This window comes from Thunnus albacares, chromosome 21 (assembly GCF_914725855.1).
Source record: "Thunnus albacares chromosome 21, fThuAlb1.1, whole genome shotgun sequence".
Taxonomy (NCBI): Eukaryota; Metazoa; Chordata; class Actinopteri; order Scombriformes; family Scombridae; genus Thunnus; species Thunnus albacares.
In genome coordinates, this window is record NC_058126.1 from 23,744,685 (window position 1) to 23,816,773 (window position 72,089).

General features: G+C 40.1%; 5 protein-coding genes across 6 annotated transcripts; 4 read left to right on the plus strand and 1 right to left on the minus strand.

Annotated features, from left to right (window-relative positions):
- Positions 1-1,645: 1,645 nt before the first annotated feature.
- On the plus strand, positions 1,646-7,488 carry LOC122972682 (C-C chemokine receptor type 1-like). Its single transcript, XM_044339928.1, has 3 exons — positions 1,646-1,691; positions 2,254-2,453; positions 5,289-7,488. The coding sequence occupies exons 2-3, from the start codon at positions 2,281-2,283 to the stop codon at positions 6,142-6,144; spliced, it is 1,029 nt and encodes a 342-aa protein (XP_044195863.1). The 5' UTR covers positions 1,646-1,691; positions 2,254-2,280; the 3' UTR covers positions 6,145-7,488.
- A 3,959-nt stretch (positions 7,489-11,447) lies between these two features.
- On the plus strand, positions 11,448-15,419 carry LOC122972680 (C-C chemokine receptor type 3-like). Its single transcript, XM_044339927.1, has 2 exons — positions 11,448-11,623; positions 14,297-15,419. Exons 1-2 carry the CDS (start codon positions 11,448-11,450, stop codon positions 15,153-15,155), a joined length of 1,035 nt encoding a protein of 344 aa, XP_044195862.1. The 3' UTR covers positions 15,156-15,419.
- A 9,366-nt stretch (positions 15,420-24,785) lies between these two features.
- Positions 24,786-26,586, minus strand: LOC122972678. Its single transcript, XM_044339924.1, has one exon. The coding sequence runs from the start codon at positions 26,570-26,572 to the stop codon at positions 25,265-25,267; it is 1,308 nt and encodes a 435-aa protein (XP_044195859.1). The 5' UTR covers positions 26,573-26,586; the 3' UTR covers positions 24,786-25,264.
- Positions 26,587-28,509: 1,923 nt separating this feature from the next.
- On the plus strand, positions 28,510-45,060 carry LOC122972679 (C-C chemokine receptor type 1-like). Of its 2 annotated transcripts, none has more exons than XM_044339925.1 (3): positions 28,510-28,628; positions 41,239-41,438; positions 43,698-45,060. In XM_044339925.1, the coding sequence occupies exons 2-3, from the start codon at positions 41,266-41,268 to the stop codon at positions 44,560-44,562; spliced, it is 1,038 nt and encodes a 345-aa protein (XP_044195860.1). In that variant the 5' UTR covers positions 28,510-28,628; positions 41,239-41,265; the 3' UTR covers positions 44,563-45,060. The 2 variants fall into 2 exon arrangements, with proteins under 2 accessions (XP_044195860.1, XP_044195861.1); XM_044339926.1 differs by lacking the exon at positions 28,510-28,628 and adding an exon at positions 40,155-40,986.
- LOC122973018 (C-C chemokine receptor type 3-like) lies at positions 30,557-32,719 on the plus strand (the record flags this gene model as incomplete). Its single annotated transcript, XM_044340465.1, has 1 exon — positions 30,557-32,719. A coding segment is annotated over one exon (606 nt), but the record flags the coding sequence as incomplete, so codon positions are not given.
- Positions 45,061-72,089: the final 27,029 nt, after the last annotated feature.

Genomic DNA, 72,089 nt, shown 5'->3' on the forward strand with positions numbered 1-72,089 from the left:
AAACAAATAGATACAAGAACTCTTTTATTCCTCAAGCCATCAGCTTGTATAACATGCAGGTCTGATTAATAGGTCTGTTAGCTGGGCATTGCACTCTTGCACTTTTATATCAAATTTGATTTCACCGATTTTGGATTGACTGTTTTTGTTTGATTTATATGACTTTACCAACCACAGTTAGCATGATCTGAACAGAACACAGCAGGCCTGGAGTGAGTTTACTTCACAGAAAAAATAACAATTAGGCTAAGGACAGGCGATCCATGGTTGCCTGGCAACAATATAAAAAAAAGGTGCAGAAAGCTGCTCTTTTTTTAAAATTGTAGGCTTCAACAAAAAAGGCAGCGCAGTGTGCCTCGCGTTTTGCAACCTACAAAAAGTGCTCTGTCTGATCAAGATCGTATTGGGTATACTATTGTTTTTACTGTGGATTCTATGGTGCTTTTATGTCTGGAGCACTGGACCAAATGAATTTCCCTGGCTGGCATAATAAAGTCTGAAGTTCTGAATCTGAATCTAAAAACTGTCATAAAAAAGTCCCTTATGCAATTTTCTACAGAGGTACAACAATTGTGCAACTGGCCCGGTCACAAACTGCTATGCTATGTGAAAACTATCAGATGTGTTGTCACAGTAACAATCTTTCACAACATATCTGTGTTAATCATCACAGTAACACTTGAGCAGAAGTGACATTTTAATTTTACCATGAAATACAGCAGCAAGAATGGCAGTTTCACTTTAATGAATTCAGAGATTATTTCATAGAGGTAAAAATTATATTTCATACATTCAAAATGTTAAGACTTGACAATGGGATTCCAGCTCTTTCTGTATGAAGGCCAGATGGGCATTACTGAGCAGCATTGTCCATATCAGTGACATGATTTAGCACAATGACTGCAATGAACTCTAAACACGTTTGTTCCCCAGGACACAGATCAGGTAAGAAAAAAGATCCAGAAGATGCAAACTGAGAAAAATAAACCCCATCATGACTTCAAAGGAACCTTTTTTTTTTCTTTTTCATTTTTGCACTATTTTCAAAATGGTCCTCACACTTGACTCAAAACTCCGCTTGCTGTCCATTTCAGTCTTTGACTGTCAGGTTTGGTGCTGACTTCCTGAAGTCAACAACATTTCTTGATTTTATTAACATTCTACTCAAAAAGGACTCTTTAGAGTATGTGACATGGATGTGAAAAAACCAAGTGTTTTAGTTGCTTAACCACAGTCAGCCCAAACCATGATCTTTACCTAACTTTAACCATCTGACACTTTTGCCATGTTCAGACTAACACTGTGTTGTGCCTACACAGAAAGTGTTTCAGCCATGTTTTTCAGTTGTGTGTCTCACGCATGTCTGTCTGACAGAACAGATATGCTTCTATTTTAACAGCTGTCTACACGCGATGAGTAACAGCTTGCATTTCATTCGCACTACACCTGGAAGTTTATTTTCTTTCATTTTCGGGAACGACAATGATTTTGTGTTGTAGTTATTGTTTAGTGATTGACCTACACTCACTGTGCCTGAATGCACACACACACGCACACAGGCACACACTTTTCTGGTACTTCCTTCCCCTTGCTGGCTGACTTATATGGAGTAACTTCAGCTGAGCTGTGAGTCAGACAGTTCTGGTCCTCAGTGTCAGACAACAAGGAGAAGCTCCTCTGCTGGCCAGGCGGTAAGTCAGCTTAGCTCAGCCTGATCCTCATTCCCACAAACATCTGATTTGAGCTCCTTGGAGGATCTCATTTAAAGGGATTGTTTTCTAGTTCTCCTTATTTGCATGCTTTACAGAAGCATGCACACAGAATTTAATAGCTCTTAATAAAATGGTAAATGGACTGTACTTGTATAGTGCCTGTCTAGTCTTCCGACCACTCAAAGTGCTTTTTACACTACGAATCACATTCACCCATTCACACACATTCATACGCTGAATGGGTACAGGGGCTACCATGCAAGGTCCCAACCTGCCCATAAGAGGAAACTAACCATTCACACACATTCATACACTGATGGCACAGTCATCGGGAGCAATTTAGGGTTAAGTATCTTTCCCAAGGACACATCGGCATGTGGACTGGAGGAGCCGGGAATCGAACCGCCGATCTTTCGATTAGTGGAAAACCTGCTCTACCTCCTGAGCCACAGCCGCTACAATACATTTTCAAAAGTTTGATAATATTTAGAATTTTAATTTCATACTGACCGCATTGTTACATGTGTTGTGTTTCTGACAGATTTCCCTGCTAACATTTGAGGAGAAGATGGAATCAACAGCTGATTATAACTATGATTATGAAGATAACGGTGAGAAGCCGGTTGGACCATGTAATCGGGACAGTGAAAACTTACTGGGAGCTCAACTGTCCACCATTTACTACTTCATGTTTCTCTTCAGTCTCTTTGGCAACGGGCTGGTCCTGGTCATCATCCATCGGTGAGTAGACAAACAAAACTCTCAAATTCAAACAAATTATTGGTTTAGTAGTTTAAAGCAATTAGAGGTAGCAAATGTACAATTTGTAAACTTGTAAAATACACACAACCCTTACTATAATTACCTGTGAATTACAAGATAATTGAAAAAGTCCACAAAGAGTAAATTAAAGTTGTAATCCTTACAATTTAGCATCAATTGTGATTTAATACTACATATCCCAGAATTCTGCGGGCAGCAAACACTAGTGAAGCAACTACTTTGTTAAACATACAACAGAAGAGCAACTGCTACAGCTCTGATACACTGTTAGGAGAGTGAACAGTGAGGCTGATACTTATGAGATAAAATTAAAAACAGTAGTGCTGGATTATAGTCACTTGTGTATTTGTTGGCAGTTTGACTCAAGTGCGCAAATGTGGACCCCACCACTGACAATTAAAACTACTTTATAGACAGGTTACTAAATGTAAATGCATTGAATGGCTGTTGCTCAAAAATGCAGGTCAAAAGCAGCATCAAAAATGGGGTTTGAGTTCATTAAAATCATAAAGATTATAACTAAGAAATACAGAATGTAGAAAAAAAGTATTATTCTCATCAATTTAGTTAAAGTTTGATACATAATGTTTACATACATTTTAGATGTATGTTTTTACAACTTTGTATTTTTAATGCAAGTGAATCACCATTTCAGCCATTTCCTACAGTCACTGATATAAATAAGTTAGACATTATATCTGAACACCCCCAAGTACAATGCTATAAAATTTAACAGCGACACAAACTACAACCTCCAAAATGACCATGAAGTTCAATCAATACCTCTTAAAAAATCATAACCTTCATGAATGTAGGGCTGTTGTATTAAATCATACTACAATACATAATAACTGGCAACTGAGAGTAAAATGACATACATGTTGATAGATGATTTTATCAATGTTGTAAGATATTTCGGAGGCAGAATAGACAGAGTACATATCAGGTTGGGGCACTGGTTTTAGACCAAAAAGACAGACTGGGAGAGTATCAGATAATGAAGTAATGTAAGTAGCTTCTTATTCTTGTGCCCATTGAGAGAGGAATATTGTAGCTATTCAGTAGGTAAAGTTCCTCTCTCCAAGACCCCTAAGAATTCCTCTACTCTGTCACTGTCTACACCACTGCTCTCTCTCTACCTTTGTGAGCAAGCAACTGTGAACATATTTCTGATGTTCATGGAAACACAAATGAGATGAACTCTGTAAAGTCTCCTTGGGTCTTGGACTGTAGGAGTGTTTATAATACAGTATTACAGAGAGTTGAAGAGATGTTATGTCAACTGCATGCTGACAAAGGTGAGAGCTCAAGAAAAGTAAAGAACCCATTTCTATTTCTATGGGACCATTCAAAGCTCAGAGATTACAAATGAAATCTCTAAACTAGCCTCATTTTCTTTTATCACAAAGCTTCGTTGAAATTAGTGATGTTTCAGTTTAACATTCTTCTGGATTCAAAAGCCAATTAACAAAAATCAACAGTTTCAGTGCAGTTTTTTCAACCACAGGCAGAATTGGAATGAAATGAAATCAATATCATTATTGGTCCTTGCATTAACCTCTGTAAATGATATACAATCACTTATGATGCACAAAAGCTTAGAAAGAAAAAAAAGTAAGAAAATAGCTCAATAACAACAATGTGATGATAATCAATAAAAAGAGCCAGGTATGATAGTGGAGTGTTTGGGGTAGGCTTGCCATATATATGTGCAAGTAAGATATTTGAGAGGTTCTCTATTTAAAAATTGAGAGACATGACATTTGTTATGTTAATCTTATTATGGTAGTGATTAACAACATTGTCTCCTAAAAATTTGATTCATTTTATACTTTTGGTAGAAACATAACCTTTGTCTGGATAAACTCAATTTGGTTAAGATTAGGTGCTAACCAAGAGCCATGCTAGCACATGACATTGCTGATGTTAAGCAAGTGTAATGTTTACCATGGTCACCACCTTAATTTACATTGCTAACATGTGCTATTCAGCATTGAACACAAAGAAAGTACTGGTCAAATTGAAATACTAACTTGTTGGCACTAGATTCCCACACACAGACTACTGTATATCTGGGTGGCACTCTCAGGCAGATTCATTTCATGCATTTTCAACTTTGATGCCAAAGTCACTTTACTTATCATATTAAACATCCACATTACTGAGCTGGCTGTGCACATCCCATTTTGAAATGTAGACCAGAGCAGAAGTGTTGCACTCAATCCTACAAAGCTGCACAATGTGCACAAGTCATCAATACATTATCAATAACAGGCACTGATACACTGCAATGTTCAAACACCCTTCATGGTTCAAAACTAATCTCTTGTAATCTCTTAATCTCTATGCAAACCAGTCCTGGAAACAAAGTTAAAAATAGTCTTGACAATTTAATTAAATGCCTGATTATGAAATGTCATTTTCCTGGAGATGTTCTAGGTTATGCAGTGGCATCAAGGTCAAATTTAAGGCAATTACAGGCAGTACAAGAAGCTAGCTTGCTCACCACAAAAACAAAAAACTGAACTGAGAGAATTGTGTAACATTGAATGAGTGAACTTCCTCCTCTATTTCAGGATTTTGCAGTATGACCTGTCAATCAATAGATTTCAAAGCAGTTTATCTAGTTGTCACACTTCACTAAAATTGATGCTAAAGATGTTCAGATTTACTTTACTGCCACCAACCAATCCACAGTTTGGAAGTTACTGCGAAATATTACTGTTAAAATGCTTGTGTGACCCATAGTCTCTGTTTTTTCTACATTTAATGGTATAAATGGCTACTTGTTAGGTTTGAGAGGCTGACCACTGTGACCAACATCTTGCTGCTGAACCTAGTGGTGTCCTCCCTGATCTTCATGAGCAGTCTTCCCTTCTTGGGAGTCTACAAGCAGCTCTCCAACTGGATCTTTGGTGAAGTAATGTGCAAGATTGTAGGCAGTGTCTACTACCTGGGCTTCTACAGTTCTGTCCTGTTTCTAACTCTCCTGACCTTCGACCGACACCTTGCTGTTGTTTACTCCGTGGGTGGGTCACAGGTGAGGAATCAACGCTATGCGCTGCTCTCCTGTGCTGTGGTGTGGCTGGTCAGTGGTCTGGCGTGCATCCCACAGATGATTCTCCACACAACTTTTACTCATCATATGGCCGACAAAACACTCTGTCAGGAATATCCTCTTAACAAAACGTCTATTGATGACAAGCTAAGAGCATCTGGATTTTACCTTCAACTTTTCCTTTTCTTGCTCTTTCCTCTGATTGTTATTGTGTACTGCTACATTAGGATTGCTATCACTGTCATATCATCCCAGATAGTTACCAAGTTCAAGACAGTCAGGCTGATATTTATCATTGTCCTGTTGTTTTTTATATGCTGGACCCCATTCAATGTTGTACAACTATTACCTGATGAAGACCTGTCCTGTGAGGAATTACAGAAGAGGGGTTATGCACTTCAAGTCACTCGTGACATTGCCTACATTTACTTCTGCATCAGTCCCATCTTTTATACATTTGTTGGGAGAAAATTCCAGAGCTACTTCAGACAGCTGCTGGTGAAACGCTTCCCAGGGTTAAAGAAGCATATTTCTGTCAGTCAGGTCAGCAGAACCAGTATGTCCACAAAAAGTACACAAAATGAATTATAGGGATGGGGACCCCTTTGTATCTCAGGCCTGCCATTTTTTCAACAAACCATGGTTTTATAAGCAACTGAAGGAAGTATTTTAAGGTGGAAAGCGATGACATGAGTAGGGATATCATTTTGCCTATAGCAGAAGTAAAGCCAAAATATAAACCATAACAACATCCATATGTCAGTTAGTTATGTCGCTAATTTCACCTTTCTTAAGCAGGTGAGAACATGTTTTGAAAGTTTGTTGTCCAGCCCAAAACAAAGCTGCTACCTCTTCATCATGACCATGCCATCATGACATATGTAAATGTGGACAGAAGAGGTATGTTTAGCTCAGCTACAGGAAGAGATGGATCCCTACAGAAAAGCACACCATTCCTTCTTTGTATATACAGTATTTACAGATTTTTTGTCAACTATTTGAGCTTGATTCTCCAGTGATTTTTAAGGTTTCATTAAAGTTTAATTAAGGTTTCATCAAGGTTCATTTACAAACTAGTTTGGGAGACCTTCTGTCCTCTAGTGGTCAGAAGTTGATAAATAACACTTTACATTTAAAGTTAATGCCTAAGGGTTGCTGGGTCCTGGTTGTGGTTATGGTTAAATAATCAGCATCTGCCATAATCCCATTTTCTAAGTATTCACACTTGTGCCTGTATATATGTCAGATCACACTTAGTTATGCACCACAGTGCCACAATCATGATTTATTTCCTATACACTGTTCCCTCATGATGTTGCAAATGTTGCACCCAATATTACAGTTAACTGCATCACCTTTGTGTGACAGAATGTAAAAGTTGGGCTGTTGAACAAAGTTAAGGATCCATAGTTCCTTAATCCTTACATAGTTGAGCAAATGTTAAAACTCTTTGTAAAGGACTATTGGATGTTATGCAAAAAGTGTTTTGCTCTGTATTTTCACCATACAGCCTAAACTCTCATTTTTAATGGTTATCTGTATCTCTCAGAGCTTTTCATGACTTCACTTAATTTGGATCCTCACTAAAATGTCAGTATAGTTTGGAAAAAAAAAGGCTGATTAAGTATAAGAATTTACATTATGATAAGAGCACTTTGTTGAACACCAGACAGTGGAGCTTTAGCTGCATCCAAATAAAGTCCAAAACAATGAATCAAGCATGTATAATCATTGTCCAGTCATTTTCCATGCCTGTAAGTATATCTGCTCTGATTTTGGTTTGGTTGGTTCAATCTTGTGTTGTTTATGTGTTTTTTTGTGTTTCTAATGCATCATGTCCTTATTAATCATGTTGATGATATTTTAAAGTGATTATTCATTCTTTGTCAAGTTTCATATAAAGCACGTTTTATTTAGAAATAAAACAGTGAAAAAGCAGCACCAAAAAAGGGAGTTAAACACTTAATGGGTTGTTGGTTTTTGTTTGGTTTGTGTGTTCTCTAAATCTAAACTATTTGATTAAATCAACCCTTTTCTTCACGTCACACATATTTCCAGAATATATGTACATACCTTTTCAAAACATCCCTTTTACTGAAAACATTCTTTTCAGAAAGCAAATATCAAGGATTTGAGTAGAAGTTTAAATACAAATACATGTTTCTCATGTCCATGTTCAAAAGAGGACAAGACTGATTACATTGCTGATCTGGACAGTTTCCTCCACATAACCGAGAATTGAAGTTCAGAGCTAAAAATGTTGTCATGAAGAAAATTGGCTCAGGGGAGCAGACCTGGACATATTTTTATCTTCTGCATAAAGCCTAGTGTTGATGTCTCTGGTGAAAGGATTCAGCTAACGTTCATCTTGAGTGAGGTTGAAAAACAGCAGAGGAGGGTTGCTGGTCTAAATCCCCTGACAGAGATCTGAGTGTGGATGAGTAAGTGAGCATCGATCTCCTTTCTCTCTCATTTAAGATTGTTAATGTGCATTTAGAACGACCTTTACTGTGCAAATGCCCCACTAGCTCAGTTCATGCATGTGAACTCACTGAACCTGCCCCACCAACGTGATCTCACAGAAATACGTGAAATGACCACAACGTCTTAACACTGTCTGCCTTAACACATTACATGCCGATACCACTAAAACAATGCCAATGGAAAGTTAATTAGGATCTTTTGTCGTGTTGCCCTGGTTCAACAACATCACACAATGGGCGCTGGTTAATGTTGTTTTCTAGTTTAGAAAACTTTATTTTATTGTTATTTTTATTGTCATTTGACTGAATTTATTATAGTGCCTGAGTTACAATGTTTGTTCTCTAAAAATATATAGAATTCAGTTTGATATGATATGATCGCATAAATCCAACATCATCTGTGTTAAATAAATATTTGTGGTTGCCTCTACATCGCTGAAAATGTATTTTCTTTCGTATTATTATTATTATTATTATTATTATTATTATTAACAATAAGTGATGGATCAGAAAAAGATCAATATTTATAGATTCAGTCATTACCATGGCAACGTCACAGTACACACATTTCTTATCCATAATCACTGCGCTTTCATAGATGCCCAGAGCAACTGCTCCGGCCGTCCATTGACTCTAATGTTAACCTGACTACGGTGCTATAAGATGTTTTCAACACCAGACCCACTGGAAAACTGAGGGAGGGAGGTCCCGCCGTCTGAATGTATTTTCCCCACTGTCAATTCCCATGTTAAGTCAACACATCCTCATAATTAAACGATTGCATTGGTCGATTGTACCATCCAATCCAGAGCGACCCATAGGAGCGTTTTCTAATATGCTGCTTTCCAAAACCGTTACAAATCACTGTTAAAAAATAATGATGTTTTATGGTGTGACAACGCTGTGGTTAAGGTCTAGTTACGTTTGGGCACAAAAACCACTTGGTTAGGGTTAGAGAAAAGGGAAAAAAAAACACAGGCACTGACCAAGTAACAGCCATCAGCCTGTTCACCAAACTCATCCTCCAAAAACTAGAAAAAGTTTTACAGGATAGAACTTGTCCCCTTCACTCCAAATTCAGTCGCAGCAGCAACCTGACCCGAGGAAAGAGACTTCTACAAAGAAAACTCAAAACAAATAGATACAAGAACTCTTTTATTCCTCAAGCCATCAGCTTGTATAACATGCAGGTCTGATTAATAGGTCTGTTAGCTGGGCATTGCACTCTTGCACTTTTATATCAAATTTGATTTTACCGATTTTGGATTGACTGTTTTTGTTTGATTTATATGACTTTACCAACCACAGTTAGCATGATCTGAACAGAACACAGCAGGCCTGAAGTGAGTTTACTTCACAGAAAAAATAACAATTAGGCTAAGGACAGGCGATCCATGGTTGCCTGGCAACAATATAAAAAAAAGGTGCAGAAAGCTGCTCTTTTTTTAAAATTGTAGGCTTCAACAAAAAAGGCAGCGCAGTGTGCCTCGCGTTTTGCAACCTACAAAAAGTGCTCTGTCTGATCAAGATCGTATTGGGTATACTATTGTTTTTACTGTGGATTCTATGGTGCTTTTATGTCTGGAGCACTGGACCAAATGAATTTCCCTGGCTGGCATAATAAAGTCTGAAGTTCTGAATCTGAATCTAAAAACTGTCATAAAAAAGTCCCTTATGCAATTTTCTACAGAGGTACAACAGTTGTGCAACTGGCCTGGTCACAAACTGCTATGCTATGTGAAAGCTATCAGATGCGTTGTCACAGTAACAATCTTTCACAACATATCTGTGGTAATCATCACAGTAACACTTGAGCAGAAGTGACATTTTAATTTTACCATGAAATACAGCAGCAAGAATGGCAGTTTCACTTTAATGAATTCAGAGATTATTTCATAGAGGTAAAAATTATATTTCATACATTCAAAATGTTAAGACTTGACAATGGGATTCCAGCTCTTTCTGTATGAAGGCCAGATGGGCATTACTGAGCAGCATTGTCCATATCAGTGACATGATTTAGCACAATGACTGCAATGAACTCTAAACACGTTTGTTCCCCAGGACACAGATCAGGTAAGAAAAAAGATCCAGAAGATGCAAACTGAGAAAAATAAACCCCATCATGACTTCAAAGGAACCTTTTTTTTTTCTTTTTCATTTTTGCACTATTTTCAAAATGGTCCTCACACTTGACTCAAAACTCCGCTTGCTGTCCATTTCAGTCTTTGACTGTCAGGTTTGGTGCTGACTTCCTGAAGTCAACAACATTTCTTGATTTTATTAACATTCTACTCAAAAAGGACTCTTTAGAGTATGTGACATGGATGTGAAAAAACCAAGTGTTTTAGTTGCTTAACCACAGTCAGCCCAAACCATGATCTTTACCTAACTTTAACCATCTGACACTTTTGCCATGTTCAGACTAACACTGTGTTGTGCCTACACAGAAGGTATTTCAGCCATGTTTTTCAGTTGTGTGTCTCACACATGTCTGTCTGACAGAACAGATATGCTTCTATTTTAACAGCTGTCTACACGCGATGAGTAACAGCTTGCATTTCATTCGCACTACACCTGGAAGTTTATTTTCTTTCATTTTCGGGAACGACAATGATTTTGTGTTGTAGTTATTGTTTAGTGATTGACCTACACTCACTGTGCCTGAATGCACACACACACGCACACAGGCACACACTTTTCTGGCACTTCCTTCCCCTTGCTGGCTGACTTATATGGAGTAACTTCAGCTGAGCTGTGAGTCAGACAGTTCTGGTCCTCAGAGTCAGACAATAAGGAGAAGCTCCTCTACTGGCCAGGCGGTAAGTCAGCTCAGCTCAGCCTGATCCTCATTCCCACAAACATCTGATTTGAGCTCCTTGGAGGATCTCATTTAAAGGGATTGTTTTCTAGTTCTCCTTATTTGCATGCTTTACAGAGGCATGCACACAGAATTTAATAGCTCTTAATAAAATGGTAAATGGACTGTACTTGTATAGTGCCTGTCTAGTCTTCCGACCACTCAAAGTGCTTTTTACACTACGAATCACATTCACCCATTCACACACATTCATACGCTGAATGGGTACAGGGGCTACCATGCAAGGTCCCAACCTGCCCATAAGAGGAAACTAACCATTCACACACATTCATACACTGATGGCACAGTCATCGGGAGCAATTTAGGGTTAAGTATCTTTCCCAAGGACACATCGGCATGTGGACTGGAGGAGCCGGGAATCGAACCGCCGATCTTTCAATTAGTGGAAAACCTGCTCTACCTCCTGAGCCACAGCCGCTACAATACATTTTCAAAAGTTTGATAATATTTAGAATTTTAATTTCATACTGACCGCATCGTTGCATGTGTTGTGTTTCTGACAGATTTCCCTGCTAACATTTGAGGAGAAGATGGAATCAACAACTTATGATTATAACTATACTTATGACGATAACGATGTGAAGCCGTTTGGACCATGTAATCGGGACAGTGACAACTTACTGGGAGCTCAACTGTCCACCATTTACTACTTCATGTTTCTCTTCAGTCTCTTTGGCAATGGGCTGGTCCTGGTCATCATCCATCGGTGAGTAGACAAACAAAACTCTCAAATTCAAACAAATTATTGGTTTAGTAGTTTAAAGCAATTAGAGGTAGCAAATGTACAATTTGTAAACTTGTAAAATACACACAACCCTTATTATAATTACCTGTGAATTACAAGATAATTGAAAAAGTCCACAAAGAGTAAATTAAAGTTGTAATCCTTACAATTTAGCATCAATTGTGATTTAATACTACATATCCCAGAATTCTGCGGGCAGCAAACACTAGGGAAGCAACTACTTTGTTAAACATACAACAGAAGAGCAACTGCTACAGCTCTGATACATTGTTAGGAGAGTGAACAGTGAGGCTGATACTTATGAGATAAAATTAAAAATAGTAGTGCTGGATTATAGTCACTTGTGTATTTGTTGGCAGTTTGACTCAAGTGCGCAAATGTGGACCCTGCCACTGACAATTAAAACTACTTTATAGACAGGTTACTAAATGTAAATGCATTGAATGGCTGTTGCTCAAAAATGCAGGTCAAAAGCAGCATCAAAAATGGGGTTTGAGTTCATTAAAATCATAAAGATGATAATTTTAAGAAATACAGAATGTAGAAAAAAAGTATTATTCTCATCAATTTAGTTAAAGTTTGATACATAATGTTTACATGCATTTTAGATGTATGTTTTTACAACTTTGTATTTTTAATGCAAGTGAATCACCATTTCAGCCATTTCCTACAGTCACTGATATAAATAAGTTAGACATTATATCTGAACACCCCCAAGTACAATGCTATAAAATTTAACAGCGACACAAACTACAACCTCCAAAATGACCATGAAGTTCAATCAATACCTCTTAAAAAATCATAACCTTCATGAATGTAGGGCTGTTGTATTAAATCATACTACAATACATAATAACTGGCAACTGAGAGTAAAATGACATACATGTTGATAAATGATTTTATCAATGTTGTAAGATATTTCGGAGGCAGAATAGACAGAGTACATATCAGGTTGGGGCACTGGTTTTAGACCAAAAAGACAGACTGGGAGAGTATCAGACAATGAAGTAATGTAAGTAGCTTCTTATTCTTGTGCCCATTGAGAGAGGAATATTGTAGCTATTCAGTAGGTAAAGTTCCTCTCTCCAAGACCCCTAAGAATTCCTCTACACTGTCACTGTCTACACCACTGCTCTCTCTCTACCTTTATGAGCAAGCAACTGTGAACATATTTTTGATGTTCATGGAAACACAAATGAGATGAACTCTGTAAAGTCTCCTTGGGTCTTGGACTGTAGGAATGTTTATAATACAGTATATTACAGAGAGTTGAAGAGATGTTATGTCAACTGCATGCTGACAAAGGTGAGAGCTCAAGAAAAGTAAAGAACCCATTTCTATTTCTATGGGACCATTCAAAGCTCAGAGATTACAAATGAAATCTCTAAACTAGCCTCATTTTCTTTTGTCACAAAGCTTCGTTGAAATTAGTGATGTTTCAGTTTAACATTCTTCTGGATTCAAAAGCCAATTAACAAAAATCAACAGTTTCAGTGCAGTTTTTTCAACCACAGGCAGAATTGGAATAAAATGAAATCAATATCATTATTGGTCCTTGCATTAACCTCTGTAAATGATATACAATCACTTATGATGCACAAAAGCTCAGAAAGAAAAAAAGTAAGAAAATAGCTCAATAACAACAATGTGATGATAATCAATAAAAAGAGCCAGGTATGATAGTGGAGTGTTTGGGGTAAGCTTGCCATATATATGTGCAAGTAAGATATTTGAGAGGTTCTCTATTTAAAAATTGAGAGACATGACATTTGTTATGTTAATCTTATTATGGTAGTGATTAACAACATTGTCTCCTAAAAATTTGATTCATTTTATACTTTTGGTAGAAACATAACCTTTGTCTGGATAAACTCAATTTGGTTAAGATTAGGTGCTAACCAAGAGCCATGCTAGCACATGACATTGCTGATGTTAAGCAAGTGTAATGTTTATCATGGTCACCACCTTAATTTACATTGCTAACATGTGCTATTCAGCATTGAACACAAAGAAAGTACTGGTCAAATTGAAATACTAACTTGTTGGCACTAGATTCCCACACACAGACTACTGTATATCTGGGTGGCACTCTCAGGCAGATTCATTTCATGCATTTTCAACTTTGATGCCAACTTTGTCAAGGCACATTACTTATCATATTAAACATCCACATTACTGAGCTGGCTGTGCACATCCTATTTTGAAATGTAGACCAGAGCAGAAATGTTGCACTCAATCCTGCAAAGCTGCACAATGTGTCATTTTCCTGGAGATGTTATTCTCAAAGGTTCTAGGTTATGCAGTGGCATCAAGGTCAAATTTTAGGCAATTACAGGCAGTACAAGAAGCTAGCTCGCTCACCACAAAAACAAAAAACTGAACTGAGAGAATTGTGTAACGTTGAATGAGCTGAACTTCCTCTATTTCAGGAGTCTGTCAATCAATAGATTTCAAAGCAGTTTATCTAGTTGTCACACTTCACTAAAATTGATGCTAAAGATGTTCAGATTTACTTTACTGCCACCAACCAATCCACAGTTTGGAAGTTACTGCGAAATATTACTGTTAAAATGCTTGTGTGACCCATAGTCTCTGTTTTTTCTACATTTAATGGTTTAAATGGCTACTTGTTAGGTTTGAGAAGCTGACCACTGTGACCAACATCTTGCTGCTGAACCTAGTGGTGTCCTCCCTGATCTTCATGAGCAGTCTTCCCTTCTTGGGAGTCTACAAGCAGCTCTCCTACTGGATCTTTGGCAAAGTAATGTGCAAGATTGTAGGCAGTGTCTACTACCTGGGCTTCTACAGTTCTGTCCTGTTTCTAACTCTCCTGACCTTCGACCGACACCTTGCTGTTGTTTACTCCGTGGGTGGGTCACAGGTGAGGAATCAACGCTATGCGCTGCTCTCCTGTGCTGTGGTGTGGCTGGTCAGTGGTCTGGCGTGCATCCCACAGATGATTCTCCACACAACTTTTACTCATAAAATGACCAACAAAACATTCTGTCAGGAACATCCTAGTAACTTGACATTTGTTGATGCAGACAAGCTGAGAGATTCTACATTTTACCTTCAACTTTTCCTTTTCTTGCTCTTTCCTCTGATTGTTATTGTGTACTGCTACATTAGGATTGCTATCACTGTCATATCATCCCAGATTGTTACCAAGTTCAAGACAGTCAGGCTGATATTTATCATTGTCCTGTTGTTTTTTATATGCTGGACCCCATTCAATGTTGTACAACTATTACCTGATGAAGGCCTTTCCTGTGATGAATTACAGAAGAGGGGTTATGCACTTCAAGTCACTCGTGACATTGCCCACATTTACTTCTGCATCAGTCCCATCTTCTATACATTTGTTGGGCGAAAGTTCCAGAGCTACTTCAGACAGCTGCTGGTGAAACGCTTCCCAGGGTTAAAGAAGCATATTTCTGTCAGTCAGGTCAGCAGAACTAGTATGTCCACAAAAAGTACTCAAAATGAATTATAGGGATGGGGACCCCTTTGTATCTCAGGCCTGCCATTTTTTCAACAAACCATGGTTTTATAAGCAACTGAAGGAAGTATTTTAAGGTGGAAAGCGATGACATGAGTAGGGATATCATTTTGCCTATAGCAGAAGTAAAGCCAAAATATAAACCATAACAACATCCATATGTCAGTTAGTTATGTCGCTAATTTCACCTTTCTTAAGCAGGTGAGAACATGTTTTGAAAGTTTGTTGTCCAGCCCAAAACAAAGCTGCGACCTCTTCATCGTGACCATGCCATCATGACATATGTAAATGTGGACAGAAGAGGTATGTTTAGCTCAGCTACAGGAAGAGATGGATCCCTACAGAAAAGCACACCATTCCTTCTTTGTATATACAGTATTTACAGACTTTTTGAACTATTTCAACTATTTGAGCTTGATTCTCCAGTGATTTTTAAGGTTTCATTCAAGTTTTATTAAGGTTTCATCAAGGTTCATTTACAAACTAGTTTGGGAGACCTTCTGTCCTCTAGTGGTCAGAAGTTGATAAATAACACTTTACATTTAAAGTTAATGCCTAAGGGTTGCTGGGTCCTGGTTGTGGTTATGGTTAAATAATCAGCATCTGCCATAATCCCATTTTCTAAGTATTCACACCTGTGCCTGTATATATGTCAGATCACACTTAGTTATGCACCACAGTGCCACAATCATGATTTATTTCATATACACTGTTCCCTCATGATGTTGTGTGTTTTGCTCTGTATTTTCACCATACAGCCTAAACTCTCATTTTTAATGGTTATCTGTATCTCTCACAGCTTTTCATGACTTCACTTAATTTGGATCCTCACTAAAATGTCAGTATAGTTTGGAAAAAAAAAAAGGCTGATCAAGTGTAAGAATTTACATTATGATAAGAGCACTTTGTTGAACACCAGACAGTGGAGCTTTAGATGCATCCAAATAAAGTCCAAAACAATGAATCAAGCATGTATAATCATTGTCCAGTCATTTTCCATGCCTGTAAGTATATCTGCTCTGATTTTGGTTTGGTTGGTTCAATCTTGTGTTGTTTATGTGTTTTTTTGTGTTTCTAATGCATCATGTCCTTATTAATCATGTTGATGATATTTTAAAGTGATTATTCATTCTTTGTCAAGTTTCATATAAAGCATGTTTTACTTAGAAATAAAACAGTGAAAAAGCAGCACCAAAAAGGGAGTTAAACACTTAATGGGTTGTTGGTTTTTGTTTGGTTTGTGTGGTTGTCTAAATCTAAACTATTTGATTAAATCAACCCTTTTAAATCATCAGGCTACATGTTTCTTTTCTTCACATCACACATATTTCCAGAATATATGTACATACCTTTTCAAAACAGCCCTTTTACTGAAAACATTCTTTCCAGAAAGCAACTATCAAGGATTTGAGTAGAAGTTTAAATACATGTTTCTCATGTCCATGTTCAGAAGAGGACAAGACTGATTACATTGCTGATCTGGACAGTTTTCCCCCACATAACCAAGAATTGAAGTTCAGAGCTAAAAATGTTGTCATGAAGAAAATTGGCTCAGGGGAGCAGACCTGGACATATTTTTATCTTCTTCATAAAGCTTAGTGTCAAGATCTCTGGTGAAAGGATTCAGCTAACATTCATCTTGAATGAGGTTGAAAAACAGCAGAGGAGGGTTGCTGGTCTAAATCCCCTGACAGAGATCTGAGTGTGGATGAGTAAGTGAGCATCGATCTCCTTTCTCTCTCATTTAAGATTGTTAATGTGCATTTAGAACGACTTTTACTGTGCAAATGCCTCACTAGCTCAGTTCATACTTGTGAACTCACTGAACCTGCCCCACCAACGTGATCTCACAGAAATATGTGAAATGACCACAATGCCTTAACACATTACATGCTGATACCACTGAAACAATGCCAATGGAAAGTTAATTAGGATCTTTTGTTGCATTGCCCTGGTTCAACAACATCACACAATGATCACTGGTTAATGTTGTTTTGTAGTTTAGAAAACTTTATTTTATTGTTATTTTTATTGTCATTTGACTGAATTTATTTTGAGCCTTAGTTACAATTTTTGTTCTCTAAAAACATTGTATAGTGTGTGATATAATTATCATTTTGATATGAGGTAGATTTAAGGAATGTCAGAGCTTCAGCTGTGTCAAGTAGATTGCTCCCTTTACGTTATTAAGAAGGCAATTATATTCCTCTTTTATCTTTTTCCCCCTAATACTAATAATTTAAAAAATGATTGTAAACACCACTCCCCCCACATTGGAATGACACATTTGATGAATATGATATGATGACAATGCTCATCCGTGTTTAACGTGACTTTTTGCTCATTGTCATTGTAAACAGAAGGACTGCATCATTAAATACAAATGTGAAACACATGATACTGTAAAAGTGACATTTTGGGTCAGGAAATGTAATGCTAGTACCAAACTGGCAGGAGATATGCAGGATCATCTCTTGTTGGATCGCTCAGTCTTTAGTGGTCACTGGCTGGCATGCAGCTCAGAATGTGACAGAAACATGAGGATTTATTAAAGTTAAATATATGTCATGGAGCAGAAGCTTATGGATTTGAATTTTACAGTTGGAGCAGTTGATAACAGCACAGCACAGAATATGTCCATTAACACTAGACCAAATTAAATTTTTTTAATAGGTTTTTTATGTTATAGCCTTTATTTTATGGCATATGATGACTACATTTCCCACATATAACCACTTGTGGAGGGTCATCCAGCCCACGCAAGCAAGTCCTTGGTCAGCTCCCATCTATTCAATGGTGCCAGCTGTCAATAGTGGTCAGGTAGCAGTTTTACCACTGTCAGCTCCTGAGGTCTTAAAGGGAACACATGAGGAGGAAGGTTATTCATTAGCCAGCCAAGTGGTGAGAATGGACCTTAAAAAACACCAGTAGTCGAGAGACAGGGAGAAGAGAAGGCTGGGACATTCTGTTCTGAGTTGAAAGTGATAAGTTGACTGTGAGAAAACAGGAGGGAGAGGATTTGTGTTTGCCCCTCACTCCTCTGCTTTCTATTTGCCTGCAGGGAAGCAACACTGCCATGGAGCACCCCTAAGACTAAACCCTGGTCCGGGAAGAATTTCAGTTCTTTCAAGTCCCCTTCACCAACCCTCCCCATTACTCAATAAAGTTATGTTGTGTTTGAGTCTCATTCCTGTGTCGGAGTAGTGATTCACTTGGTTTAAAGCTGGTTACAGTTACCTTCTAAAGCACAAATAAACAACCATCAAACATTCAGCAGGTGATTTACTGTGGAAACAGACGCTCATTTGGTGCAATTTGAAGCTGTTTGATATAAACACCATTGCATTATCAGTTAATCTACCTGAAAGAGAAGAACCAGAGCACACAGGAGAAAAAAAACAGAGGCAGAGGCAATAAAACTAGCCAGCAGGAGCGTAGACAAATTTGATTGGCGGCAGAATCAACCAATGAAAAGCCGTAAACTGCTTCTATGATTCAATTACTGTTTAGTCTCACTGGTGAAGTTTATTAAGTCCATGTCATTTTAGTTGATATGATTTTCAATTTATACATATATATGCAGTTCTCGAGAAATAATAAGCAATCAGCCTGTTCTGAACAGGCACATTTTCAACACACACTGAAAAAATTGAATTGAAGTTTCCCACGATAATGGGGAAAATGATAAATATGAAGATCAATACTTATAGATTCAGTCATTACCATGGCAACATCACAGTACACACATTTCTTACCCATAATCACTGCACTTTCATAGATGTCCAGGGCAACTGCTCCGGCTGTCCATTGACTCCAATGTTGAGAGGCTGAGAGGCTAGCGGAGTGTTAGCCGCAGCATGACCGGAGGGAAACACAGCCAGCTAGCCTCCCAGTTAATGTTAGCCCCGGCTCTCCATGTGGATCCCACCAGAGCACCGAGCACCGGTTTGTTATTCAGGTTAAAGTGGGAGGAAGCAGCTGAGTGAAGTGGAGCCTGTGAAGGAAACACTGGGACCGTCAGACTGAAACAGTCCGTGGAGGAGCTGCTCTGTTCGGCTTCACAGATAGGAAACACTTTGGCTGACAGGATGTACCACTCTGCTTGAAAAAAACAACAAAACCTTCTTCTTTTTGGTTTATAACGGCGGTTGGAAACCAGCGTATTAGGTGCATTACTGCCACCTTCTGCTCCGGAGTGTGGACCAGAGATTAAATCCTACACATTAATCCTGTCTGTCTAATGAACTCAAAGAAAACTCTACTGCTCCACCCACTTGGCAGGTTCATCAAAGTTTTAATGCTGAGCTCCTGAACTCCAGTCTTCCTAAGTTGACGATGGTTTACATGTCTATATAATGAATTAATGATATGGACAGTATGAAGAGCTGCACAGCCATGTGTAATGGTAATGCATAATGACAGCTGTTCTGCTGTTGGAGAACTTCACCGGTGCAACACAACTGGTGAAACTGCATTTCTACTTTCTTGTTTGTTTCGCTGACAGCTGTACAGCAGGCAGCGGACTGATATGATAACAGCTGGTTTAGGATGTATATTCATCCATTTATGGCTCATTGTGAGAGTGGAAATGAGGTTTGGGCAAGTGTGCCCAGTTCCTCAATGACTGAGATTTATAAAACAGAATCATGTGTACGCATGGCTTTATAAAACAATGCATGAGGTGCAGCAGTTGTTTTTACTGTGGATTCTGTGGTGCTTTTATGTGTGGAGCACTGGACCAAATGAATTTCCCTGGCTGGGATAATAAAGTTGATCTGAATCTGAATCTAAAAAACTGTCATCAAAAAGTCTCTCAGAAGTACAACAGTTGTTGTGCAACTGGCCCAGTGCCAAACTGCTATATGAAAGTTATCAGATGTGTGTTGTCACAGTAACACTAATCTTTCACCTCATATCTGTGTTGGTCATCACAGTAACACTTACAAGAGTGACATTTTAATTCCACCATGAAATACAGCAGCAAGAAAGACACAATTTCACTTTAATGAATTCAGAGATTATTTCATAAAAGTAAAAATTACATTTCATACATTGAAAATGTAAAGACTTGACAATGGGATTCCAGCTCTTTCTGTATAAAGGTCAGATGGACATTACTGAGCAGTATTGTCCATATCAGTGACATGATTTAGCACAATGACTGCAGTGAACTCCAAACAAGTTTGTTCCCCGGGACACAGATCAGGTAAGAAAAAAGATGCAGAAGATGGAGATTGAGAAAAAAAAAACCCTAATGACTTCAAAGAAACCATTTTTTTTTTTTTTTTTTTTTTTTACATTTTTGCACTATTTTCAAAATGATCTTCACACTTGACTCAAAACTCTGCTTGCTGCCAATTTCAGTCTTTGACTGTCAGGTTTGGTCCTGACTTCCTGAAGTCAACAACATTTCTTGATTTTTTAACATTTTACTCAAAAAGGACTCTTACGCACAGTAAAAGAATCCACTTTAGACCTGCCTCCCCTCCCTTGTTTTTATTACTCAGTTATTTGTTTATTTAACTTGGACCATACAGATAAGCACATTACACACAGGTAATGCAATACTTTATGAATGAAAACTCTACCTAAGTTCTATTTTTGAAGAATTTGACCATGGTGTCATTTTACCTTTTAAAGTTAAAATTATTACAGTCTTGATTATAAATTTGGAGGCCTGCACCCTGATAATCACACAGTAGGATATATATTATAAATTATGGCATGCATATTAGGAGTGGGCCCGAATACAAATATGTTATTCGGCAAAGCACAAATAGTGGGTTCTTTTTTATGAATATTTGTTTCATACAGATATTTTAAAAATTATGACATGTTTGTATAAGCTGCATACTGGACCACGATTGGCTCCAAACTAGTTGTGATGTCATAAATCATGCTCCTAGTTTCAGATGAAACAGTCTTTTAGTGCCAAACTCTGCCTTTACATCATACTGCACATTGTAGCATAAAAATTTAAGTGAAGGAACAATAAGGAAAAACACATTTTTGGGGGGACTTTAAGCTGACTATAACTGAGTCATCAGAAAATGTATTTACACTATACTATATGTCTAATTTCTTATAGAAACTTCTTTGGAAACAGTTGTGTGTGAAATGTAAGCAGAAGCTGGGTAGGGCACATCCTTTCACAACTGAATGTGAGAAACTAAAAGATTCAAAAAATACATGGCAGGAAATGAGTTTACATCACAAAACCATCTGACTGTGAGAAAACAGCTCAGTGGCAAATACCACAACATACATGTATGTTACTGTGGGTGTAACCTTTACAGATCTGGGCGTTTGGACGAATGATGAATATTCTGATGACATTGTGCAAGTTTTACTAGTTCATCACAAGTGAGATTATCTGTGAGAAACAAATTTCTTCATCTTTATCAGGAAAACGTTGAGACAGAAGCACAGACTGTAATAAACCACACCCAAAGCAGGATGACATACTAGTATACAAATCAAACATACACTCATAACATTGATAGCATAAGAAGAATAAATCATAGATTTAATGCTGAGGACATGAAAAAATATTTATTTATTATATACTACTATAATCAGAGTGAATTCAGTACTGAGAGACAAAAAGACCTCACAAGGAATATTTTAATACAATATGTTTTTGTATTTTGATAAATATTACATTGATGTTTCAAAAAAGACAGTTGTAGGAATATTATACAGATCATTTAGTGTTGCCTCTTGTGGCCTGTTGTTTCTGTAAAAAAAAAAACCCTTTAACAACCTGGATGTATAATGCAATAATAGATAGTGGGCTGCAGGTTTCTAATGGTGAATAAAATGTAATTTTTCATGCAGTCCTGCAGCACACCTCACACTGCATTCCTAAGAATGAGCTATTATACCTATCTGAGATTTTTAAGTATGATAAGTATATAGTTTCATTTATTAAATTAATCACTTTTTAATATTAGAATTGTGCAAATTAAAAAAAATGTAGTTGATTTTTTGGGGAGACAGAATATATATATACAGATGGGTGACAAATTAAAGGAAAAACTGGTACAGTTCTGAATGCTTGACCCCTACAGTGAGGGGATCTGGTGACTCTGTTATGCAGTGGGGGGCATTCTGCTGGAAGTTTGGATCCACTTGTTCTGAGTCATCACCTTTATCCTATGATGAAACATTTCTATCCTGATTGGAGTGGTTTCTTCCAGGATGACAATGTCCCAATTCATAGGGCACGAGGGGTCACTGAATGGTTTGATGAGTATGAAAATGATGTGAATTGTATGTTATGGCTTTCACAGTCACCAGATCTGAACCCAATTCAACACCTGTGGGAGATTTTGGACTGAGGTGTTAGATAGTGCTCTCCACCACCATCATCAAAACACCAAATGAGGGAATATCTTTTTGAAGAATGGTGTTCATCCCTCCAAAAGAGTTCAGAGACTTGTAGAATCAATGCCAAGGCTGACGAACACCATTCTCTCTCTCTTTAGGGCTTGGCCCTAAACACCTTAGAAAGGCACCATCATATCTTGAAGAGCTCATAGTACCGTATTATCCCACTAGAACACTGCGCTCCCAGAATGCAGGCTTACTTGTGGTTCCTACAGTCTTTAAAAGTAGAATGGGAGGCAGAGCTTTCAGCTATCAGGCTCCTCTCTTGTGGAACCATCTTCCAGATTCGATCTGGGGTGCAGACACCCTCTCTATGTTTAAGAGTAGGCTTAAAACTTTCCTTTTTGATAAAGCTTGCAGGAAACCCTGGGTTCCAGGCCGAGCCTTCGCGGTCCTTCACAGTCCTGTTGGCATCCTTCCCTGGCTGTTGCTGTTATTGTTGTTGTTATGATTGTTATTAGAATGCCTCCCCCTTTCCCTCTTTCCCTCTTTCTTTCTCTCTCTCAACCCAACCGGTCAAAGCAGATGGCCGCCCACCAAGAGCCGGGTTCTGCTTGAGGTTTCTACCCGTTAAAGGGGAGTTTTTCCTTACCGCTGTCACCAAGTGCTACTCATGGGGGAATTGTTGGGTCTCTGTAAATTAAAGAGTACGGTCTTGACCTGCTCCATGTGAAAAGTGCCCTGAAATTACTTTTGTTGTGATTTGGTGCTATATAAATAAAAATTGATTGATTGATTGATTGATTGATTGATGGAGCTGTTGTGATGCTGCTGCTCTACTAATGTGCTGCTTATGCTACGCCTCCTGTGTAGATGTGGTGTAACATAAGCACTGCATGTAAAAACTCAGCTTGCACTTTCATTTCACCCTTATATTGACCACTGCAATGGGGCTTTTCAATACTCTGCTGTGCTCTCAAGGTCTCAATCTTGTTTGGGACACATCCGGCCTTGTTTTTGTCAGCCAATCCCTGCTCCTTCCAGACCCAGACACACACACACACACACACACACACACACACACACAGTGCTCCATGCTGTTTAGTACTATACTTTTTTAATGTGTATGATTTTCCATTTCTAGGTAATTTCTAATCGTATACACCTCCAGGTTTATAGGTCATATAGACTGTCACCCTCCTCTTAAGATGACAATGAGGGATGTATCTATATGTACACCATCCACTATCCTGTGGTTTCTTTATGTACCACACAGATGGAGCCAATCATGTCCATCACTGGTTACAATGAATCATCCTTTCAAAGCAGACCCCCACCAAACCTCTTGTGTCTACCCAAGAAGGCTTCTGTGTGTGAACTGTCCTTTTCAGAGTGCTGTTTCAGTGATGGGCTTTCTATAATGGAGTCTGGTTAAGGAGCAACAGTATGACAAGCTACAGAGGCTAATGATGACACTAATGAGGAATGCCAGTCATTGTGAAGGGATGATTTCTTCTTTGTTTCTTGCATTCCCCTGTCTCTCTTCCTCACCCTTCCTCACACTTTCTTGCCCCTCTTTTCATTCTCCCCTCATCTCATCTCACGGTGCTGTCTGGAGTTTTAGCTCCCATAATCGAGCTTGGCGGAATATAGGGTTATTAGAAAAACTGCAGAGAAGTTTGCAATTTTAACAGCCCACAGAGACACACAAATACTCACACTCAGAGTAAAAAAAGAGTATGAAAGGGTTCAAGTGAAAGCAGCCCAACACCAATCTAGACTTTGCTGTCTAAATGTATCCTGATGTTACTGTGGTTCTAACAATCAACTGGCTAATAGGCTTTCAGTCTCCTTCCCATTCTACTTACTGGTGCTGTTTCCTGTGTAAAAGCACTGAGCCAACCACAGTCTGTGGTACTAGATTGCTCTTTGGATATTTTTGGAGTCATTTGTTATTGACAGGGAACATCTAACTCTAAAAGCTTCCAGTAAATGAAACCAGCACAGCACCTAACCATCATTTCACTAACCAAGACCACTCCTTCTAGAATATGGATTTAATGGTTTATTGGGAGTGTGATGGAAGAGCAGGGTGAAAAGGAGGAAGGATAGTTAGAGGGATGGTTGGAGAGGGAAGGATGGATGGGGGAAGGGAGAGGGTCGGGGGGTGTGAGGATGCGGGGGTGAGGGTCGAGGTCGTGGGATGCGGGATGAGGGGGTAGGGGTCGAAGGGATGAGGGTCGAGGGATGGGGAGAAAGAAGAGCAGGCGGGAAAGAGGGGAAGGAGGCAGTGGATAGGAGAGTGATAGATGAAAGGAGGAGAGGCGTCGACGTCGGGGAGGTAAGTGGGAACAGGGGGTTGAGACTCAGGGTGGGGGTGCTGTCTCAATGATCTGGCATCTGTACGAGGCCCCCAAAGAGACTTCAACCAGAGAGGCGAGAATGGGATTTCTTAATGTTATCCGGGTCGTGATGGATGTAGGTATGAGAGTGGGACGAGGCTGGGCATGGTGCTCCGGGAATCGATTTAACGAAGAAATTGATTCCACTGAGGTAGGTCTGTATGGTGGAAGACTTGATCTTGAGTTGAGTGTGGGAGAATGTAATGAAGCAGGAGAGGTTAAGAATGTCCGGTGAAGGGAATGGGAGTCCGTGGGAGACGTGAAAGGTTTTGAAGGAATTCCAGCCGGTGAGGTATGGAGATAGTGTTCGAGGGGCGACGCTGTTGATGATGTTGTCCCGTGAAGTGGTGACCAGTTGTTCCAGTTGCGGGTTCAGTTGTAGATTGTGGCTGAAAATGGTGGGACTGGAGTTGGAAGAGGGTTGGAGGCTGGAGCTAGTTGTCTGAATTTCTGAAACATGAAACGAGAGAGTGAATCAGCGATTGCGTTTTTGTGGCCTGGAATGTGGAGTGCTCGGATGATGAACTGGTGCTGGGCTGAAACCAATGTGAGCTTGCGCACGAACTGCATGATGTCCAGATTGTGTGACCGGCCTTTATTGAGGATGTCGACAACGGCGCTGTTGTCAGAGTGGATGGCGATGGTCTTTTTGGACCATTCATGCCCCCAAAGAATGGCAGCGATGACAATCGGGTACATTTCCGAAATGGTGGAGGAAGGGGCCAGGGAAGAGAAGTCGGGTGGCCATTCGGCAGAGAACCATCTGCCGCCGTAATAACCGCCGAAGCCGACTGAAGGGGCGTTCCAGGAAGAGAGGAACTGGTGCCACATTTTTAGTTCCATCTTGCACGCGCTGTCTAGCGTGACGTGGTCGTGGATGGATGGGACGGCGGTGGCTATGGAGAGAAGGTGTGACAAGAAAGATCGGCCCTGAGGGATGATGCGGGTGGCGTAGTTGAAATGGCCCAGCAGAGAGAGTAATTGACGTTTGGTGCATGTGTTGGCCATGAGAAAGTTTTGAATGAGTAGAGAAATGCGGTGGAGTTTCTCAGTAGGCAGAGATGCTTGGAGTGTAATGGAGTTGAGGGTGATGCCGAGGAATTCCAAGGATGTGCTTGGGCCTTCTGTTTTCTCTGGAGACAGGGGAACACCGAGATCAGTGAATGCGGAAATCATTGTGGTGAGACCGTATGACGGGGGCGAAGACAGTGGCGTGACCGTGAGGAAGTCGTCAAGTAGGTGGATGACGTACGGGAGTTTATAATTGTTGGAAAGAATCCAGCAGAGGGCTTCGGACAATGAGTCGAAAATTTTTGGGCTGCTCTTGCAGCCGAAGGTTAGACGCACGGCAAAATAGTATGCGCCCTTCCAGGAGACCCCGAAGAGGTGCCAGTAGTCGGGGTGGATGGGGAGGACTTTGAAAGCACTTGTGATGTCCGCCTTGGACAACCATGCTCCCTGGCCCACGAGGCGGATGAGGGAAATGGCGTGGTCTATGGTAGCGTATTGCATGGAAAAGTCCAGGCTGGGAATCAGGCTGTTAATGCTTGGAACAGTGGAACCGTGGGGGGACGAGAGGTCGATGATGAGCGTCTTTTTCCCAGAGTACTTCCTGGTTGCCACTCCGATTGGGCTGACTCTGAAAGACGGGAAAGGGGGGCTGGAGAAAGGGCCAATCATGAAGGCGTCATCAACTTCTTTTTACAGTAGTCTGTCAACTGTGGTGGGTTCAGACAGGGCTGATTGCAAGTTGTTGCATATGTGAGTGGACTCAGGCGTGGCCTGCAGACCCGGATGGAAACTGTAGGTGAAGCCCTGAATGAGGAAGTTGACGAACTGGGTGTCTGGATGGTTTTGTAGGGCGGTGGCTAGGGCGTTGATGTTAACGGGGGTATTGAGATGCTTACACAGCTGTTGCTTTGTTGGGTTGTGTGGGCATGCGGCTCTGGCGTGGGCTCCCCCGCAGAATGAACAAGTGTGGAGGAATTTGCAGCTGGAGGAGCTGCAGCTGAGGTCGTTGAAGTTATTGCAGATCATCCGTCCTCCCTGGTAGAGGACAGGTCTCCCTCTCCTGTCCGTGCCTTTGGGGAGGGGGCCGAGGATGGACGGGTGATCTAAGGCAGGTTTGGGGGTGATGGATGGTGGGGGAGCCGCCGATGGCAAGTAGTGTGGCATGGCTGGGCTTCGCTTGTCTGTTACCGAGGCACGGGGCAGGGGGGCAGAGAGGGTGCATGAAGGGGCGCCACACGTTTCGCAGTGCAGAGAAGCGCGAGCTGCGAAAACTCGGCAGTATAGCTCGTAGTCCAGTGTTCCCCAGTACGTGCCCTGGTTGAACTGTTGGAGGCGACCGGCGGCTTGGGAGGCGAAGAGGATATGGTAGGTATAGAAACCGTTGCCGCCGAAACGCAAGGCCAGGTCGAGAATTAATGACAAGTAATCATCGAGCTCGGACCTGCGGTTGGGGAAGGCTGAACAAATTATGTCTCTATACAATGAGAATGCAAAAGCGAACTCGGCGACTGTGAGGTCCTTGGAGCGAGCAGGAAGTGGCTGTTTAAGTTCCAAGGGGCCAAATGAGGTGAGCAGTTCCCTGGAGATGTGAGGATTAATTGATGTAGGGTGAATGAGTTGAGCGAGATCAATGTAATTACCAGTTAGGATCTGCTGCCTGAGGGTGGGAGACACGGGGGAGGGCCGGGCGGATGCTAGGGGGCGCACTGGTGGCTGGGCGGTGGCCAGGGTGTAGCTGCTGGATGGAGGTGTGGGAGCCAGGAAAAGGCCGAGGCTGGCCGTGTGTAAGGCTGTAGGATAAGGAGGTGCAGGTGCTGTAGTACAGGTAACGCTAGAGTGCGGGTGGTGGGGAGGAGGGGGGTAGGGGAGGAGACAGGGAGGGTGAAAAGAAGAAAGAGGAGGAACAGGTTGGGTGTAACTCGTGGAGCTGCTGGGGCCCGCTGTTGTTTGTGCTGTCTGACCGGCTGCCGAGGTTGGTGCGGGTGGAGGAGCAGCTGAGATGGCCGGGAGGGAAGGAGCAGCAGAGATAGGAGCCAGAGAGGAGGAAGGGATGCTGGGGTGATGGGATGTATATGCGTGGGATGTAAGTGCGGCTGAAGAGAAAGTAGGAGGAGGAAATGGCTGTGGAGCAGAGAGAGCCTGCATAGGGTTAGAAGCAGACTGTACTGGGGAGGCTGAGGTTGCTGAGGAGGAAGGTGTGCGTGTGGCGGAGCGACGTGCCGTGACGTCACGGACGTCGTCGCACGCGCGACGTTGGGAACCCGGAAGATTGTGGGAAGATAGACGGGAGAGAGTGCTGTCCTGCAGGGAGTTTGTGTATAATTTAAACAGTCTTGCCTTGTTGTCGGTGCGGTGGAAGGGAATGTTATTTTGGCTGAGGAAATGCTTTAAGCGAGCGACGGTCCACTCGGACATGTTTGGGGCCGAGGAGCGGTCAGTACGCCGGTGGCGAGGAGCTCCTCTTGGGCGGGCTCCGGGATCTCGAGCGAGGCTGGGGTGAGCGTCGGGAATAAGTAGCTTCCTTCGGACGCCGAGTACGGGACTTTCCCCTGGAGCCGCTGGGGATCGAGGGCTCTACGATACCGTCGTCGACGGAGGATGAGGCCGGGATGAGGGAAACCGAGGAGCGCAGGCGAGGCTGCCGGAAAGATCGGACGCCGGGGGACTCCGGGACTTCGAACAAGTCCTCGTCCGAAGCATTGAGGAGCAGTTCGAGGTCCATGATGTGAGTAAGAAGTTTTAAGTTTATGCTGGTGTGTCACAGGGTGCTTGCAAGCTGAGACAAAGGGGAGAGGAGCGGATATGGTGTGTCTAAATACCCTGTGGTGCGGAAATGGGTTGCGTACAAGGCGTGGTCTTTGGTTCCCGAACTTTGTTTATAAGTCTATAAACTTCATCTAACCAGCACACACTTGTACATGTGCACACCTGTGCGCTTGAACAGATTTTTCTCTTCAAATGGGAGAGTCTGAAACATCAAGACTAAGTTTTTTATTTATCCATAAAGGTTCCCTTGTGATTGTGGTTGTACAGTGCTGCACAGCAATGGGCTATGAGGTCAAACGCTTTCTTAACTCCACTGTTGGAGGGTGTGACCTCTGAGAAAAACATAGTCTTCCTCAGTCTTCTTTCCCTTGACGTAGCCACCGCACTCTCCTGAGGAAGCAGTGGATGAGAGGGGGATGAAAGGAGGGAAGATGAGGGGAAGAGATAGTGGTAGTAGTAATTAAAGTAAACATGTCCCGTTGGCACTCCATTAGAATCTGCCTGCATTTGATATAAGTGGCCTAATTATGCAAAATGCCAATGGACATTATACAACATGTAATTCCGACCAAGCAATCTGATTGATCAACTAGACACTTAGAACATGCTCAAATCAGCATGACAGCGACCTAGCTGTGCTTAAATGAAAAATGCCTCATCACTAAAAATATTACTCCGTCATTCATTAGAACTACAGACTGTAACGTTGCACTAACAACAGTCACTGCTGGGTAGACGACTGGTGGTTGACTTGCATTGCGGAAATATGTGAACTTGGCAAACTTGTTTTTTTTCTGTTGTCATTTTCAGCTGTAACTGTAACGTTTGAAGATATGTAGTTAAACACTGTGGTCCAACCTATTTGACATTCCTGTTAGTGTCATTGTTAGTGTCTTTTGTTTGTTTTGTTTTGTGGGGGGATCTGTGGTGATAACCTGGAGTGGAGTTCTGGGTGGTCTTCCTTTTATGTTTGTGAAACTGGATTGAACTGAACTGATAAGGGGTTGTGGGGAAAACAAAACGGACTCTTTACCGAGTGGATTGAACTTTGAGACAGTGGGACGAGTTACACATGCACACACCCACACACACACTGTAAAAGCTGAACCCTTCTCCACTCTTAATTGTTACCCAGCATCCCCATACACAGCAAAACTTTTCCCTTCAGTTGAGAGTATATCTTAGGTTCCACTTTGGCATCCTCCATCAGCTGTGCCGGTGTGTCAGTGACACGGTGCTACTAGCTTAAAAATATATGTGAAGTTTGTGGATGTAGTAGACTCTGTCTATGGAAAAATTACACCATCTTGTGTAATATTGCTTAATTGCGTGGTGTAATCATGAAATGTGCCAAGTCAAAAAAGAAGAGAAAATCTTGCATCCTAAGAGTGGAGTGGATTATGGCTTATTTGTGAGTGTTGATGAGTGTTAGTGGGTAGAGAAAGCAGAGAAGACACACACACACACACACACACACACACACACACACACTCTCAATTAATCAATCAATCAATCAATCAATCAATCAATCTTTATTTGTATAGCACTTGTTATACAAATACAATGTAACGCAAAGTGCTTTACACAATAAAAACAATACAATCCCCCATTTCGGGGTTCTTAAGTTTTTCACTTGTTGACAAGGCTTTAATGCCAGTGTTTGCAGTTTCACATTGAGTTCAGATATCTAAAATACAGTTAAAGAAGGCATCAGGAGACACGGCAATGTCAAGCTGTGTGTCATGAGCATAGCTATGGAACTTGATGCTGTTCCTTCTGATGATGTTTCCAAGTGGCAGCATATAAAGATTAAAAGGAGGATGACCTAAAATTGAACACCACAATTCATTTTATAGCTATTAGATGAACATTCATCAATGCTAACAAAAAATTTGTGCATCACAGTTGAGGAATCAACACTATGCGCTGCTCTCCTGTGTTGTGGTGTGGCTGGTCAGTGGTCTGGCGTGCATCCCACAAATGATTCTCCACACAACTTTTTTGTATTCCATCAACAACAAAACATTCTGTCAGGAACATCCTGGTATCTTGACATTTATTGATGTAGAGAAGCTGAGAGATTCTAGATTTTACCTTCAACTTTTCCTTTTCTTGCTCTTTCCTCTGATTGTTATTGTGTACTGCTATGTTAGGATTGCTATCACTGTCATATCATCCAAGATAGTTACCAAGTTCAAGACAGTCAGGCTGATATTTGTCATTGTCCTGTTGTTTTTTATATGCTGGACCCCATTCAATGTTTTACTACTGATTGATGATGAAGACCTGACCTGTAAGGAAAAGCAGAAGAGGGGTTATGCACTTCAGGTCACTCGTGACATTGCCCACATTTATTTCTGCATCAGTCCCATCTTCTATACATTTGTTGGGAAAAAGTTCCAGAACTACTTCAGACAGCTGCTGGTGAAACGCTTCCCAGGGTTAAAGAAGCATATTTCTGTCAGTCAGGTCAGCGGAACTAATATGAGTTGAGTTTTAGGGATGGGAGCCCCTTTGTATCTCAGGCCTGCCATGTGTTGAACAAACCATGGTTTTACAAGCAACTGAAGGAAGTATGTTAATGTGGAAAGCAATGACATAAGTAGGGATATAATTTTGTCTATAGCAGAAGTAAAGCCAAAATATAAACCATAACAACATCCACATGTCAGTTAGCTATGTTGCTAATTTCACCTTTCTTAAGCAGGTGAGAATATGTTTTGAAAGTTTGTTGTCCAGCTTAAAACAAAGCTGCTATCTCCTCATCATGACCATACCACAGGGGAGGCCTTCTCTGCAGGCCCTGACATTTTTTAGAGGTGTAATTTTTAGTTCATTAAATATTACAAATTAGTAATTACAATGTTATTGTTAAAATAATTTAATTAGTTATTAAAATGATGTATGTGATTTTTAGAAATTGTTTTGTTTCGATTTCAGTTACTATCATTACCATAAACCCAGTATTTGGAGCTGGAGATGGATGTGTCTGCCTCTGCCTGTGCTTCTCCATACAGCTATCTCCCAGGGCCTGCTGTGTCCTTGGTTGCAGGCTCTGCTCATAGAAAGCATACTTGGACAAATATAGAGTGACAACAAAATTAACCAATCAAAATGTGATTTGCGATGACTGTCATCATATCAACAAATAAGTGCAGGTGTCTTTGTGCCATGGAGCTCGAAGGGCTCACACAGGCAGGCATTGTAGAAAGGAACGAAGGATGGATTTTGTTTTCAAGTGACTGGTGGTGTCCTGCTGTATTAATTATCTATAGAGTTGATTAAGTTTGTTGTTGGCAATGCTCGACTTTGCTGCTGTGAGATATATGGCCTAATTTCTATCTTTCAGAAAAATTTTCCTCTATTGTTGGCTGATTGTTGAGCAACATGAGTGAATGTCTACTATTGGAAGACCAGGTAGGCAGTTTTGCTAATGCATGTGTGGGAGAAATAACAAGGTTAGCACAGTTTCAGCTTGTTGAGCCGGTGCTTTGAGTAGATGAGTTGAGTTAACAGGTGTCGGAAGGTGATTTTGTATTGGACTTATTTTTAATGACATAATTTGCATATTTTTTCGATTTTAGTTGTTGGTGATGAATGCACTTTAGCCCCTTTTACACAGCCCGTTCAAAGCGGGAATACTGCGCCTGTAATCCACCTCACTGTTCTGTATAAAAGGTATGGACACGGAGTGGGGGGGCAGAGTTGCTCCACCAATAAGCCGGTTATGGAGGTAGTCACAGAGCCGGATTGACTTTCTGTGTAAAAGGGACAGCCAGCACCGTGGGACCGGGAGCTGATGCTGTTGTGTTAGCCTGTATTCAGAACAAATCAGGTGGTGCGGCGTACAGCTTCAGGGTTGAGCGGAGTTGTGTGGGGATGTGGGCTTGTTTGTGCTTTAGAATGTAACCACTGTGAAACAATCAGAAAATAACATTTTATTGATCTGATTCACCAGCTTCCTCACTATCATTACTAGCGCTGCCTCTCTTCATTCACTCTCTAACTCACTCAACCACAGCTGCTCTCTCACTCTCTCTCTCTGTCTCTCTGGTGCTCTCAGCTCCCTCTCTCTTTTTCTCTCACCTTTTTTTAAAATGAGTTGGGAAGATGACAGAAAAGTCAGAAAAGTCTAACTTAACTTTTAACATTATCAAACGAAGAGAAATGTCCTCCACTCGTCCTAGTCACATCTTTCTACTCACTTATGGCAGAGTTTACTGTTCTGATCAGTCTTATCTCCGTCACACCTCTGAATCTGGAACGCCGGCATGCTATGTAAAAGCACACACGGTGGCAGCTTTACGCCGGCTTTGTGTGGTTCACTGTAAAAAAGCAAAGGCGGATCCTCTTTATGGCTATAATGCAGGCTCTCTGTATAAAAGAGGCTTGTTTGTGTGTAACCACTGAAGGCCCAGTGCAAGACCCCATGGTCCACTACTGCCATGCCATCATGACATACGTAAATGTGGACAGAATAGTTATGTTTAGCTCAGCTGTTGGAAGAGATGGATCCCTACAGAAAAGCATGCCGTTCCTTCCTTGTATATATAGTAAAGACTTTTTGTCAACTATTTGAGCTTGATTCTCCAGTGATTTTTAAGGTTTTATTAAGGTTTCATTTAGGTTTCATTAAGGTTCATTTACAAACTAGTTTGGGAGACCTTCTGTCCTCTAGTGGTCAGAAGTTGATAAATGACACTTTACATTTAAAGTTAATGTGCCAAGGGGTACAGGGTCCTGGTTGTGGTTATGGTTAAATAATCTAATAATCAGCATCTGCCATAATCCTATTTTCTAAATATTAACACCTGTGCCTGTACCTGTGCCTTAACAAAGTGAAGGGCAAGGGACCCATAGTTCCTTTATCCTTACATAGTTGAGCAAATTTTAAAACTCTTCGTAAAGGACTTTTGGATGTTATACAAAAAGTGTCTTGCTCTGTATTTTTGCCATACAGCCTAAACTCTCATTTTTAATGACTATCTGTATCTCTGACAGCTTTTCATGACTATACTTAATTTGGATCCTCACTAAAATGTCAGTATAGTATGTAAAAAAATTAAAAAAAGTTTTAGTCCTCCTCAAGGCTGATTAAGTGTAAGAATTTACGTTATGATAATACACCAGACAGTGGAGCTTTAGCTGCATCCAAATAAAACAATGAATCAAGCATCCATAATCATTGCCCAGTCATTTTCAATGCTTGTAAAAATATCTGCTTTTGGTTTGGTTAGTTTAATCTTGTGTTGTTTATGTGTTTTTTTAGTTGTGTTTATAACGAATCATGTCCTTTTACAAAGACAGTTAATGATGTTTTACAGTAATGATTCATTCTTTGTCAAGTTGGTCAAGTTTTATATAAAGCACATTTTACTTGGAAATAAAACAGTGAAAAAAAGGAATTAAAAGCTTAATGGTTTGCTGGGTTTTGTTTGGCTTGTGTGTTTGCCTAAATCTAAGCTATTTGATTAAATCAACCCTTTTAAATCATCAGGCTACATGTTTCTTTTCTTCACATCACACATATTTCCAGAATATATGTACATACCTTTTCAAATATCCCTTTTACTGAAAACATTCTTTTCAGAAAGCAACTGTCAGGGATTTGAGTAGAAGTTCAAATACATGTTTCTCATATCCATGTTCAGAAGAGGACAAGACCACCTGATTACATTGCTGATCTGGACAGTTTTCCCCCACATAACCAAGAATTGAAGTTCAGAGCTAAAAATGTTGTCATGAAGAGAACGATTACAAAAGGATTACAGGGTCACTTCCCCTGCATTACAAAAAAATACTGCTCATGCTTTCTCACTACCAGTTTTAATTTTAATCGTCAAAGTTTTTGACTTTAGTCCAGACTGAAATAACTATTAGCAAGTATTGGATAAGTTGCCATGGAGTTATGTACAAATATTCCTTTTCCCCACATAATGAATCCTACTGACTTTGCTGATCCATTGACTTTTCATTTAGCACCAAATACTGGCAAAACTGCTGACATTCCCATCATCCTCAGTTCAGTCTCCAGCTATCTGTGATCAAATATACTATATTTTAACACATCCAAATTCACAATATAGTTGTTCAAATTTAGAAAGGTTTCTCTTTCTTTTGTCAGATAAATACAGGAAGTAGTGTGAAATTTGATATCAGCACATAACTACTCACCCAACAGTCATAAAGCTGTTGCACTGCAGATAAAATCATTATCTTATGATCACTACATCATCACAGAGAACGTTAGAGGCGAGTGTTCATGATGAATTCACAGAAAACGATTTGTCTTTCAGAGTTGCAATATCCAGAGTTAACATTTGCAAATGCAGATCTCCCAATGTGCTAGGCTGAAGAGATACTGAATGAAGTTCAGTGTCAGTATTTGTACATGCATCTGTGTGCATCACAATCATCCAATATTTGTCACCCTAACAGGTATTTCTAATTAATTCATCGTATCTTTAGGGAGTTACTTTCGTTTGAAGGCCAAATCCTTATCTGCTTTTCCTCCCTGTACTTTCCCTCTCTGTCTACGTCTAATGAGAAGCAAAAATTACAGTGACCAAGTTCCACAGCTCGCCTTGATGGCACCTGTTGGGAAAAAGAGACAGGAAATCTTACAATGTGCTTTTGGGTATAAAGGCAGCATAACATTATCTTAAGACAATAACATACAGGTATAAGTATCCATTTCCCTCCCCCCTTATAACATTCCATGCTAACATTAAATCTTCAATTATCTACCCTGCGTCCTGTGAGCTCCGTCCAACCCAACAATCGGTCAAGTTCAAAGGTTCCTCAAAAGAAAAGACTCCTGACAGAGGTCATAGGCCAAACCTCCCTCCTCCCAATTGACATGAGAACGGTAAAAGACTACTGTGTGTTACTACTCTATTAGTGCCATGAGACTAAAACCTCAAAGGCTTGAAGAGGGAAAAAATCTCTAGAGGTACTCTGACATCTACAGATGTTTCTCATCTCATTTGTGTGCTTTACCGCCGTGTTACCACGGTGCTGAGTAAAAGAGGGGGCTGTACTCGGGCTGCACTAGATCCTGCTGACAGGATTTTAAGATAATACCCCCTCCAACCACAATGTAGTTGCAATGGCAGAGAGGCGCTGTCCATATTTCCCCTCGATAACTCCGCTGGAAGTGAAGCGACTGCAGAAGAGACTGACCGACTGCAGTGAGCTATCTTTTTGTAGCTTAGTACCACACATATTGGACTTGTGTGTGGCAATCATCAGACATCATCAACACTCAATTAATCTGAGGTTCCGGAAGAAGTCATGTTCAGGGTAATTTTTGTGATCAGTAAATTGTTATTTTCAGCTGAACTGGTTTTATGTTCCCTCACCTCAACAGTGAAGCTCCAAAACGATCTGAGACAAATGTAGATGTGAATGTTTATTAGACATGTGTGGAGGGTCTGTCATTTTTAAACTTTTTGTCAAAAACAGCAGCATTACAATGATTTGTCCCCACAGAGGTTACAGTCCTGCTTAAAAGCTGAGAAGATTAAACCTGAATGACTCCAAGGTGAGGATTAGGATTCCTTTCAGCGGCCAGTTGTGTTGAGAACAAGTTTCTATCAGAAGCCGATCTCCTAGAAATATGTGAAATGTCCACAACCTCTTAAGATGCATTACATTTATGTACAAATATTCCTTTTCCCCATATAATGAATCCTACTGACTTTGCTGATCCATTGACTTTTCATTTAGTGCCATCAGCTGTTTAAACCTAATACTGGCAACACTGCTGACATTCCCATCATCCTTAGTTCAGTCTCCAGCTATCTGTGATCATATATACTGTGTTTTAACACAGCCAAATTCACAATATAGATGTTCAAATTTAGAAAGGTTTCTCTTTCTTTTGTCAGATAAATACAGGAAGTAGTGTGAAATTTGATATTAGCACATAACCACTCACCCAATAGTCATTAATCTGTTGCACTGCAGATAAAATCATTATCTTATGATCACTACATCATCACAGAGAACGTTAGAGGAGAGTGATGTGGAAATTCATGATGAATTCACAGAAAGCGAGTTGTCTTTCAGAGTTGCAATATCCAGAGTTCACATTTGCAAATGCAGATCTCCCAATGTGCTAGGCTGAAGAGATACTGAATGAAGTTCAGTGTCAGTATTTGTTAATGTGTGTCAGTATTTGTTGGTGTGTTAAAATTACATGCTGGTACCATGGAAACAATGTCAGTGGAAAGTCAATTAGGATCCTTTGTCGTGGTAAACACATGAATGCCCTGGTTCAACAACGTCACACCATGGACAGTGGTTAATATTGTTTTCTAGTTTAGAAAACTTAATTTGATTGTTATTTTTATTGTCATTTGGCTGAATTTATTATAGTGCCTGAGTTACAATTATTTGTTCTCTAAAAACATTGTACTGTGTGTGATAAAACTGTCATTTTTATGTTTGAAGGAATGCCAGAGCTTCAGCTGTGTCAAATACGGTAGATGCAGTGTTTCCCCTATGTTCATTAGTGTACAGGAACATCTGCACTGAGTATGAGCTGGAATTCCCGAGGTCGGAATGGAAGACACCTCCTAAGGCGGTTGAGAATGACCGTAGTGATAGACGTAGCAATCCCAAGCAACAGCAACATCAGGAAGAAGGAACACGAGAAGCTTAAAAATACCAAGGAACTAGAAAAGATGTGAAGAGTAAAGGCAACAGTGGTGCCAGTGGTAATTGGAGTGCTGGGGGCTGTGACCCACAAACTAGGAGAGTGGCTCCAGCAAATTCCAGGTACAACATCTGAGGTCTCTGTCCAGAAGAGTGCAGTCCTAGGAACAGCTAAGACACTGCGCAGAACCCTCAAACTCCCAGGCCTCTGGTAGAGGACCTGAGCTTGAGGAAGACACACCACCACCACCCCCCATAGGAGGGGGGTGAGAGGGGGATTTTTTTATATACCCCCCCCCCCCTTCCCTATATACATATATATATATATATATATATATATATATATATATATACATACGTGTATGTCACTGTGGGTGTAACCTGTACAGATCTGGGCATTTTGAATGAATGATAAATATTCTGATGACATTGTGCAAGTTTTACTACTTCATCACAAGTGACATTATCAGTGAGAAACAATTTTCTTCATCTTTATTAGGAAAACGTTGAGACAGAAGCACAGACTGTAATAAACCACACCCAAAGTAGTAGAACATACTAGTATATAAATCAAACATATACTTATAACTATGATAGCATAGGAAGAATAAATCATAGATTTAATGCTGAAGACACCAAAAAGTATATATTTATTATATACTACTATAATCAGAGTGAATTCAATACTGAGAGACAAAAAGACATCACAAGGAATATTAAACAGAACATTTAGTGTTGCCTCTTTAAACTGTTGTTTCTGTAAAAAGAACCTTTAACAACCTGGATATATATATAAAAAGTGCTATGCAAAGGTTTTAGGCACTAAAATTAAAGTAAGAATGCTTACAAAAATATTGCTATAAATTGTTTTGATTTATCTATTAACTTCTTACAAAGTTGAGTAAACAGCAGAAACCTAAATTAAATCAATATTTTCTGTGAGCAGTTTTGCCTTTAAAACAGTAACAGTTCTCCTCAGTACACTTTAACAGTTTTTCATGGTAACTTGCAGGTAGGTTGTTGTAACCATCCTGGAGAAAGAATGTTCTTCTGTGGATGTATTATTCAGGCCATCTCAGGTGCTTCTTCATGTAATCCCAGATTGACTCCATGATGTTGAGATCAGGGCTCTGTGGGGGCCATACCATACCATCTGTTGCAGGACTCATCATTCTTCTTGTTGCTGAAAATAGTTCTTTATGACTCTAGCTGTATGCTTTGGGTCATTGTCATGTCATGAATAAAATTGGGGCCGATCAGACACCTCCCTGATGGTATGCATAATGGATAAGAATCTAAACATCTAGGGTGCCTAAAATTTTTGCACAGTACTGTATATAAACTTATAGTTGCTCATAAGTTGAGTATGAGTGTTCTTTTTTAAGAGTGGCTTGATGACGACAGTTTTCAGGGCCTGTGGGAAGACACCTGAGAGAAGAGATGTGTTGACAATCTGTAGAATATCTGAGGCCATGCAATTTGAAACAGTTTTGAAAAGCCTGTAGGCAGAATATCAAGGCCCAAGAGCAGGATTTCAGATGTTGTATAATGTCCTCCAGGTTTTTATGGTTGATCGGATGGAATTGTGTCATACTCCTCAAATTGATTTTAAGTGGACACAGGGACAACGCATATCCTGCACCTGATATGGAGGCACTGTTTGTCTTATTTTCTGAATTTTGTCAGTGAAGAATGAGGCAAATTCATTGCAGGCCTTGGTGGATAGAAGTTCAGAGGCTACTGACACAGGAGGATTTGTTAGCCTGTTGACAGTAGCAAATAAGGCACGTGCATTATTATTATTTTTGGCAATGATGTCAGAGAAGAAGGACCACCTTGCATTTCTTAGTTCCAAATTATAAATGTGTATTCTCTCTTTATAGATGTCATAATGAACCTGGAGATTTGTTTTTCGCCACCTGCGTTCAGCTTTTCGACTCTCTTTTTTCCATTCTGACCAGTGTGGCATTTCTCCATGGAGATCTCTTCTTACCAGAGACAGCCTTCACCTTAGTAGGTGCAATGGCATCAATAACATTTGTAATTTTAGAACTGAAATTATTTACAAGCTCATTGATCGAAACCCAAGAGAGGGCGGGTATGACAGAGAAGGCCTGAATAAATATTTCACTGGTGTTTTCAGTGATATACCATTTTGTGATTACCTCTGTTTGGACATTTGTGTGCATGGAGATAGCACTCTCAAAGAAAACACAGGAATGATCAGAGGGAGCAACATCAGTCACCACAACCTTAGAGATGTTCAGACCCTTAGATTAAGTCCAGGGTGTGCCCCTTGTTGTGTGTGGGCTCCATTACATGCTGAGTCAGTCCATAGTTATCAAGAACATAATACAGTTCTTTAGTCCCTCTGTCCTGGGGGTTATCAACATGGATGTTAAAATCACCATCAATAACTACACAGTCAAAGTCAATACAGACAATAGACAGCAGTTCAGCAAAGTCATAAAAAAAGGTTGCACAGTATTTAGGTGGCCTGTAGATATTTAGAAATAAATAAATAAATAAATAAATAAAATTCAATTAAAAGCCAAGCCAAAAAGATAGGTCTTAAGTTTGCTTTTAAAATATCAACATTCTCTGCAGCCCTCAGGTCATCAGGAAGGCTATTCCAGAGACGTGGACCATAGTAATAAAAGGATGCCTCACTGTGGGTCTTTGTTCTGACTTTAGGGATAATTAAAAGGCTGCTACCAGAAGACCTGAGGGTTCTAGAAGGTTCATAAGATAAAAGCAAATCTGATAAATAGGTCAGACTAAGACTATTAAGAGCTTTATAAACCAATAAAAGGATCTTGAAATCAATTCTGAAACAGACAGGCAGCCAGTGCAGAGACTTTAAAATTGGTGTAATGTGTGCTTGCAGCTGAGTTCTGAAGCAATTGTAGTTGTGATATATTTTTTTTAGGGAGACCAGAAAGCAGAGCATTACAATAGTTAACCCTGCATAAAAGCGTGCAGTGGTGTCTCAGTATTAGCTTGAGAGAGGAACGGTTGCACTCTGGCAATGTTTTTTTAAATGATAAAATGCATTCTTAGTGATATTTCTAATGTGGGGTTCAAAACTGAGATCTGAGTCAAAGATGACTCCTAAGTTTTTCACCTGTTGACAGGGCTTTAATGCCGGTCCTTGCAGTTTCACATTGAGTTTCTCTCTCTGAGCTTCAGTGCCAGTGACCGAGACTTCAGTTTTGTCCTGGTTGAGCTGTAAAAAATTCTCTGCCATCCATAATTTCATATCTAGAATACAGTTGAAAAGGGCAAGCTGTGTGTCACCAGCATAGCTATGGAAATTGATGCCTTGCCTCCTGATGATGTTTCCAAGTGGCAACATATAAACTTTAAAAAAAGAAGGACCTAAAATTGAATCTTGTGGAACACCACAATTAATTTTATAGCTTTTAGATGAACATTCATTAATACTTACAAAAACCTCTCCATCGGTAAGATAACAAACACACACACACACAGACACACACAGACACAGACACAGACACACACACACACACACACACACACACACACACTGGTACTTCCTTCCCCCAGCTGGCTGACTTATTATTGAGTTGAGCTGTGAGTCAGACAGTTCTGGTCCTCAGAGTCAGACAACAAGGAGAAGCTCCTCTGCTGGCCAGGTGGTAAGTCGGCTCAGCTCAGCCTGATCCTCACTCCCACAAACATCTGATTTGAGCTCCTTGGAGGTTCAGTTAAAGGGATTGTTTTCTAGCTCTCCTTATTTGCATGCTTTACAGAGGCAATTTAATGGCTCTTATATACTACTATACATTTTCAAAAGTTTGGTAATACTACAATTTTAATTTCAAACTGACTGCATCGTTGCATCATATTGTGAATGCTGTGTATGACGGTTGTATTTGTGTTTCTGACAGATTTCCCTGCTAACATTTGAGGAAAAGATGGGATCAACAAATCCTGATTATAACTATGACTATGACGATAACAATGGGACGCATGGACCATGTAATAGGGACAGTGAAAACTTACTGGGAGCTCAATTGTCCACCATTTACTACTTCATGTTTATCTTTAGTCTCTTTGGCAACGGGCTGGTCCTGGTCATCATCCATCGGTGAGTAGACAAACAAAACTCTCAAATTCAAAATAAATATTGGTTTAGTAGTTTAAAGCAATTAGAGGTAGCAAATGTACAATTTGTAAACTTGTAAAATACACACAACCCTTACTATAATTACCTGTGAATTACAGGATAATTGAAATAGTCTACAAAGAGTAAATTAAAGTTGTAATCCTCACAATTTAGCATCAATTGTGATTTAATACTACATATCCCAGAATTCTGCGGGCAGCAAACACTAGTGAAGCAACTACTTTGTTAAAAATACAACAGAAGATGAACTGCTACAGCTCTGATACATTGTTAGGAGAGTGAAAAGTGAGGCTGATACTAATGAGATAAAATTATAAACAGTAGTGCTGGATTACAATCACTTGTGTATGTGTTGGCAGTTTGACTCAAGTGCAGAAATGTGGACCCTGCCACTGACAATTAAAACTACTTTATAGACAGGTTACTAAATGTAAATGCATTGAATGGCTATTGCTTAAAAATGCAGGTCAAAAGCAGCCTTAAAAATGGGGTTTCATTAAAATCATAAAGATGATAACTTTATGAAATCCAGAATGTAGAAAAAAGTATTACTCTCATCAATTAAGTTAAAGTTTCATACATAATGTTTACATGCATTTTAGAGGTATGTTTTTACAACTTAGTATTTTAATGCAAGTGAATCACCATTTTAGCCATTTCCTACAGTCACTGATGTAAAGTAGGTAGACAGAATATCTGAACACCCCCAAGTACAATGCTATAAAATTTAGCAGCAACACAAACTACAACCTCCAAAATGACCATGGAGTTCAATCAATACCTCTTAAAAATTATAACCTTCATGAAGGTACGATGTAGGGCTGTTGTATTAAATCATACTACAATACATAATAAATTGGCAACTGAGAGTAAAATGACATACATGTTGATAGATGATTTTATCAATGTTGTAAGATATGTGGGAGGCAGAATAGACAGAGTACATAACAGGTTGGGGCACTGGTTTTAGACCAGTGGGGGGACTGGTGGATTTGACTGGAGATGTCATCAGGTTGACAGAAAAAAAAGACAGACTGGGAGAGTATCAGACAATGAAGTAATGTAAGGAGCTTCTTATTCTTGTGCCCACTGAGAGAGGAATATTGTAGCTATTCAGTAGGCAAAGTTCTTCTTTCCAAGACCCCTAAGAATTCCTCTACTCTGTCACTGTCTACACCACTGCTCTCTCTCTACCTTTGTGAGCAAGCAATTGTGAAAATATTTCTGATGTTCATGGAAACAAAAATGAGATGAACTCTGTAAAGTCTCCTTGGGCCTTGTACTGTAGAAGTGTTTATAATACAGCATATTACAGAGGGTTGAAGAGATGTTATGTCAACTGCATGCCCACAAGGGTGAGAGCTCAAGAAAAGTAAAGAACCCATTTCTATTTCTATATCTATGGGACCATTCATAGCTCAGAGATTACAAATGAAATCTCTAAACCAGCCTCATTTTCTTTTGTCACAAAGCTTAGTTGAAATCAGTGATGTTTCAGTTTAACATTCTTCTGGATTCAAAAGCCAATCAACAAAAATCAACATTTTCAGTGCAGCTTTTTCAACCACAGGCAGAATCGGAATGAAATGAAATCAATATCACTAATGGTCCTTAATGCATGAAATGTATGAAATGTAGACCAGAGCAGAAGTGTTGCACTCAATCCTGCAAAGCTGCACAATGAGCACAAGTCATCAATCCATTATCAATAATAGGCAGTAATACACTGAAATGTTCAAACATCCGTCATGGTTCAAAACTAATCTCTTGTAATCTCTTAATCTCTATGAAAAACAGTCCTGGAAACAAAGTTAAAAATAGTCTTGACAATATAAATAAATGCCTGAATACATGTCAACAAGTTTCTAGGTTATGCAGTGGCATCAAGGTAAAATTTTAGGCAATTACAGGCAGTACAAGAAGCTAGCTCACTCACCACAAAAACAAAAAATTGAACTGAGAGAATTGTGTAACGTTGAAGGAGGAACTTCCTCTATTTCAGGACTCTGCAGTATGACCTGTCAATCAATAGATTTCAAAGCAGTTTATCTAGTTGACACGCTTTACTTAAATTGATGCTAAAGATGTTCAGATTTACTTCACTGCCACCAACCAATCCACAGTTTGGAAATTATTTTGAAATATTACTGTCAAAAATGCTTGTGTGACCCATAGTCTCTGTTTTTTCTACATTTAACGGTTTAAATGGCCACTTCTTAGGTTTGAGAGGCTGACCACTGTGACCAACATCTTGCTGCTGAACCTAGTGGTGTCCTCCCTGATCTTCATAAGCAGTCTTCCCTTCTTGGGAATCTACAAGCAGTTCTCTAACTGGATCTTCGGCAAAGTAATGTGCAAGATTGTAGGCAGTGTCTACTACCTGGGCTTCTACAGTTCTGTCCTGTTTCTAACTCTCCTGACCTTTGACCGACACCTTGCTGTCGTTTACTCCTTGCATGTGTTGCAAGTGAGGAATCAACGCTATGCGCTACTCTCCTGTGCTGTGGTGTGGCTGGTCAGTGGTCTGGCGTGCATCCCACAGATGATTCTCCACACAACTTTTACTCATCATATGACCAACAAAACATTCTGTGAGGAACATCCTGGTAACACAACGTCTATTGATGACAAGCTAAGAGCATCTGGATTTTACCTTCAACTTTTCCTTTTCTTGCTCTTTCCTCTGATTGTTATTGTGTACTGCTATGTTAGGATTGTTATCACTGTCATATCATCCAAGATAGTTACCAAGTTCAAGACAGTCAGGCTGATATTTGTCATTGTCTTGTTGTTTTTTATATGCTGGACCCCATTCAATGTTTTACTACTGATTGATGATGAAGACCTGTCCTGTGAGGAAAAGCAGAGGAGGGGTTATGCACTTCAAGTCACTCGTGACATTGCCTACATTTACTTCTGCATCAGTCCCATCTTCTATACATTTGTTGGGAGAAAATTCCAGAACTACTTCAGACAGCTGCTGGTGAAACGCTTCCCAGGGTTAAAGAAGCATATTTCTTTCAGTCAGGTTAGCAGAACTAGTATGTCGACAAAAATTACACAGAAAAGTATAGAGTTGAGTTGAGTTTTAGGGATGGGGACCCCTTTGTTTCTCAGGCCTGCCATGTCTTGAACAAACCATGGTTTTACAAACAACTGAAGGAAGTATGTTAAGGTGGAAAGCGATGACATGAGTAGGGATATCATTTTGCCTATAGCAGAAGTAAAGCCAAAATATAAACCATAACAACATCCATATGTCAGTTAGCTATGTTGCTAATTTCACCTTTCTTAAGCAGGTGAGAACATGTTTTGAAAGTTTGTTGTCCAGCCCAAAACAAAGCTGCTACCTCTTCATCATGACCATGCCATCATGACATATGTAAATGTTGACAGAATAGTCCACAGGGCTGTGGCTCAGGAGGTAGAGCGGGTCATCCACTAATTGAAAGATTGGCAGTTTGATCCAAGTGTACTTGCAAGATACTGAATCCCAAGTTGCTTCTGATGGCTGGTCCATCAGTGTGTGAATGTGTGTGAATGATTAGATTCCTCTGATGGGCAGGTTGGGACCTTGCATGGTGGCCCCTGTACCCATTCAGCATATGAATGTGTGTGAATGGGTGAATGTGACTCGTAGTGTAAAAAGCGCTTTGAGTGGTCGAAAGACTAGAAAGGCGCTATACAAGTACAGTCCATTTACCATTTACCATTTAGCTCACCTACGGGAAGAGATGGATCCCTACAGAAAAGCACATCATTCCTTCTTTGTATATACAGTAGAAGACATTTTGTCAACTATTTGAGCTTGATTCTCCAGTGATTTTTCAGGTTTTGTTAAGGTTTCATTAAGATTCATTTACAAACTAGATTGGGAGACCTTCTGTCCTCTATTGTTCATAAGTTCATAAATAACACTTTACATTGCTGGTTGTGGTTATGGTTAAATAATCTAATAATCAACATCTGCCATAATCCCATTTTCCAAGTATTCACGCCTGTCCCTGTATATGTGTCAGATCGCGCTTAGTTATGCACCACAGTGCCACAATCATGATTTATTTTACATACACTGTTCTTTCAAATTTTGCACCCAATATTACAGTTAACTGCATCACCTTTGTGTGACAGAATGTAAAAGTTGGGCTGTTGAACAAAGTTAAGGGGGAAGAGATCAATAGTTCCTTGATCCTTACATAGTTGAGCAAATTTTGCTCTGTGTAAACTCTATACAAAAAGTGTTTTGCTCTGTGTTTATGCCATACAGCCTAGACTGTCATTTTTAATGGCTATCTGTATCTCTGACAGCTTTTCATGACTTCACTTAATTTGGATCCTCACTAAAATGTCAGTATAGTTTGGAAAAAAAAATAAAAATTTAGAAGTCTGGGTTGTGATTCTTCTCAAGGCTGATTAAGTGGAAGAATTATGATAAGAGCACTTTGTTGAACACCAAACAGTGGAGCTTTAGCTGCATCCAAGTAAAGTCCAAAACAATGAATCAAGCATGTATAATCATTGTCCAGTCACTTTCCATGCCTGTAAGTATATCTGCTCTGATTTTTGGTTTGGTTGGTTTAATCTTGTGTTTATGTTTTTTATTATTATTGTGTGTATAATGAATTATGTCCTTTAATTTTTGATATTTTGCATTGATGATTCATTCTTTGTCAAGTTTCACATGAAGAACTTTTTATTTGGAAATAAAACAGTGAAAAAGCAGCAACAAAAAGGGAGTTAAAAGCTTAATGGTTTGTTGGGTTTTGTTTGGCTTGTGTGTGTCTAAATCTAAACTATTTGATTAAATCAACCCTTTTAAATCACCAGGCTACATGTTTCCTTTCTTCGCGTCCCACATATTTCCAGAATATACGTACATACCTTTTCAAAACACCCCTTTTACTGAAAACATTCCTTTAAGAAAGCAACTATCAAGGATTTGAGTAGAAGTTCAAATACATATTTCTCATGTCCATGTTCAGAAGAGGACAAGACCACCTGATTACATTGCTGATCTGGACAGTTTCCCCCACATAACCAAGAATTGAAGTTCAGAGCTAAAAATGTTGTCATGAAGAAAATTGGCTCAGGGGAGCAGACCTGGACATATTTTTAACTTCTGCATAAAGCCTAGTGTCAATATCTCTGGTGAAAGGTTTACAAGGTCTCTTCCCCACATTACAAAAAATACTGTAAATCCTTTAGTTTTAATTTAATTCATCAAAACTTTTGGCTTTGGTCCAGACTGAAATAACAACTATCAACAAGTATTGGATAAATTTCCATGAAGTTATGTACAAACATTCCTTTTCCCCACAGAATGAATGACTGGAATGACTTTGGTGATCGGTTGACTTTTCATTGAGAGCCATTAGCAGTTTAAATTAGTTCAATACTTTGGTCTGGATCAAATGCTGGCAAAACTAATGACATTCCCATCATCCTCAGTTCAGTCTCCAGCTATCTGTGATAAAATATACTGTGTTTTAATGCAGCCAAATTCACAATATAGTTGTTCAAATTTAGAAAGATTTCTCTTTCTTTTGTCAGATAACTACAGGAAATAGTGTGAAATTAGATATCAGCACATGTGTACTCAACCAACAGTCATTAAACTGTTGCACTGCAGATAAAATCATTATCTCATGATCACTGTATTGTCACAGAGAAAGTTAGAGGCAAGTGTTGTGGAAATTTATGATGAATTCACAGAAAGCAAGTTGTCTTTCAGTTGCAGTATCCAAAGTTCACATTTGCAAATGCAGATCTCCCAGTTTGCTAGGCTGAAGAGATACTGAATGAGGTTTGGTGTCAGTATTTGTACATATAGCTGTGTGTGTCACAATCATCCCATCAGCTGTTGGTGTTCCAAGTGTAGTTGTGTCTGTTCTCAGCACCTGTAAAGAGGAAGTAGATAGGGACGCTGTGCACTTTGCAGCTGCATCTGCTCTCTCATTTCCTGTTGAGACAGAGTCTATGTTATTTGTGTGCGCCTCACATTTGCATATTGCCAACTGTTTGGGTGACAAGGCTAGGCTCAGTGGTGTGACCACTGAGCCTAGTTTACATTAGTATTTTTTAATTGACATTGTGGATGTATGTGATGTGCTGTTGTGCGTAGCTTTGTATTTTGTATGGTTTTTGTGTTTTTTTGGGGGGGTTTTGTGTTTTTGTGTTTTTTTTTGTTGTTGTGCTGTTGTATGTTTTGATTGTGGAATTGTACGGATGCAAATTAGCTTTGAGCTAACTCCGGTGCAGTGCATCTTTAATGTTTAAAACTGCACACTGTCTCAATCAATAAATCAAATCAAATCAAACATCCAGCAAATCTCCCTCCAGTTTGTGATGTGCGACTTTGTTGCACAATGTCCCAAAATCATGGACCACCCTGAAAGCATACTTACTTCCATACAGATAGTGGCTACTCTTTGTGTGCTTCTATTAATCTTCTTTTCTGTGCTTCAATTAATGCTTTTAATTCTGCTGCTTGTGCAGAGAAGTGTGTGGGGAGTGGTTCTGCATTCAATGTCTCATGTTGTGTTACTACGGCATAACCTGCTCTTTTGATCTATGGATGCTGATCTGTCCACCAACAGCTCCAACTCTGAATTCACCAGTGGTATGTCTTTGAGGTCTGGGTTTTGGGCTGCACATTTCATTTGTTGCCGCCATGCAATCTGTAGTAGGAAGTAGACACAGTACATCGTTTAACAGTATTGTAAGACACTTCCCATAACATTGCATGATATATCAGCCATCTAATTGAAGAAAAGTGAGCAGTTTTTGCTGCAACAGAATAATTGACACAGAATGAAAGAAAATGAAATCAACAACAGAAAAACACCTACTATCTGATGGAACCTGTGATAAGATAGTGTTTGGATTAGGTGTACGTGCATATACTGCTGCATTCACCGCCTACAGGTCTTTGTACAAATCTGTTAACTCATCTCAGGAAATAATTTGTGTTTTGATTGGTGAGGTTTCACATGAAACAATAATTACTACAATTACTGCTTAAAAACTGGTGTTGTACTCTCTATAGCCTCTGGTTTCAATGGATATTGATCTTTACATGGTCTGTATTCTGATTTGGGTACAGTTTCAATTGGTTTCACATGCTTAATCAGACCAACATCATATTTACTTTTAGCTCAGACAGTTGTAAGAATATCTGTCAGCTCTAGGGAGTCAGCTGTGAATTGAACCATGGTCGTTGTGCTTCTGTGCATCCAACACAGTCTGTCCCACGGACCTAAGTTCTTCCAGTTTCTGACTGATCCTTTTACTAAAGAGATATGTGGAGCTGAATCATGCATTTTGATAAAACAGTGTTTGAGGTCTTCTGGCACTTCCACTCCTGCTGCACACATCCTCTTTAGAACACAACCACCTCATACTGAATCTGTCATAATCTCTGTCTTTCCTAACCCACTCTAGCTCAAATGCGTCAGCCTGCTCCTATGAAATGTGTGTAGTGCAGTATGAACTTATCTGTGTTATGTATTGTACTTCCTGTTTCTGTATATGTGTGTTTTCTCAAGCAGCTCTGAGGTTATCTGACGTGGGCTCTGAGGGTTGCAGGTCCAATTGGTACATGTACAGTAGTGTGCCCCCCCTCTGACCTCATCAGTCATTATTAAACAGGTGATTTAATTCAAAGAGCAGAAGGTTTTACTCTTTGGGTGTTTTACATCACCTAAGCTGAATGAACAGAGAAGGAGAGAGAGAAAAAAAACACAAGAACAGTCTGCTATAAGCACCCCTTTTTTGTTTTTTGTTAAAAGATAGAGAGTGCAGGTGTTGTATTAAATCAAATCCATTGCTATCATTAAATTTTGAATGTTTTCTTATTGAATTGTTGAAATTTTATTCATTCACCACATGATTAGACACTCTTTCTGATGACACAATGTGCTCAAATCATAAAATACAACATTCAGACTGAAAACGACTTTCCCAGCCACACTGTTACAAATTGCTGTTAGTTCAAAATGTCAATAGTATCATCCTGTTATCAAAGGAACAACAATAAACAGTGATCGGTTATCCGGTAACCTAACTTATAATTATTTCAATATCAAGTCAAGTCAGCTCCATCCATACAGCGCCACGTCACAACAAAAGCAATCTCATGACTCCTCTCATATAGAGCAAGTTAAGACCATACTCTTTAACATGACCATCCTTTTGTAATGTTTTCTTTCTTTTAATATTTTATGAGAGGCACTTTGAGTTGCCTTGCAGTTGAGATGTACTATACAAAAAGACTCGACTCATCCTGCTTTTTACTCTCTCCCACACCACACACACACACCAGCTCTCACTTCTATCTATGTCAGAACACACTATATTACTATGGTCCACTGTCACCTACAACAGCCACAATAATTTCATTGAATATGAAAAAAGCAAAAATAATTTTGAATGGTGCCTTTTTATGGGTTGAATTTAACCCAGAACACCCAAAGAGTGTGTATCAGCCGCACAAAATTATCAGGCCGAAAGAACACAGTATTCTAAGTGTTTTACTGCTCTCAAATGTAAAAGTGGGTCAGATTTGACTCTGAACAGTAGGCAAAGGCTAAACAGAATTCCAAGATTACCACTCTGCCTGTACTTTCCGACAATAATTGTTTGCTATCACAATTATGTTAGTCCCAGAACAGTTTTTTCTCTTACCAGACAATTCCTCTGAGTGAATTTGCTGCTTTGAGATGTCTTCAGTGACCCATTAGCGGACTCAACACCTGGGATTTTGGTTAAGATGCAGTCGCTTGGAGGGGAGGTTTGGAGCTTGTCAAGGTCCCTGATGTCTGCCATGCACATTTTTTTCCTCAGCGATGAGCTGCCACTGGTTCACATGTTGACATCCCATCCTTGTTGCCAGAGTTGTTGTGGAAATTTAAAGATGAATTCACAGAGAGCAAGTTGTCTTTCACAATTTTATTGCAATAACAAGTTCACATTTGTAGATGCAGGTCTACATAGATGAAGAGATGCTGTATGAAGTTCAGTGTTGGTAGTTGTACATACAGCCACACACATCACAATCATCCCGTATTTGTCATCCTAACAGTTCTTTTTAATTAATTCACCATATCTCTCTTTCTTTTCTTTCTTTTGGTCTCTGCTGAGAATTAAGAGTTGAAGGCTGAATCCTTATCTGCCTTTCCTCCCTGGACTATCCCTCTGTGCCTCTGTCTAATGAGCAATAAAGTTACAGTGACTGAGTCCCACATCTCACTTTTGATGGTACCTGTTGGGAACATTTTTGCATGGGAAGCAGAGAAGAAATAGTTTTACAATGTGCTTTTGACTATAAGGCAGTATAGCATAATCTTAAGACAATACGTTTCCGTTTCAGTTACACCTGTGGTTTTCTTTGTCCAAATATGAAAAAAAGTAAATATAAAAATGAAAAACATGAAAAAGCCTACTATATGTCACAAACCTCCTCAAACTGTGTCACCAGGAGTGGACACAAACCAAGGTCAAGTGCCTATCGATATTTTTATTTTTTATTTGACTTTTTACTAAAGGATAAGCATGGTATGTGAAGGTCAGGTGCATTAGTTGTGTAGGAAGTCGGGAGATCACCAAATTATTATAATTGTACAAGTGCTGTAAATACCAGTGGTGGAAAGTAGCTAAATACATTTACTCAAATATTTGGCATGAGGTGATTAATGGGAGAGTAAAGAAGAAAAACAAAGTTCTGATACACAAATATGTTTTCAGTTTTTGGATTTTTTCTCTAATCTTTGAGATTTTGGTGAAATATTGGATCATTTGTCCATTTATTGAAATGAAACCATGTGAGAAATTTAGAGGGGAAATCACTATTTGGTGGAGCTGTTAACAACTCATAGACATCTGAAATGTGACCCCAACTACACACTGCTTTTTGTAAGACGTCAAAAGCCAAAAAGGTTGGAAACCACTGCTTTCATCTTTTACAATGTGTTGTGTTTTTTATATTATCCATTGTGTCAAATCTTCATCTGAAAAGTAACTAAAGCTGTCAAATAAACGTTGAGTAGAAAGTACAAGATTTCTCTCTGAAATGTAGTGGAGTGGAAGCATAAAGTTACATCAAATGGAAATACTCAAGAAAAGTACAAGTACCTCAAAATTGTACTTCAGTATTGCAGTTGAGTAAATGTACTTAGTTATTTCCCTCCACTGGATTTAATGCAAGGACATAATGTGCTAATAAGATGATACATTTGTTAACCCATAACAAAAATAACAGGAGAGCTCCTGAAATCATGAAAAAATATTTTTGATCTTATTGCACAAGATTTTCTTTTTCCTGAGAGGGGCCATTTTGTCTAATGAGTAAGTGTTACCTTCGATACTTTAAGTAAATTTTGCTGGCAATACTAGAATTTTGAAATCAGGACTTTTACCTGTAACAGAAAATTTTTACATTGTGGTATTGTTTTGTCACTTAAAGTACTTCTACTACCACTTAAAAACTCTAATACACACTTATCACAATAAGTATGTATTAATCTGTGGGGGACAGTTCCCACTGGGGGGTGGAGACATGTGTCACTAGCCGTTGTCTCCTAACCCCCTGCAAGAAACGTTTCAAGAGGGGGTGGGTGAAGACAGGTCTGTCGCCAAAACCCTCATGACAAGAGGAAACAGCTGCATACACTTTATGCCTCTTGACATGAGGTCGGCGCCCCTGTTCTCCAGACCCAGAATGTGGAGGGCTCTCAGAGACAGGAGCTGTTCTGAGGCCCACACCAACAGGTTCTGTACCATCTTCAACAGGGCTGCAGATCAGACTCCACCCTGCCTGTTCGCAACCGTAGGCAACCGTGGTGCGTTTGTCTGTTCTCACCAACGCGTGTCTCCCCTGAACCAGAGTCAGGAAGTGTTGGAGAACCAGGAGCACCGCCTGGAGTTCGAGGTGGTTGATGTTTTGGTTCCCCCCTGAAGGCCACACACCATCTATCGCTCTGCCCCGCCAACAGGATAATGATCCTAATCATACCTTGAAATCCACCATGGACTCCCTCGAGAGATGCAAGCTGAAGGTTTTGGAGTGGCCCTCAGAGTCCCCTGACTTAAACATAATTGAAAATCTGTGGGTAGATCTTAAAAGAGCTGTGCATGCAAGACGGCCCAAGAATATTGCAAAACTTAAAGACTTGTGCAAGGAAGAATGGGAGAAAATCCCAAATACATGAACTGAAAGACTTTTAGCTGGCTACAAAAAGTGATAAGCTGTGATATCTGCCGGAGGGGGTGTTACTAAGTAGAGGAGAACGTGGTAACATGAGCCACTTTTTACATTTGATGATTTTACAGCAAAATAAAACTGTATTTGTTTCAAATAATAGTTACTGTATATACCTCAGGTTGTTGTGTACCCATGGAAATTAAAATAAGTCAAATCTAATTATTACGGTTTTAGAACAATGACCCATGAAAAAAGCCAGTCCTATGGCACGACTTATCCCAAGGTAGGGGTAAAATGAGCATGGGGATTGGGTAAATTGAGCGCTCTAGGGGTAAACAGTGCTCCCATTAAATACTGATATAAAACTGACATCAAACTATTTTGAGATAATTTTGAACTTTATTAATGCCATCAATTTAACAAAGGCAAAAACTCATGCTTTTAAGTAAAATGATATCTTTGTGTCCTGTTGTTCAAAATGATACCTAAACATTTTCAGTAAAGATTAAACTATGATCTTTGTGTGTTAGCTACAGAAAGAATGTGTGTGTAAATGCGCTTTTGTGTATACAGACAGGTGACAAATTAAAAGAAAAACTGGTCCAGGTCTGAATGCTTGACCCCTACAGTGAGGGGATCTGGGGGCTCTGTTATGTTTTGGGGGGGCATTTTGCTGGTGTGGTTTGGGTCCACTTGTCCCCCTAGTGGGAGGAGTCACTGCAAATCAATACAAAGTTGTTCTGAGTGATCACCTTTATCTTGTGATGAAACATTTCTATCCTGATGGGAGTGGTCTCTTCCAGGATGACAATGGCTCCATCCACAGGGCACGAGGGGTCACTGAATGGTATAATGAGTATGAAAATTATGTGTATCATATGCTATGGCCTTCACAGTCACCAGATCTCAACCCAACTGAACACCTATGGGAGATTTTGGACTAACATGTTAGACAGCACTGTCCACCACCGTCATCAAAACACCAAATGAGGGAATATCTTTTTGAAGTATGGCGTTCATCCCTCCAGAAGCGTTCCAGAGACTTACAGAATCAATGCCAAGGTGTATTGAAGCTGTTCTGACGGCCCAACACCTTACTAAGACTCTTTATGTTTGGTTTGGGTCCACTTGTCCCCCTAGTGGGAAGAGTCACTGCAAATCAATACAAAGTTGTTCTGAGTGATCACCTTTATCCTGTGATGAAACATTTCTATCCTGATGGGAGTGGTCTCTTCCAGGATGACAATGCCCCCATCCACAGGGCATGAGGGGTCACTGAATGGTATGATGAGTATGAAAATTATGTGTATCATATGCTATGGCCTTCACAGTCACCAGATCTCAACCCAACTGAACACCTATGGGAGATTTTGGACTAACATGACATGAACAAGCTGTTCTGACGGCCCAACACCTTACTAAGACTCTTTATGTTGCTGTAATTTGTCACCTGTCTGTATCTACAGCACATTTATGTGTGGATTAAACTTAACATTAGTCAGCAATTAGGTATTTATTCATCAACATTGTAACACTTGTAACAGGGATCAAACATGAACAATGTCTCTAGTCTCTAGAATATCAGAAAATAATGTTGGGGGTTAAATTGAGCCATTGACTCAACTTGCCCCAACATCACTGGCACGTTTTACCCCACAAACTCCATTTTGACAAAACTGTTTCATACAGTGGCTCAGATCTACAATTATGCTGAGTTTATGACCTTGTTTTGTAGCTTACACTTACTTAAATTAACATGTAATAATGTCCAAAAAGTGTCTATTTTAATTAAGATACAAGACTGATCACTTCAGTAATGCGATGAATTCACTTGGAAGGACAAAAATCTTGTTTTTTGCTCTGTTTTGCTTACCACTCTCTCCATGTCTCTCATGTGGTGTCTCTTACCACATCTCTCCTACTTTCTTAATTTGTGGTCACATGATTACTTTTGTTTATGGTTACCTCGATAAAGGTGATGGCTCATTTTACCCACTGGCTCGATTTACTCCAACTTTTGCAAATGCCACAATGATGTTTTTATTTTTTATTTTTGTTCAATTTATCACAACATGACACAGAAGACACAGCTTAAGAAAATGAATGAAAATCAACATAAATTAAAAGATGAGACATTTGACAGAAAGATGATGACAACCTGAGATATGATTGAACTTGCTGGAAGAGGTCAGCAGTGACCCAGATTGAATGAAGAGAGTGCATAAGAAAGAATATAAAAGAGTAAATAATGGGAAAGATCTAACACCAAAACACTGCCCCAGATATAAAGAATGCTTACCGCAGCTGTTAAGATCTTAGTGATCTTTGAGCTTTAAGGATTGCAGAGTCATCAGGGCACATAAGAAGCATAAGCAGAGGAAGATCACCGGCCCAGTTGTTGGAGGGAAGCTGTTGAGATACCTTGCATAGCTGCTAAGGTAGCAACGCCTATCCTAAGTGAGTGACCTGAATAATGTTTGGAGGAATATTACATCTCAGAAGAACCTGTTCCAAATGATAGATGAACCAAAATTTGGGCATGGGATTGTTATCTGGAGTCAGAAAAGTGGGGCATTAGGGTCAGAACAAGGTCTGATTTTTAAATATTTACACATTGATTTAAATGGGCAGAACTGAAAGTCTGTGCGAGCAATGATTACAGAGCAAGTGCCCCCAGCTTTAGAGTGTTTAAGAAAAAGACTAAAGAAATCTGGATGAAAAGTCTGCAAAAGTAACATCTTTCGCTGGATTGAATGAATTCACCACTCCTAAAAAATCCATAAAAAGCTAATAGAAAAGAACAATCCAGTAGTGAGTTGAAATGAGGGAAAATATAACCCTGTTTCAAGACTGATAGCATTTTATGCAAGATGGAAAGAATAATTGGGAGTCGATTAACAGTGCTAGAGGGGGAAAATTTTGAAATGCCTTTGAGTAACAGTTTAATGGCTGGATTAGAAAATAAACTGGGGAAAGATGGATCGAAGCATCTAGCATCAAACTGAATACCAGCAACCAAACCTCTTATGTACTGTGGTTTAAAGTGATGCACAGACAGGCAATGACAAATAAAAGTGTAAACAGCACTGATTTTAACAGGTTTTAGTGGTAGTTTCATGGAGACACAGAACAAGGCAAAACTTTTCCAAGCAAAATCATATGATTTCAGAGTTGATGCAGCTAAACCCTTTCTCATATAAAACCTGGCAGATTCCAAATACAACTGCAGGGAAAGTTGTGAGTAAGTAAGAAAGTATTGTTTAGTAGAGGGCTAATGACTCTAGTGGGCGAGTAGCTGGACTGATGGTTTTTTCGTCAGAGGGGGGAACGGGTGTTTCAATTTGGACAGCAAGTGGCAAGATTCATTGTACGGAGGGTCAATCAGCAGAAAGTCGTCAAGGAGGTGAAGAACAGAGGGAACTCGGACTCAATTTAAAAGTATCCAGCAAAGGGCCTCAGAAACTTGATTGAAAATGAAAGGACTGCTTCTACAGCCAAATGTGAGATGCATGGCGAAATACAGTTTGGATTCCCATTTTAAGCCAAAGAGATGCCACTGCAAGGGATGTATTGAAACAATTTTGAAGGCATATGTACTGTCAGCTTTGGAGAGCCATGCACCCTGACCAGCTAGCTTAATAAGCTTGATAGCATTGTCCATGGTATAATGAAGAGAAAAAGGCTTAAGTGGGATAAGATTATTAACGCTAGGATATGACCTGGAGTGAGGAGCTGAAAGATCAAATATGAGTCTTCTCTTTCTGGAGTATTTTCTTGTTGCAACACCTATCGGACTAGTGTGAAACACAGGAAATGGAGAAGAACTAAAAGGCCCAACTAAATAACCTTTATTGAACTCTTTTATTAGTAGCTTGGACACTATGACCAGCTCTTTAAGTGCAGAATGAACATTTTTTGACACATATGAAGAAGTCAAGGATGAGAAAACCCCTACCCAAAACCCTTGAGAAAGACCAGTGAGCAAATGATCAATAAATACAGAATCAGGATACGGGACAGTTCTGATGTCAAAGCTGGGACATTTATTGGAGCAGGGGGTGGATTTTTAATAAGTCTTTGCACCGCGACAATGCTGCAGAGGGCGAAACCTGCATGGGCACACTGATTTTGGATGAACATCTTTGCAGTTGCTGCAAATGTGAAGAAGCATGCAGTTGGGGTGAATTCACACATTTTCATTGAAATTGTTACATATGAGCTGATTGTTGAAGAGATTCACCTTGTGGCCACAGCTGTCAATTTTCTCTCTCACAGGAGGAGGTGGATCAGTCTTAGCTTTATGCTGGGCTCGTGATCTTGGGGGAAAAACGGTGCCAAAGGGCAGAAGGCCTCTGAATGACCCATATTGCCACAAGTGATGCATGACACGGCTTGAGGACCACCCACTAGCATGACCAGCAATTCAGTGTCTAAAACAGACCAGCTCAGTCGGATGTTTGATTGAGAGATGTAGAGAGCGGCTTCGCTAGAGAAACCTTTGTTGTATTGTGGTAGAGGATGTTTTTACCATATCTCAAGGTCACCGGTGAGAGCGAAATAAGTGTCCTATTCTTGTCGATAACGGAGCATATCATGTCTCGATATATATGCCAAAAGCTACAACAAATTCACCAATTGACATGTCTCTTGACAATATGCGATTGACAGATTTTATAACAACTGTAAAGTTTTCCCCAGTGGACACCTTGTTTTCCCATTCTGGAGATGAAAGAATTAGACTGATCAGGTTAATATCTTTCCCCTGTAAAATTGTTGCTCTTAGACGAGGAGAGAAATTAGCTCCAGAAGAAACATACAGCCTACCTAGCATGGGAGCAGAGACAGCCCAAGCCAGGGAATGTTGTGGCATGTCTGGGTTGGTTGCAGTGAGAATGAATGCTTGAGGCATGAATCTGCAGGTTTTGAGAGCCAGAGAGTGATGCAGAGGAAGATGATGAAGCTTGGGCATTCTCCAGAAGCTGGAAGCGAGCATCAATAGCTTGTATGGAAGATGCCAGAGATTGCAGTGTAGAAGCGAGGGCATTATCTGATGAAGGAGCAGCAGCTTGATCAGAATGATCATGCAGCCCTCCATGCTTGGCTGGAGGGGCTGCATGATGCCTTTTCACAAATCACCTTGTGAGCCAAGTCATGAAGCTGCGAGAGCTCCAGACCTAGAGGTGGAGAAATGCCATGGGCTTTTAAGATCTCCAAGATTTCTGCACCTGATCCTTCTTGGCAAGCAGCAATCCGAATGCTGTGGCGAGCTGCCGATGAGATGGAGGCAGAATCTAAATGATCAGTCTCAAAGACACCCATTTATGAGTCTGACATCATGGCAAAAGATGACAGCCCAAAGATTAGCAGTAAAGCAAAGCGTAGACTTGCCATAAACCAACAGCACAATCTATGCACGCCAGCAGCATGCCAGACTAAGGCTGTATTCAGACCACATAAGGCGGTACGGCGAAAGTGCCAGTTCTCCCATTCATTTGAATGAGGGTAGTGTATTTTGTCTGTGGGCATTTTGGCCACTGTGCGGACTGTGGCCTGCAATAAACCCGTTGTCACTGTGACCGAAGGCTGCGGTGGCCAATCACAGCCAGAAATCAGACAGATCAGAGCTGTAAACTCTGCCATGAGGGAAGACAAAGACATTACTAAGTGAGGGGAGGACATTTGTCTTTGTTTGATAACGTTAAAAGTAAAGGTGTCCTGACTCACTTTAAAAGAGACAAGAGAAGGAGAGAGACAGAGAAAGAGAGAGAGAGAGAGAGAGAGCAGCAGTGGTCAAGTGAGCTAGAGAGTGAATGTAGAGAGGGAGCGCTGGTAGTGAGAATGCCAGTGACTCAGATCAATAAAACCTTATTTTCTGATTGTTTCACCACGGGTACGTTCCGGAGCACAAATAAACACACCCACACCCCCCCACACCTCCGCTCGCTGAACGCTGCACCACCTGATTTGGTCTGAATAAAGCAGAGAGAAAGAGACATTTTTAAAAAGACAGCAACCAGATGATAGGCTAGCAATGAAAATGTGTCACCGAGCTATTGAATAGAAGTGATCAGCTGGTGACAGCTGAAACTCAAACTATGCCCCCGTGTGTTGACAGCTAGGAAATGATTGAGCATGTGTGAGAAATGGGAATGAAAGGGAGGTATGAGCAATAAAATTACACCAGGCATACAAAAGATAGTCTTACTGAAAGAACTTTCGCTAAGCTTCATATGGTTTACGTCATTAAAAAGGCAATTATATTCCTCTTTTATTATTATCCCCCTCATAATAATAATTTAAAAACTCATGGTAATGATTGTGAAGACCTGCATGTTACTGCATTGTTCATCTTACTGTGTCTTCACCTCTTTTTCCTACAGAACAGCCCACAGAAGCTTCACCCTCTTGCATCCCCCCAACCCTGCCCTGTGCCAACCATACTCAGGCAGCAGATTCTCACCAGTAATTACATTGACCTCACCCAACTTATTCAACCAACTTCAACCTCATGTCCCCAGGGAACTGCTCACTTCATTCGGTCTCTTGGAACTTAAACAGCTGCTTCCAGCTCACTCCAAACACCCTGGGGTGGCTGAATTCGCTTTCACATTCTCATTGTATTGAGTCGTCATCTGTTCTGCTTTCCCCAACCGCAGGTCTGAGTTTCACGACTACCTGTTGTTTATCCTCGACCTGGCCTTATGGTTTGGCGGCAACAACTTCTATTCATACCATGTCTTCTTCACCTCTCAAGCTGCAGGACACCTGCAACAGTTCAACCAGGGCACATACTGAGGATCGCTGGATCCAGAGCTGTACTGCCGAGTCTTTGTAACTCACTTGTCACTCAATTGAGACCTGTGTAGCACCCCTTCCCATCCCGCCACAGCATGCACCCTCTCTGCTCCTCTGCCCCACGCCTCAACTGTGGAAAAGCAAAGTCCCGCAGTTTTCTGTAGCTTACCCCCAGCAGCTCCTCCGCTGTCCATCACCCCCAAACCAGCCATTGCCCAGCTGTCCACCCTTGGCCCTCTCCCCAAAGGCGTGGATAAGAGAGGAATTCCAACCTCTATCAGGGTGGGGGTATGATCTGCAATCACTACAATGACCTGGGATGCAACATCTTCAGCTGCAGATTCCTACACACCTGCTTGTTCTGCAGTGGAGCCCACACCAGATCGACTTGTCCACATAATCCAACTAAGCAAGGCTTGTGTAAGTATCTCAATACCCCCATTAAAATGGATGCTCTAGCCACCGCCTTACAGAACCACCCAGACTACCAGTTTGTTAACTACAGTCCGACCCTGACACAGTTGACAAACTCTTGCAAAAAGAAGTTGAAGATGCATTTGTGATTGGCCCTTTCTCCAGCCCTCCTTTCCCATCTTTCAGGATTAGTCCAATCGGGGTAGCAACAAGGAAGTATTCCAGGAAAAAGAGGCTCATCATCATCCCCCCACGGATCCACCATCCCGAGCATCAACAGCCTGATTCCCAGGACGGACTTTTCTCTGCAGTACACCTCAATTGATCATGCCATCTCCCTCATCTGCCTCGCAGGCCAAGGAGCATGGTTGTCCGAGGTGGCTGACCTTTAGTTGCAAGATTTGCCCAAAAATCTTTGACTCCTTATCCGAGGCTCTCTGCTGGATCCTGTCAAACAGCTACAAACTCCCGTAAATCATTCACGTACTTGATGACTTTCTCACAATTACGCTGCCATCTTCATTCCCATCATACAGTCTCACCACCATGACTTTCGCATTCACGAAACTTGGTGTTCCTCTCTTTCCAGAGAAAACAGAAGGCCCCAGCACATCTCTGGAATTTCTCGGCAGCACCCTTGCTCCCGTTTCACTCCAAGCATCCTTGCCTACTGAGAAACTCCACCGGATTTCATTGCTCACCCCAAATTTTCTTCTGGCCGACATATGCACCAAACACCAATTACTTTCGCTGCTGGGCCATTTCAACTACACTATCATCCCTCAGGTCGATCCTTCTTGTCACACCTTCTCTCCATAGGCACCACCATCCCATCCATTCATGACCATGTCACGCTCAACAATGCATGCAAGATGGAACTGAAATTGTGTTCCTCTCCTCCTGGAATGGTATCACTTTCTTTTACAACGACCATGTCACCAATGCAGACAACATTCAGCTGTGTACAGACACAGCCCCTTCAGTTGGTTTCGGCGGCTACTAAAGTGGCAGGTGGTTCTCAGCCAAATGGCTGCTCGATTTCTCTTCTCTCAGCCCTTCCTCCACCACCTGCAAAATGTACCTGATAGTCATTGCAGTCATTCTTTGGGGTTACGAATGGTCCAAGAGGACAAACGCTATCTACTCCAACAACAGCGCCATCGCCGACATCCTCAAAAAAGGCCGGTCGTAGTGTCTGGACATCATGCTGTTCATGCGTAAGCTCACACTGGTTTTGGCCCAGCACCAGCTCATCCAAGCATACCACATCCCAAGCCACAAAAATGCAGTTGTTGACTCACTCTCTCATTTCAGAAATTCAGACAACTGGCTCCAGCCTTTGACCCTCCTCTGACCCCAGTCCCACCATCCAAACATGCAGCAAGCTGCTCTTTTTTTTTAAATCGTAGGCTTCAACAAAAATGGCAGTGCAGAACCTGCAGAAAGCACTTTGTCTGATCGAGGCCATATTGGGTATTCTATTGTTTTTACTGTGGATTCTATGGTGCTTTTATGTCTGGAGCACTAGACCAAATTAATTTCCCCAGCTGGGATAATAAAGTTAATCTAAATCTGATTCTAAAAAACTGTCATTAAAAAATGCAGTTTCCTACAGAAGTACAACAGTTGTTGTGCAACTGGCCCAGTACTAAACTGCTATGTGAAAGCTGTGTGTTCTCACAGTAACAATCTTTCACATTATATCTATATTGGTCATCACAGTAACATTTCAGCAGAAGTGACAATTAATTTTACCATGAAATACGACAGGAAGAAAGGCACAGTTTCACTTAAATGAATCCAGAGATTATTTCATAAAAGTAAATATTATATTTCATACATATAGGTTCTGTACTTGGACCAATTCTATTCACCTTATATATGCTTCCTTTAGGTAATATTATTAGGAAACACTCCATAAATTTTCACTGTTACGCAGATGACACCCAATTATATTTATCAGTGAAGCCAGATGAACCCAATCAGTTAAACAAACTCCAAACATGCCTTAACGACATAAAGACCTGGATGACCTGCAATTTTCTACTACTAAATTCAGATAAAACTGAAGTTATTGTGCTTGGCCCTAAACACCTTAGAAACACATTATCTAATGATAAAGCTACTCTGGATGGCATTACCCTGGCCTCCAGCACCACCGTAAGGAATCTGGGAGTTATCTTTGGTCAGGATATGTCCTTTAACTCCCACATAAATCAAATCTCAAGGACTGCCTTTTTTCACTTACGTAATATCACAAAAATCAGGCACATCCTGTCCCTAAAAGATGCAGAAAAACTAGTTCACGCATTTGTTACTTCTAGGCTGGATTATTGCAATTCCTTATTATCAGGCTGCCCTAACAAGTCTCTAAAGACTCTCCAACTGGTCCAGAATGCAGCTGCACGTGTTCTGACTAAAACTAGAAAAAGAGACCACATTTCTCCCATTTTAGCTTCACTACATTGGCTTCCTGTAAAATTTAGAATAGAATTTAAAATCCTTCTCCTAACCTACAAAGCCCTTAATGGTCAGGCACCATATCTTGAAGAGCTCATAATACCGTATTATCCCACTAGAACACTGTGCTCCCAGTATGCAGGCTTACTGGTGGTCCCTACAGTCTTTAAAAGTAGAATGGGAGGCAGAGCCTTCAGCTATCAGGCTCCTCTTCTATGGAACCATCTACCGGATTCAGTCCGGGGTGCAGACACCCTCTCTATGTTTAAGAGTAGGCTTAAAACTTTCCTTTTTGATAAAGCTTATAGTTAGGGCCGACCAGGCTCGCCTTGGATCAGCCCTTAGTTATGCTGCTATAGGCCTAGACTGCTGGGGGACTTCCCATGTTGCACTGAGCTCCTCTCTCCTCCTCCTCCTCTCCATCTGTATGCATTCATGTAACATCAATGCATGTCACTAACTTTGCTTCTTCCCCGGAGTTTTTTGTGCTTTCTCATCTCACAGGAAAAGCTGAGTCCCGGGCCGAACCTTCGCGGTCCTTCACAGTCCTGATGGCATCCTTCCCTGGCTGTTGCTGCTCGTGCTTGTTGTTGTTGTTGTTGTGATTTTTTTTCTTCTGTCCCCCCTCCCCCTTTCCCTCTCTCTTTCTCTCTCTCAACCCAACCGGTCAAAGCAGATGGCCGCCCACCAAGAGCCGGGGTCTGCTTGAGATTTCTACCCGTTAAAGGGGAGTTTTTCCTTACCGCTGTCGCCAAGTGCTTGCTCATGGGGGAATTGTTGGGTCTCTGTATATTAAAGAGTACGGTCTTGACCTGCTCTATGTGAAAAGTGCCTTGAGATGACTTCTGTTGTGATATGGCGCTATATAAATAAAAATTGATTGATTGATTGACATGTAGCATGTCTCACTGCTACTGTGAGTTCCCTTGGCAGATAACACCAACACGACAGACTAGTCACAGAGAACACCTTTTATTTTCTGCTTCATGCACACACTTCCACATAAATAATAAACATAAAGCCACCATGCGCCTGTGGTTACCCAGCTTCTACTGGCACATGCGGTTCAGTCTCTGGAGTCCCTCAGCCTCACCAAATAATAGTTTTGGCCTTCGCCAAACAAATCCTGACAGCCAGCCTGTCTGTTTCTTGGGTGTGCAGCAGCCATCTGAGCTCCAGCACACTACTGCATTTGAGAGGGAGAATACAATTAGTTAACAAGCACCACCGCTCTCCTGAGCCATATCCACACCTCTCTCCTGCAGCTAAACACTGACCACGCCCACCTCAACAATACATTCAAAATGTTAAGACGTGATGGGATTTCAGCTCTTTCTGTATGAAGGTCAGATGGGACTTACTGAGCAGTATTGTTCATGTCAGTGAGCTGATTTAGCACAATGACTGCAATGATCTTCAAACAAGTTTGTTCCGCGGGACACAGATCATGTTAGAAAAAAGATGCAGCAGATGGAGATTGAGAAAAAAAAACCCTTATGACTTCAAAGAAACCCTTTTTTTCCCCATTTTTGCACTATTTTCAAAATGGTCCTCACACTTGACTCAAAACTTCACTTGCTGCCAATTTTGACTGTCAGGTTTGGTACTGACTTCCTGAAGTCAACAACATACTTGATTTTATTAACAAGATATATTAAACATTAAAAGGACTCTCCTTTGTTTTTATTATTCATTTATTTGTTTATTTAACTTGGGCCACACAGATAAGCACATTACATACAGATAATGCAATACTTTATGAATGAAAACTCTACCTACGTTCTGTTTTTGAAGAATTTGACTATGGTGCCATCTTACCTTTTAAAGTTTTTTATAAAATTATTACAGGCTTGATTATTGATTTGGAGGCCTGCCCCCTGCTAATCACAGAGTAGGATATATGTGATAAAATCATGGCATGTGTATACATTTGAGCTGCTTCGAGAGATATACGTGGTCTTACCAAACAAAAACAGTTAGTAGTCTAGACAATTTCCTTATATGGGTGTCGCGGGTTCGCTTTCAATGATGGCTCAGACGATGAGAAACTTCAGTGTGGTGATTTTTTATTCACACCAAGTTCCCCAAACAAGAGTGGCAAAAATATTTACAGTGCAGAAGTGGAAAAACCCTAACAACAAAAAAAAAAAAATTTACACTACAGGTTTCCTACTGGCAGCTCGTCACCCACATTGTTACTTAGCCACGACCAAAAACCCAACCAAAAAAAAATGAGCAGAGCTCCCCCTTATATATTCTTAGCCCCTCCCCCGGGCAAACCAATTAACAAATTATAGTATCCTGCGTTCAAATTTGACATCACAACAAACATAAATTCAAAAATCAATGATATATTTCGCATAAAGGAAAAATGGCACTAATCGCCCTTCATATAGCTATGGCCAAATACCCCCAAACCAAAATAAACCATAAAATATCAGTCCATACAATGTTGATGGTATAGTCCACGGTCACATGGCCCTCTTAAGCGCGCCACCAAGCGCTATTTATAGTGTGTCCAGGAAGTGCCTCAGTTTGGCCCATGCCCTGAGGCAACCAGAGGCAGCAGCAGCAGGTAAGTGTGTGTGTGTGTGTGTGTGTGTGTGTGTGTGTGTGTGGGTCACAATGGGCATCACACTTAAGTTGAGAATGCAAAATGACACCTAGATATTTATGGATCCCTCCCAGACATGTTTTAAGACATATAAAAAATACTCTGCTTGAAATATAAGAATCTGTCTGGTATGGTTTTCCCCACAAAACCAGTTCAGTTATCTCATTAAAATTCTTAAAACTATATCTTGTCATTCTCCTTCATTAAAAATCCAGGATTTATGAATATGCAAATATTGTTCATTGTCCATTCTCAGTGTATGCGCACTAGAGCCTTCAGGTTTCCACATCACATTTGTATAAGCTGCATACTGGACCATGATTGGCTCCCAACTGGTTGTGATGTCATAAATCATGCTCCTAGTTTTGAACTCAGATTTAAACTTTCCCCTTTCAACAGTCTTTTAGTGCCAAACTCTTCCTTTAAATCATTCTACACATTGTAGCATAAAAATTTAAGTGAAGGATCAATAAGCAAAAACACATTTTTGGGGGGACTTTAAGCTGACTGCAACTGACTCATCAGAAAATATAACTGTAATTACAGTATACTACATGTCTCATTTCTTACAGAAACTTCTTTGGAAACAATTATGTGTGAAATGTAAGCAGAAGCTGGGGAGGGCACATCTTTTCACTACTGAATGTGAGAAAGGAATGTGAAAAGAATGTGTGCGACTTGACATCACAAAACCATCTGACAGTGGAATAATGGTTCAACAATTTACAACACAACAAATCCCCTCCCACACACACACACACACACACACACACACACACACACACACACACACACACACACAAGTTTGTGCAGCTATCCTTGTTAGGACCTTGCATAGACTCTATCCATTTTGTACAGCCGAACTCTAACCCTAAACCTGACCAATTCATGCCTAATCCTAACCTTAACCTAACCTCGATTCACACCTCCCCCTAACCTTAAGCAGGACCTCAGAAATGACATTTTGCCAAATTAGGACTGGGCTTTGGTCCCCATGAGGACTACTCGTCCCAATAAGGTCAGTGTTTATGCCTCAAACGATCCCAATAAGGATAGAAAAATGAATACACACACACACACACACACACACACACACTTCCTTCCCCTTGCTGGCTGACTTATATGGAGTGACTTGAGCTGAGTTGTGAGTCAGACAGTTCTGGTCCTCAGAGTCAGACAACAAGGAGAAGCTCCTCTGCTGGCCAGGCGGTAAGTCAGCTCAGCTCACCCTGATCCTCATTCCCACAAACATCTGATTTGAGCTCCTTGGAGGTTCTCAGTTAAAGGGATTGTTTTCTAGCTCTCCTTATTTGCGTTACAGAAGCATGCACAAATAGCTCTTATGTACTACTATACATTTTCAAAAGTTTGATAATATTTAGAATTTTAATTTCATACTGACTGCATCATTGCATCATATTGTGAATGCTGTGTATGATGGTTGCATTTGTGTTTCTCACAGATTTGACTGCTAACATTTGAGGAAGATGGAATCAACAACAACATATGAGTATGATGATTCTAACCAGTCCAGTGACAATGGACTATGTATTAGTGATGGTGAAAACTTACTGGGAGCTCAACTGTCCACCTTTTATTACTTCATGTTTCTCTTCAGTCTTTTTGGCAACGGGCTGGTCCTGGTCATCATCTATCGGTGAGCAGACAAACAAAACTCTCAAATTCAAACAAATTATTGGTTTACCAATAAACTTGTAAAATACACACAACCCTTACTATAATTACCTGTGAATTACAGTATCATTGAAATAGTCTACAAAGAGTAAATTAAAGTTGTAATCCTTACAATTTAGCATCGATTGTGATTTAATACTACAGATCCCAGAATTCTGCGGGCAGAAAACACTAGTGAAGCAACTACTTTGTTAAAAATACAACAGAAGAACAACTGCTACAGCTCTGATACACTGGTAGGAGAGTGAACAGTGAGGCTGATACCAATGAGATAAAATTAAAAACAGTAGTGCTTATAGTCACTTGTGTATGTGTAGGCAGTTTGACTCAAGTGCAGAAATGTGGACACTGCCACTGACAATTAAAACTACTTTATAGACAGGTTACCAAATGTAAATGCAATGAATTACTATTGTTCAAAAATGCAGGTCAAAAACAGCATTAAAAATGGGGTTTGATTTCATTAAAATCATAAAGATTAAAACTTTAAGAAATCCAGAATATAGAAAAAAGTATTATTCTCATCAATTAAGTTAAAGTTTGATACATAATGTTTACATGCATTTTAGATGTATGTTTTTACAATTTAGTATTTTTAATGCAAGTGAATCACCATTTTAGCCATTTCCTACAGTCACTGTTGTAAATTAGGTAGACAGAATATCTGAACACCCCCAAGTACAATGCTATAAAATTTAGCAGCAACACAAACTACAACCTCAAAAATGACCATGAAGTTCAATCAATACCTCTTAAATCATACTACAATACATAATAAATTGGCAACAGAGTAAAATGACGATAGATAATAAATGTTGATAGATGATTTTATCAATGTTGTAAGATATGTGGGAGGCAGAATAGACAGAGTACATAACAGGTTGGGGCACTGGTTTTAGACCGGTGGGGGGACAGGTGGATTTGACCGGAGATGTCATCAGGTTGACAGAAAAAAAAGACAAACTGGGGGAGTATCAGACAATGAAGTCATGTTAGGAGCTTCTTATTCTTGTGCCCACTGAGAGAGTAATATTGTAGCTATTCAGTAGGTAAAGTTCTTCTCTCCAAGACCACTGCTCTCTCTCTACCTTTGTGAGCAGGCAACTGTGAACATATTTCTGATGTCCATTTCTATTTCTATTTCTATTTCTATCGGACCATTCATAGCTCAGAGATTACAAATGAAATCTCTAAACTGGCCTCATTTCTTTGGTCACAAAGCTTAGTTGAAATCAGTGATGGTTCAGTTTAACATTCTTCCGAACAGTTTCAGTGCAGCTTTTTCAACCACCGGCAGAACTGGAATGAAAAGAAATCAGTATCGTTATTGGTTCTTGATGCATTAACCTCTGTAAATGATAGAAAATCACATATGATGCACAAAAGCTCATAAAGAAAAAAAGATAATAGTAAGCAAATAGCTCAATAACCCAAATGTGATGATGATCAATAAAAAGAGCCAGGTATGACAGTGGAGTGTTTGGGGTAGGCTTGCCATATATATGTGCAAGTAAAATATTTGAGAGGTTCTTGTAGGAACATCTACATTTATTAATAAAAACTCCTCATTTGATCAGGGGCACCACTTCCCGTTGTTAGCCTAATTTAACTGTACCGGGAAGAAACACAGAAACAATTTTGTCAATCTCACATCTGACATTGTGTGTTAACGATACAAGGATCTAAATCTCTGCTTTAATGGAAGCCACAGACAACAACATGCTGATAAATTTATATTTAATGAACTAAAATGGTTAACAAGTAAATAAATGAGGTATAACTGCAAACAGATAAATCAATAATCAACCATGTGCAATATGTTCTAAATGGCGTATTAGGAGTTATGAATGGTTCATGTTTAAATGTGAATGAATAATAGCGTAATTACCAGAGATTTATTTTATGGCTGAGTGAGTTCAACTAACCAACTTCTCTAAGAAAAAAACTGGAGAGTTCAACTCAAACGACACCAACTCTTAATCATAGAAGTAGGTGGAGGGCAAGAGAAGTGTTGTTTAGCCCACTGTGCTATGATTGTCCTCAGATGACTCAGCTGGTTACTCAGCTATTGTCTGCAGCATCAGGAATCAGCTGTTCTGCAGTGGAGTTCCCAGCAGGGTGTCCCAGCAGAGTTTCTGCTAGTGAGAGTTGCGGGAGCCTTAAGACACAGTGTTGTTGTAACAAATTCTTCAGGTGATTTGCCAAATCACCACAGGGTTGAACTGTTAGATGAAGACTGATCTGATATGGTTGTCTTCTGGTAGCACAGCGTTGAGGATATCTTGATCCGTAGGGAGCGTGTCGTTTTAATTGAAGTCTCTGACTGACTATACTGACTTTGTTACTAAATAACTCAAAAAATAATCTTGCCCGCCAGAACGAAACTATATTTCAAGATATTAAGCACGAAAGAATTTCAACATAAAGTTTGTTTCACTGAAGTTGCAATACTGCACATAGCTTAAAAGAAAAGAAAGTTAACCTAGGGGATCACATGATATGAAAGAAAAAGTACAGAGAAAGTTAAAATTGCAGGTCTTTAGGGACATGATGTGAGTCTCTTGGAGATACAAAAGTAAAAAGCAAATGAAAAAGAGCCCTGGGCAGAGGCCGACATGCTAGTAGGGGCGAATTTTTGGGTGGAGACGGATATTCTCTGAGAGAAAACATGTGATCTCTCTGAGTTGATTACAAGAGATTAAATTTAAATTAAATCTTACACGTTTCATCATGGTAATTCACATTTAAACATGAATTGCATAGTTCAGTATGTTACTCAAATGTTCAGAGACACACATAATGTAATCACTATCACAATACCTGAGTTGAATCCTCTGATTAGGTTACACAATAAAATTAAAATGCAATATTTGACTATACTTCTAAAAACATGTTCTCATACAAAAGTTAACGATCATCAGTCCAGCTTAATTAAAACATCCTATAATTATTTAACAAACTTACTCCTAATATTAACTAACTAAAAGTTATACAGAGTTTAATAGCAATTTAGTGAATATCATCATCAGGAAACATTATACAGTATTTGCAGAGACCTCTTCTTCAGTGTTCAAAGCGATATAAAAATGTAACCACTGGGTGGCACTGCTGGTACATGTACTGTGTGACTAATTCATCTAAATATGTGCATCTCAACTATACTTTATCACAGAGAATTCAGAGTGAGACCATTTACTTTGTGACTAATAATCCATAGATTACAAGATGGTTATATATTTAGTTAACATTGAATCAGACTTCTGGCTTTAAGGAACACAGAAACTCAAGCCAAGCCTTCTCTTAATTTACAACATGCATCTGAAGTCACACTAGAGTGAAAAACAAAGAGAGGAGGATAAGTGTGTGTGTGTGTGTGTGTGTGTGTGTGTGTGTGTGTGTGTGTGTGTAGGCATGGTTAAGAAGGAGAGAAAGAGAATTTGATTGTCCCAACTCATCAAAACAGGCTGATGAGGTTAAATTGTGGGAAAACAGTCTCTTTAAAAAGTCCCTTAATCCAGTGTTTCCTGAGACGAATTGATAAAAAAAATGTAGCAATTTTTTAGTTTGTGTCATAAGTTTCACTTGGAATTTATCCCACACAGTTGGTGGGGGTCTCTGGAGGTAGAATGAGAGGGGATGGCTCTGTGAAGAGTCAAAATTGACACCTTAATGTGGAGAAAGGATTCTCAGTTTACCTTTGAGGGCATTTCCAGACCGAAGTTGAATAGACATCTATATCCTTGAGGTTCGAGGTTATCGTTGATTGAGCCCAGACCTTCTCTGGGCTCTTACAGAAATTGGCATAAGAAAAGGAGGGGTGTTTGTTCCCCTACATTCTGAAGTGGCAGATGAGTGTATGAACAAGATGAAGACTACTAGCAAACTTGCCTTCATCGCAAAGCCCAACAGTCTCTGTTGTTCAACCAAAGGAAAGAAAACAAGTCTGTTGGTCATTGAAAAGCAAACTGATGAGAAACTAAAAAAAAATGACAATGCCCACTTAATAGGCACGGTTAAGTTTATTTTTAAATACCATAGTTAATTGTTGTAAATAAAGAGGAACATAGCCCATCTCTCCAGACATTACTTGAACAGACTCTCTATGGGAATGACCTGAAGCACTGACTGCTGTTTATCTTGTGATGCTCCTGTACCGGACAAATGGTGCAATTTCAGTCATTTGGTGTATATTTTACCTGTGAGGTAGTTAGCACTGTGCTTACCAGGATTAAACAAACAAGTTTATTTGTTTATTTTATTGATTCCTTATTTAAGGAAGGGAATCCTACACTTAATGTGAAGCACAGTACTTAAAGGCAAAAATAAATTCATTGAGAATTAAACATTTAACGTTCTCATTAATACTTTAAATTGGGAATGCAGTAATTGAGTATCCCGTTATGTTTGTCTCAAAATAATTAAATGTTATCTGTAACTTATTTAATGATTTGCTTTCTTGAGTATTCAAATATTGTAGCATTTGGTTATTTGTTTGAAAGATCTGTATGCTCTCAAAGGAGTGGTGGCTATTTTGAAACATGTTGAAAATACTAGCTTGTATTTTTTTTTATTGCCCTGCATCCATCCCAGAATCAATTATGGAGAGTGTGCAATCTGCACAACTCGACATTCAGCAGAGATTTGTTGACTTGGACAAGTTCAGACTGAAGTAAATTGAACACTTTACAATTTACATTAGGCCTGTCCATTGATAGCTGTACAAGGTTCTTCATTTCCGGTGTCGGAGAGCATATTTTGCATTCCCCCTCCGATTTCCTAAATTCTCCCTGGAAACTCCGAGCCTACATACCAGATTTTCACCTGCCTCCCATCCCAAATCTGGATGTGCAGGGCCATCTGTTTGAGTTGGAGAGCTTTGTTCAGGCTTTTGTCGAACATGATTAAGTAACCAGCTTGTCTGGACACCTTTCTGATGACAAGTGATTTGAAGTAGGGTGCAGTTCCAAATGTGGCAACGTACGCACACTTTGTTTCCCCACAACTAAATTTGGCTGCTATTCCGCTGTCAGTAAACATAGCTCTGAAAAGCTCACCTGTGTTAGCACACAAGCTGTATGAATGATGTGAGTCCATTGTCTTCAGTGCCCACATAAATTCAGCTGATAGCAGCTGATTGGTTGCTGCAGTGGATTGGTTGTGTATAGTGTGTATATTCAAAGCTTTTCCAATACATTCTATTAATTCCAAACCAACACCACTTCACTCAAGCTGCTTGTCAGATTCACTGCTTCCTCCCATTTTAACCTGGGTGCTCTGGTTGGACACACATGGAGAGCCGGGGCTAACGTTAGCTGAGAGGCTAGTGGGGCATTAGCCGCAGCATGGCCGGAGGGAAGCACAGCTGGCTAGCCCTAATGTTAGCCCCGGTTCTGCATGTGGATCCAACCAGAGCACTGAGCCCCGGTTTGTTATTCAA

Bases quoted from the DNA above. Each gene is read 5' to 3' on its own strand.
- LOC122972682 (XM_044339928.1), top strand. From the start codon at position 2,281: ATGGAATCAACAGCTGATTATAACTATGATTATGAAGATAACGGTGAG. The intron at 2,454-5,288 runs GTGAGTAGACAA...GCTACTTGTTAG, and splicing joins GTCCTGGTCATCATCCATCG to GTTTGAGAGGCTGACCACTG.
- LOC122972680 (XM_044339927.1), top strand. From the start codon at position 11,448: ATGGAATCAACAACTTATGATTATAACTATACTTATGACGATAACGAT. The intron at 11,624-14,296 runs GTGAGTAGACAA...GCTACTTGTTAG, and splicing joins GTCCTGGTCATCATCCATCG to GTTTGAGAAGCTGACCACTG.
- LOC122972678 (XM_044339924.1), bottom strand. From the start codon at position 26,572: ATGATTGGCCCTTTCTCCAGCCCCCCTTTCCCGTCTTTCAGAGTCAGC.
- LOC122972679 (XM_044339925.1), top strand. From the start codon at position 41,266: ATGGGATCAACAAATCCTGATTATAACTATGACTATGACGATAACAAT. The intron at 41,439-43,697 runs GTGAGTAGACAA...GCCACTTCTTAG, and splicing joins GTCCTGGTCATCATCCATCG to GTTTGAGAGGCTGACCACTG.